At 50.1% G+C, this 69,780-nt stretch overlaps 2 protein-coding genes and 3 non-coding genes across 7 annotated transcripts; 4 read left to right on the top strand and 1 right to left on the bottom strand.

The window, feature by feature from the left end:
• The first annotated feature begins 36,477 nt into the window (after positions 1 to 36,477).
• On the top strand, positions 36,478 to 46,130 carry RPS3 (ribosomal protein S3). The gene is made up of 7 exons (XM_045021801.1): positions 36,478 to 36,633; positions 37,837 to 37,967; positions 38,337 to 38,430; positions 39,742 to 39,836; positions 41,014 to 41,201; positions 43,907 to 44,103; positions 46,059 to 46,130. The coding sequence occupies exons 1-6, from the start codon at positions 36,604 to 36,606 to the stop codon at positions 44,098 to 44,100; spliced, it is 732 nt and encodes a 243-aa protein (XP_044877736.1). The 5' UTR covers positions 36,478 to 36,603; the 3' UTR covers positions 44,101 to 44,103; positions 46,059 to 46,130.
• LOC123362328 lies at positions 40,497 to 40,647 on the top strand. The gene has a single exon (XR_006576427.1). It is a non-coding gene; the product is annotated as a small nucleolar RNA SNORD15 (small nucleolar RNA).
• LOC123362329 lies at positions 43,422 to 43,569 on the top strand. The gene has a single exon (XR_006576428.1). It is a non-coding gene; the product is annotated as a small nucleolar RNA SNORD15 (small nucleolar RNA).
• Positions 44,725 to 44,865, top strand: LOC123362330. The gene has a single exon (XR_006576429.1). It is a non-coding gene; the product is annotated as a small nucleolar RNA SNORD15 (small nucleolar RNA).
• Positions 46,131 to 52,793: 6,663 nt separating the features above from the next.
• SERPINH1 (serpin family H member 1) lies at positions 52,794 to 62,847 on the bottom strand. Of its 3 annotated transcripts, XM_045021776.1 has the most exons (6): positions 62,700 to 62,831; positions 60,293 to 60,336; positions 58,272 to 58,885; positions 57,279 to 57,377; positions 56,596 to 56,828; positions 52,794 to 55,489 (listed from the first exon to the last, which is right to left on the bottom strand). In XM_045021776.1, exons 3-6 carry the CDS (start codon positions 58,852 to 58,854, stop codon positions 55,187 to 55,189), a joined length of 1,218 nt encoding a protein of 405 aa, XP_044877711.1. In that variant the 5' UTR covers positions 58,855 to 58,885; positions 60,293 to 60,336; positions 62,700 to 62,831; the 3' UTR covers positions 52,794 to 55,186. The 3 variants fall into 3 exon arrangements, with proteins under 3 accessions (XP_044877711.1, XP_044877725.1, XP_044877717.1); XM_045021790.1 differs by lacking the exon at positions 60,293 to 60,336 and having other exon boundaries at positions 62,700 to 62,847; XM_045021782.1 differs by lacking the exon at positions 62,700 to 62,831 and having other exon boundaries at positions 60,293 to 60,808.
• Positions 62,848 to 69,780: the final 6,933 nt, after the last annotated feature.

The following is a 69,780-nucleotide window of genomic DNA, read 5'->3' as shown; positions in this document are numbered from 1 at the left end:
GGGGAAGGGGAGGACACATGCTGCTAGGAATGCACAAGGATGCAGGTGCCCACATGCACAACACTGGCATCAGCAACACACGAACCGACACGCTTACGCCCTCGTTGAGCAGGGCAGGTGCCCACATGTCCTCATTTGCAGACCCACAAATCCCTCCATCACGTGTTCAGGCTTGTGACAAGTTCAGGCTTCTCTGGGCTGTCCGTGGGCATCCTGGAGCGATGTTTAGGTGCAGGGACCATCAGGAATGCTCAGGAGGAAATTGCTTCTCCTTGCCATGCTGCAGTAAGTCACATGGCGCTTTTGTAAGAAATGCACAAGACTGGACCTGGAGTGTAATTATCTTGGGCTGTATTTTTTTCTGCTGTAATTATTGCTTTTAATCACCTCGCTGCATACAGCAGAGAACAGCTTTGAGCTGCAGGGATCTGCACAGCGGGAGGATGGGGCACTGGGATTTTTGGCTGTATTTTGCACCTTGCTAGTGGCGTTAGGATTACCTCCCTCAGGAGCTAGTTTCCCAGAGGGAAATCAAGTGGTGGATGGGCAGCTAGCAGGGGAGGGGAGAGGCAGCAATGGGGGTGGACCCTGATCATCCGAGGGCTGCCAGTCAGTTTCAGAGGCTCTTTGTCCATGTGAGTACGCCAGGCAGGCTGATTGCCACAAGCAGGTCTCATGATGTGATCTGGTGGGTAGGACACTGGACTGGGAGTTTGGAGGCAGTTCCCGGCTGTGCCACTGACCTCGGAGACCCAGGGCCACTCACTTGCCCCTCTGTGTGTCTGTTTCCCTCCTGCCCTTGTCTGTCTAGTCTGCTTAGAATTGAAGCTCTATGTGTATGTACAGCACCCAGCACAATGGGGCTCTGATCTTGGTTTGGGCCTCTAGACCCCGAGTGATCAGACCATTGTTTGGTATGTTGCCTTCTGCCATGCCAGACGAGCCCCCGGGCTTTTGAGTGGCCACAAATTCAGGCTTCCAAGGAAGGCAGAAACCAGCAATGCACCTGGCCAGTTCTAACAAACTACGTAGGTGACAACAATTCCTTCCTGACCCCCGCAAAGATCCGCGTATGTCCTGAAGCTTGCACGTTGATTAGCCTTGTGTCATTCGCTTAGGCTGAGTGGTTACAAATGCTGTTACCAAGGCAGTTGCTCTCCGTGAGCTGCCTGAAAAGGTTTAATTTTGTGGCCTTTGCATGAAGACAGGTGAAGTGGTAAGGTTTGAACGTGAGCGGTTGCTGTTAACATTCAGTAGGTTCATTAAATAGTAAACAGCTGAACAATGGCAAGCTAAATAGTGCATGGAGCTTTCTGTTTTCCTTTCCTGTGTTTATAGAGGAGCCATTTAAATTATTTACTGGTGTATTTAAAATCCTTTCTTAAGTGAAACCCAGCTGGGAAGCAAAATCTTGTTTACAGGGACAACCATGCAAAAGAAACGTGTCTGTGTCTAATGAACCCATTTGTGAGCAGTTTCCTTCTGCATCCCCAGCAGCTCATCAGCTTTCATACAGCTGGGAAGGGAAGGTTTTAAAAACTGGGTGGTTAAAGTTAGGCTGCTGGGTCAGGTTTCAGCTCTTAACTAGGGGGCCTGGTTATTAAGAGGGAGTGGCAGGGCGGCCTGGTTGGGCACTGGGCTGGGAGTCGGGGATGCTGTGGTCTGTTTCCCGGCTTGTCCACTGAATGGCTTTGGGAAAGAAAGACACACTGTAGAGGAAGGATGGTCCAGTGGGTAGGGCACTAGCCTAGGGTGTGGGAGACCCTGGTTCAAGTCCCTGCTCCACCAGAGACTTCCTGTGTGACCTTGGGCAAGTCACCTAGCCTCCCTGGGCCTCAGTTCCCTGTATGTGCAATGGGGATAATAGCACTGCCCCACCTCACAGAGGTGTGAGGAAGGAAGGTACATTAAAGACTCCGAGGTGCTCGGATACTGTGGTGATGAGATTCTCAGACTTTAGAGAGATACTTAACCTCTCTGTGCTGTGACAGGAGTACTGGGCCATTTGAGCCCCCCTGCTGGAGGCCTTGTGGTCCTACCACACCCTGTCCCAGTAAAGGTGGGTCCTCCAGGCCTGCCTAGAAAGGCTGCAGGGAAGCAGCCAATCAGAGCCCAGCAGGCTCAGTTAAAAGGCACTCGCGGGCCCGATGAGCAGGGAAGTTGGAGAGAGACCCTGCTCAGACAGGGAACAGAGGGAGAACCCAAGAAGGTGGTGGGACTAAGAGAGAAGTGGCCCAGGGAAAGGAGCAGCAAGGGGCTGGGACCCCGAGTAGTGGGCAGCCACCAGGGAAGGGCGTAAGCTCCAAGGAGGGGCTAAGACTCAGCACTAAAAGCCCGAGAAAGGGGCTAGAATAGAGACAGGGCCAAAGACCCCCCCCCTGAGAGGGCCAACCATTCGCTGGCCTGTGTTACCCCAGCGGGGTTCCTCCATGCATATAAACTGTGTGATGTAGCCAAAGGGCTGAGTCACTGAAGACCCACAGGAGGAGGACAACAGCCGCCAGGAGGCGCTCGCGAGAGGTGCGTGCGCCCCATTGCTGTTACCCTTACCGCGCTTCGTCTCCCTCGCCTCGTTAGCCTGGGACAGTCAATACGCTGCCATCACATTGTATTTGTACTTCCACTTGCATTGGCTTTCATTTAAGGCTAAGATTTAGTCACAGGTATTTTTAGTTTTGTTTATTTTTGTGAATTTTTGTTTATTGCCCATGACCTGTCCAGGACTTTTACTATAAACACCCCTGACTAAATCTTAGCAGCCCCCAGGGTCTCGCTGCTCTGGGGGGCCCCGGGGCCTGTGACACCAGCCGCTGTTGGGGTGGTCCCTGGGTCAGCCACACCAGCAGCTGCGGAATTTCACGGAGGTGACGGAAAATCACAGAACCTGTGACTTCCACGAGCTCCGTGACAGACTCGCAGCCGCAGCCTTAATGTATTGGTGTTTCCAGAGGCATCATGCTAAAGACCCAGTGAGTCAGCACTGACACAGGAGTTCTATGTGTGCCAGCACCAAAGGGTTAAAAAGTAAGTTCAATTTGCAGCTCCCTCCCCAGCCCTTCCTTCTCTTCTCAGCTTATGTACCCTGAGAATCCCCCGCCCTTCTCCCTGCTCTGTGCACAGCAGTGAGGGGGGCAGTCCGTGGATTACCAGCTGTGAGATGAACAAGATGGGAAGAGGGTGGGAGCCCCTGGAAGGGACGGCGGGATTATCCCCATTTGTAAAGGAACAATGAGACCCAGAGTGGTTGAGACTTACCCGGGGAGCATCCTGGTTTAGGGGATAGGCAGGGAACGGAGAATCCATTGAATAGATGGGGCTTGGCTAGGGACTTCCAGAGGGAGTGAGGTGCCTGTATCCCACTGACATTCCATGGCAGCAGGGCACCCATAGGCTGCTTAGAAATGCCAACCTCAGAGGTGCTAAGCAGCAAATGGCTTCTATTGAAGCTGAGGGAGTTACCCTGAACTTGCACCTAGATATAACTGACAGCGGAATCTGACCCACAGATGAACAGTCAGTGACCAAGCGAGGAACTGAACTGAGGAGTTCTGGGCTCCCAGTCTAGGTCCAGCAGCAGTAGGGATCCACCACCACCTCCTTGCATTGCAAAACACTGTCCGAAGCCTCTGAAAGCGCTTGTGTCTGCTGGACTTTATCTCCCCAATGTTCTACAAGTCCATAGAGCAAAGGAACAGCAGATCCTCCACCTCATGTTTTACATGTTTTCAAAATGCGCAGAAACTCAAAATTAATGAATCCATTTCCTTCAAACAGGGCTTGTCGCTTAGATCTCAGTGAGCTCTGCAAATCCAGCCCATCTTGACAAATTGGTTCATCCATTATGTATATAAAACACCTAATCAGAGCATATGTACCAAGGGCTGGGCTCCTTACCTGCTCTTGATTAGCATGTGGATATTGCCTTTCCTATGTACATTTCCAGAGAGGGCCTAGAAATGCCTGTAGATATTTAATCAAAACTCTGTCTAATGTCATGCATTTATGCCCTGGGTTGTATTTTCCATCGATACTCACTGGGAAAACTCATTTGCTACTTAGTGTGTCTTCTGACATTGCTAGTTGTGATGGTTTTGTGATTTAGACATTTTTCTACTAAGAACCTAGGGCCCCTATTCAGAAAAGCGCTTAAACACAAGCTCAACTTTAAGAATTAACTTCAATTATCACCTGTTATTTGTAACCCTGATAGCATCTCGGAGCCCTAGTTATGAACCAGGATTCTGTGGCGCTAGATGCTGAACAAACACAGAGACAGTCTCTGCCCCAGAGAGCAAACAGTCTAAGTTAAGCATGTGCTGAATCAGGGCTTAGACGCAGCCTTGCCAGCCTGGTGCCCCATTCTAACCGCCTGGGCTGGATTAGAACCGCTGACCTAGCAGGAGTTGAGGTTCTGTGCTGCGTTTATCAGTCCTGTGGTTGTCCTCCCGCACCTCCACTCTATTTTTCAGTACATTAACACTACCCCTTAGAATCCATTAAACCGCTGGACCAGTGCTGAGTGTCTGCAGTGCAAATCAGATAAAGGAAAGGAAGCGCCGGTCGTAAAAGTCAAGCAGAATAAATGGCAATGAGTGAAACTGGAGTTCATCTGATACGTGACTTAAACACGCAGACTTGAGCAACTCCTCATCCCAGAAAGCTGAGGCAGCTGCTCCATTCGCCGGCCGGAAGCGTATGCTGTTCTACCTTTTCCCGAGCCAGGAAGTTCACTCTCCCACTTTCCTTTGTCCAGCCCGTCAGTCGGAATAAATCACCACAATGTTTATAATCCAATAAAAGTGGTTTAGGGGAAGGGCCCTCATAATAAATAAGCTCTAGTTGAAAAGGAGGCCACGGGGCCTAGTGGTGGGGGTGATTTTCCACATGTAAAGAGACAACCACGTACATTCAGCTGTGAAGAGTTTTTACTTCAGCTGAGGGGGGGGGGGAGTGCCTCTAAATCCTGGGTTTACCAAGGTAATTACCAGATTATTCTGGGACGTCCCAGAAGCTCTCCTGCCAATATAGTGCCGTCTGCACTGGGGAGTTAGGTTGGTGTAACCATGTCGCTCAAGGAGGTGGATTTTTCACCCTGAGGGACATAATTATACCGATAGACCAGACCTCAGTGCTAAGCCTTAGACCTGCCATGGGGCAGCGTCTAAGCGAAGGAGCCTGCCCTAACAGTGAGGTTCTGCTGAAATCACCAAGCGCTGGGTCAGTGGTGGGACCTCACAGTAGAGATGCAGGTGGCAGCAGAGATGCAACCGGGCAATGGCGGCGGCATGACTGATGGCACGGCAGCGGCGGGAACAGCGGTCACTATGAGCCAGTTGCAGCGGCAGAAAGCAGCAGCTGAGGCACCGCTCGATGCCTTCCCCCTCCCCAGCCCTGAGGTGGGAGGTGAACTCGCATGAACGCACCTCTGAACTCTGGGTCTTCACTGACCCAGGGCAGCAGCTGTGAGTGGGGGGCCGTGGAGGGAGAGGGGTGTGTTAAAATGCCACTTGTTTGTCAGATTTTGACACCGCAGGAGGAGAAACTGAGGTGAAGGACAGGGCCCAGTGTGCTCTGGGGGGAGGGGGAGTTTGCTTATGATCCCATGTGTCCGAAGATGGCTGTGGTTGGTGGTTGGTTCCCGTTCCCTTTTAGTAAAAGTTCTCGTTTGTTATGCACAGCTTGCGAGTGGGGAAACGTGGCCTCTTAGAGGCGCCCGGGGTTGTGTTACTTTCCCAGATTGCTGGGTGAGAGCTTCTGCCGGTTTTGTTCTGCGCTGTCAAGAGGAAGTCCTAAAGTTGAACTTGGCCCTTGCTGCTGCCGACTGCACGTGGCAGAAGGGTTCCACCCGCTGTGGGGAATGACCAGTCCGGTGCAGGCAGGAGCGTTTGGAGTGAGAAGTCGAGCAGAGAGACTGGCCAGGTCTACGCTACCGCTTCTTCGGTATCACTTACGTCACTCAGGGCTGTGAATAAGCCACCCCGCTGAGCAAGGTAAGTTAAAGCGACCTAAGCACCGGAGTGCACAGGGAGAGAGCTTCTGCCAACATCACTCCCTTCTCTCGCAGAGGTGGATCTTTCATGCCAGCAGGAGAGCGCTCTCCTGTCCGCATAGAGCGTCTTCCCCAGACGCGCTACAGTGGCAAAGCGGTGTTGGTGCAGCTGCGCCAATGTAGCGCTTCCAGTGTAGACCAGCGCACTGTCAAAGCTGTTCTTTTGCTTAGAGGAGTGAGTGTTAATGACCCTTGTTCGGTTTTTCATGATAGACTCACTGAGGTACGTCTACACTGCAGGGGTTGCAGTGGCACAGCTACAGATTGCTGCTCCGGGCCAATGGGGGCTGCTGGAAGCGGCGGCCAGTACGTCCCTCAGCCCACGCTGCTTCCAGCAGCCCCCATTGGCCCAGAGCAGCGACCCACGGCCAGTGGGAGCCGCAATTGGCCAGACCTGCGGACGGGGCAGGTAAACACACCGGCCCGGCCTGCCAGGGGCTTTCCCTACACAAGCACTGACCCCTGTTCAAGAAACCCTGGTGTAGACACTTACTACAGCCCCAGAAGGGGGTTTTCCATTGTTGTATTAAATCCACTGCCTTGAAAGTGAGTAGCCGGGTCGAGGGAAGAATCGGCCTAGCTGCTTCTACACTGGGGTTCAATCATCGCAGAGGGCACAAAATATTTCACTGCTCTGAGCACCGTAGCCAAGTGCACCTGTGTTTTAGGTGTAAACGAAGCCTGAGTTACTGGAAATTTTTTAAACAGTGCACTCTTGGCTCTTGTATGAGGATTTCACACCCCTAAAAATGTCACCACAAAAACTGTCCCCGTTTATGATTTTGAAAATACAATCAGCTTAATTAGGAGCTGCATCAAAACAAGGCAGAGCATCAGTCTAATCTGCGGGAGAAAGCAGGGTGTGCATCTCACATGCTGCACCAGCTCTGACCTCACAAAATGGCCGCAGCATCACAAAACAGCAGACTCCTAGGAACGCAAAGATGCAGTCCCACAGGGAGCAGAATTCGAAGTTACCAGCTCTGTACATCAGTTATCCAGCGCTACTAAATAGTCAAAGTGCCAATCACTGGTTCAAAAAGCAGTCTTGTCTCCTGCCCTGATCCACAATAAGTTAGAAGCGCAGCAGAGATCCAGTTTGGTGGAAATTCTGACTGATCACACACGCTCCAGTAACTCCAAGATTAAAGGCAGGGGGATACTGGTTTCGAACAGTCACCTGGTTTCAGGCCCAATAGTCTATGCAAAGGTGTAGTATTCCGTCCTTTTCGTAACTAAAAGAACTGGAGCCCCTGCTGGGGAGGTGGTGTGCCGGATGACGGCGTTGGCCAGGCTTTCCTGGATGTACTCTCAAACGGCTGCTGGTTCTGGCTTGAACATGGCATAGATCCATCCAGAAGGGCCCTTCGTCTCAGGCTGCAGGTCTGTGGTGCAGTCACAGTCTCACTGCAGAGGCACCGTGTCTCTGTTCTTCTTTTCAAATCCTGATACATTGCAGGGAGAAGGGACTCAGGCTTGGGAGTGATTCCTTCTGGCTAGCTGCCACATCTGGAATTCCACCACAGAGGCAGTCGCTTCCAATCAGCCGCAAGAGGCCGGGGCCAAAGGGTTAGAGCCGGTTGCATACCGGCAGGCGTTTTGGCAGTATTCAAAGGGGAAGCTGATCCTTTTTCCTCGCCAGGAGACACGAGGGTCGTACTGCTCCAGCCAGCTGATGCAGAGAATTAGGGCGAAGTGTGGAGAATGGAGACCGTTGAACTGTAGCTCTTCTCAATTGCCCTGGATTACGGCCTCTAGAGGTACTGTTTCCTGTGTCAGTGGCCTTGAGGTGACAGGGGCCACCTATTGTTTCTAGGGGAACTGATGTAGGTTTTAAACAGAGGGGGATTTGTAGTGCTCAAGTGGCTTTAGCATCTATGAGGTTTATCAGCATAATTGATCAGGGCCCAGTGAGGGGGAATTGGCTTGGCTCCCTGATCCATGGTACTGTAATTCTATTAGTACTTGGAAGCATGGGGAGGACCTGTGTGTCCTGGGTCGGGTTTCTCCAGAGGGCTGGGAGGTAGATCTGGAGCATAGTGCCCTGGTAGTGCCCCGGCTGTCCCTCCCTATGGCCTGGGGTCACTCTTTTCCCAATTCCGTGCGGGTCAAGGTCTGTGATGAGTAAGAAGTGAGGGCGTGCCCTGGTACCCTGCACTAAAAACATAGGTTATTGTGCCATTCCTTTTCTTCCAGGGTCCAGCACTGGTGGCCCAATCAACCTGCATCAGTTGATGGTTGGGCCCTGGGGGTTTCAGTGTGAGGTGTGTGCCCCACTTCTCCTCCTTTCCCTCAGGCACCGGCTGTCAGTGCGGAGAGAGAAGCAGTGAAAGCACCCACACAGGTCAGGGTCTCAACGCGGGCTAGCTTGTCCTTTATCTCCTCACTAAGTCCACACCAAAAATGAGGCAGTTGGGCTGCCTTGTTCCACTCAACGTCAGCCGTGAGTCGCCGGAACTGGGCCGTGTGTGAGGGAGCTGGGCCTTGCTCTTGCTGGGGCCCTGGTAGCGTGGCTTCTGCTGAGTGAGCGCAAAGAGAGTCGTAGGAAAGCGCTCGTAGGAAGATGTTCCAGTCTGCTAACACCGGGCTGTCCTGCTCCAGCAGAGGGCAGGCCCAATCCAGAGCTTCTGCAGCTAGCAAACTGAAGACTAGTCCCACCCTGGCCTGGTTGGTGGGAGCAGGGCCGGCTCTAGACCCCAGCACGCCAAGCACGCGCGTGGGGCGGCATTTTCCCAGGAGGGCGGCAGGCAGGTCCAGCGGACCTTCCGCAGCCATGCCTGCGGGAGGTCCACCGGAGCCTCCGGACCAGCGGACCTCCCGCAGGCATGGCTGCGGAGGGTCTGCTGGTCCCGCGGCTCGGGTAGACCTCCCGCAGGCATGACTGCGGACGGTTCCCTGGTTCTGCGGCTCGGGTGGACCTCCCGCAGGGATGCCTGCGGAAGCTCCACTGGAGCCGCGGGACCAGCGCACCCTCCGCTGGCAAGTCCCCCGGAGCCGCGGGACCGGCGCCCGGCAGCGCGCCCCCTGCGGCATGCCACCCTGCTTGGGGCGGCCAGATTACTAGAGCCACCCCTGGGTGGGAGACACTTGAGGGCGGAGCAGGAAAAGGAGATGGTGTTGGTTCAGGTTCTCCCTGATCTCCTGGCTGTTCCCATCCAAATGCTAAGGTAACAGTATGGCGGGGCCCTCTGCAGACGGCAGTGGCCCACCCCAAGCCTGGAGCATGGAATTCTCTCCCTGGGACCGTGCTAGTTGCTCGCAGAGCGTCTGATTTTCTGCTAGGAGCTGCATCACTTGGGATTGCGACAGATGGTTCTGTTTGGAGTTGTGAGACCTGCTCCTTCAGATCCCATACCCCCTGGGGTCCAGTGGGTGAGGGTGGTAGACCTGCCCCTTACATATCCCTGATAAGGGGCTCCTGCAGAAGGGGTGAGAAGTGGGTCTGGGAAAACTGCAAGGGACTTGGGCACAGGCAGTCTTGCCTAATGGTCACAGCACTGCTGGGGTTCTCAGATCAGCGACAGGGTGGTAGGAATTGCTAGAGCCAGGCTCAATAAGCAAGAGACAGGGTCAGAGTCAGGCCGGAGTTGGAGACCAAGAGACAAGGTGAGGTCTGGAGCCACAGCAAGCCTGAAGTCTCTGTGGTTGCTCAGACAACTTCCTGGGGCACCCTCCAGGGTTAAATAGGGCGCTTGGCCAATCAGAAGGCCACAGGGTCACTCTGGGTCCCTTGGGCGGTACTTCCTGTGGCTCTGCATGGCCTCCTGCTGGCACTATGGCTCAGGTTCTGCAGACCCAGGTTCTAGTTCACGGATCCTTACATCCATATCACTAATTATCAGGCTTTGTTAGCGAAATACAACTTCAGTAACTACTCCCGAGAGGTGGACTTTAAGGACAAGCTTCCCTAGAGGACAGAGCCCAATTTCAAACCTTGATTGAGGAAGGCAGACTAGTGACACAACCGTCTCTACAAGCTGTTGGGGGTACAGTGGACATGGCATCTGGAGGGCTAGCCACTAGTATAGTTAGGAGATGTGCGTCTTGGCTCTGCTCTCGGGAGGTGCAGAACACCACAGGGGATCTACCATTTGACCAGACAAATTTGGTCCGTGAGAAAAGGGATGAGTCCCTACACTTGTTGAAAGACTCGAGATCGACCTTCCGCTCCCTGGGAATTTACACCCTGGTCCCAAAGAGAAAACACCAGGGCAGGTGTACAGGGCAAGACCACCCACTTCATAACCGTTCTACCTCCAGTGCCCAGCAACAAGCACACAGACTTCAGATCTCAATTTTCAGCCCCCTCTGTTGCCACGACCTCCACCAAGTGCTACCCATCTGCTGAGAGCTATTTTTGATGCCTTGGTCGAGAACCGCTTGCATTTGATGATGCCAACCACTATTCTACTCACCAGGCCACCATTTGAACCTTTGGCCATCTGCTCTATGTCCCATCTTTCTACAAAGGTCGCATTTTTAGATGCTGTTACTTTGCCCAGAAGGCGAGCAAGATGGGAACACTCATGGCCAGCTCACCATATGCCATCTTTCACGAGGAAAAGGTCTCCCTTCGCCTTCGTCCAAAATTCTTCCCTAAGAAATTTCTGAATTCCACGTCAACCAACATGATCCATTTACTGGTTCCCTTTCCGCAACCCCATGCTTCCACTGATGAGACAGGACTTCATTCCTTGGCCGTAAGATGAGCCCTGGCGTCCTACCTGCAAAGGACCAAACCAATCGAAAAATTACCAAGATTTGTCACAATAGCAGAAAGGCCATGAGTATGAGCAGTATCTTCTCGGAGAATCTCTAAAGCAGTTGTTCCCAAACTTTTCAGCATCACGCCCCCTTTTAATTTTCAGGAACACCCCCTGCTCCTTGTCCCCTGACTGCCCCTTCCTGGGACCCCACCACCTATTCAACTCCCCCTGCTCCTTGTCCCCTGACTGCCCCAACCCCTATCCACACCCCCACCCCGACAGGTCCCCCAGGACTCCCACACCTATTCACTCCCCCGTTCCCTGTCTCCTCACCACCCCCCCCCGAACCTCTGCCTCATCCAACCGTCCCCTGACTGCCCCCCCCGGGACCTCTTGCCCCTTATCCAACCCTCCCACTCCCCACCCCCTTACCAGACCACTCAGAGAGGCAGGACTGGCTTATTGGAAAGCCTGGGAGGTGGGTGGGCGCAAGCTGCGCTGCCTGTGCAACGGCGTGGCTGTGGGGGAGGATGGAGAAGAAGGGAAAGGCCGGGGGGGAGCTAGCCTCCCCAGCCGGGAGCTCCAAGGCCAGCCGGCCTCACCCCCCGCCCCCGGAGTTTCTTCACACACACCCCCAGGGGGCATGCCCCCCAGTTTGGGAGCCAGTGCTCTAAAGGGATGTCTGACTGCATTATCACTTGCTACCAATTAGCGCGTATCCCTCTCCCGGAATGGGTGAGGACCCATTCTATGAGAACACACATCTCTTGTTCTCACAGCCGCTCTCCAGGAGGTCTCGGTGCTGGACATACACAGAGCAGCTACCTCGAGGTCCAGTCACACAACATTACATGCTTGTTCAGGACTTCACTGCATATATAGGGACTGCCATGCTTCAAGCATTTTGACTGACTACATCCTCACACCCTCCTCCGGTCTGAATACTGCTGGTCGGTCACCCATATATGGAACACATACAGACCAGCACTCGGAGAAGAAATGGAGGTTGCTTACTTGTAACTGGAAGTTCATTAAGATTTGTGGTCACTATCTGTGTTCCACTACTCTCCCTCCTTCCCCTCTGCTTTGGATCTTATCTGATTCGCAGTAAGAAGAGGAACTGGAGCGGCATCGGCCTGCACTACGTCTTGTGTGCCACATCCAGGGCATGGGGAGAGCAGCATCCATTGGCCTGCACATGTGAATCTCTGGATTTGGGCACATGGTGCACTAGCGTACCTCACATGTGGAATACAGACAGGAACCACGCATCTCGAGAACTCCCCATTTACAGGGAAATAACCTCCGTTTTGGGTTTGCTGTTCAGATTCCATCTGTAATAGAGAGGTCTGAGCTGCAAACATAGATCTAGATGGGTGTTCTCTGTTTGGGCCTTGCTCTTTTAATTGGAGAAATCTTCAAAGGGAATTCAGTCTCACATTGGTGTGTGACTGGTGTGTATAAATCGCCAGTGCAGGCAGTCAGAATTAGACGCTCAGGAGTGGGAAACTTTCTGACCAATAATGTGAGTAGTTATTCAAGCTAAAATAAAGGCAATCAACTTCATGCTTCAGGGCATAAACTGGTTGCTGTAGGGGTCAGGAAGGAATCCAGCCTCACTCTAATCTGTCTGTTGCACAACTGGCCATGGGCATTATGGGTTTTGTCATCATCTGAGGAAATGGGCACAGATCACAGCAGGAGGCATGTTACTGCAGTCATGGGCCAGGGCCCCATTGTGCTAGGCGCTGTACAAGCACAGAATGAAAAGACAGTCCCTGCCCTAAAGAGCTGCCAATCTAAGTATGAGACAAGAGGGATACAAACAGATGGCGGAGTACTAGGAACCAATGAGCCAGCATTCGTCAGCATGACAGGCAGCAGCCTTTGCCACAGCAGGAGCCTAACCATTGTCCAGGTTTATTTTGTAGGCATCAGGGTGAAGGGAGTTTTAAGGAAGGCTTTGCAGGTGGCTAAAGAGTGACCGTTGGGAATATTTACGGGGAGCTCCTCCCTAGCATGAGGGGCAGAGGGGAGAAAAGCACCAAGGTACGTGTTTGCGAAGGTAACAAGTGAGCAGTGGAAGCAGAGGTGGGCTGATGAGAGGCGAACATCCACAGCTGATAGGGAGGTTGGGGGCCCACTGTGAAGGGCCTTGGAAGTGAAGACAAGGTGCTTGCGTTCGATGTGACAGAGAAAGGGGAGCCCGTGGAGGGGGCAAAGCGACGGGCGAAGGAAATGCAGCAGCAGCAGCATTCTGAGGGGCTATGAGGGGACAGGATCACACTCCTCCAGGCCGGAGAGAAGGATGCTGCGGTAATCGAGGCGCCAAATTCAGTGTCAGAACCTGGCTGGGGACTGCCACGCTGCCCCTAGCAGCACCAGCCCTCCCCGGGAACCAGAGTCCGATTGGTTCTAACGAGGGTGAATATAAAAGGGGGCTAACGTGCCGCAGTGGCTGGCGTTCAAGGGGAAGTCACTTGTCGTCAGAGTGGTGACGAAGAAGCTGCCTCTGAACAGCTGGAGCGTGGAGCAAAGTCTACAAAAATAAGCAGCTCTAAATGGGCAGATTTGAGTGCGGTTTGGCTGGGGGGGGGGGCGGGAGTTCAGCTTCCAGGGTCTCAACCAGGGCCAGGGGCAGGTTCTGATCTGATGGGGCCACAATCTCATGAGCTCGTCTCACCAGACTGGGGCCCTAAATGGCAGAAATCTCCCCCCCCCCCCCGGCTTGTTCTTGTGGGATAGGAGCAGTCACCAGTGGTAGAGATCTGGCAAGATCAGTGGGCTTGTGAGAGACTTTGTGCCATTTTGGGGCTGTTTCCAAACTGGCCAAGAAAAATGAGCTCCCTTTCCAGGTTTTGGATCTAACCTGCAACCGAAGCCTGTGGAGGCAGGGCAGAGCTAGAGGTTCTGGAGTGGAAGGGATGGCGTTTCTCCCCTGGGGCCAGACATGAGCACGGCAAGGAAGCGACTGAATCAGGACATCGCACGCAGGCAGGAGAGAGTGACTCACCAAGCAATGCAGGAAAACGGCCTTATCAGAGAATTATCGGCAGCTGTGCCCAGGCAGCCACCCTGCAAGGCCATCCGGGGTGCTCTCACTGGCTGTGTTAGCAGGGCCTAATAACACCGCCTGGGAGAGCAAACACCAATCCCATACGAGGAAAGGGGCAGAAGGGAACCCAAGGAAGAAGAGGATGACCAGTGAAACATAAAAGAACCCACCATTGTGCCAGGCGTGACAGGCAGCCATCCCCCAGCGGGGGAGGGGGTGCTAGAAAGTCAAAGCACATCATGCCCTCAGACACAAAGCCCCCGAGAGCACAGCTAGCTAGAGGGGAAAAAGGCCGATCGAATGCTCTGTGGTTAAAGAACCTCCCACAACGTACTGTGCGCTAAGGGAAACTAGAGTGGTGGTGAGGAAACATTTAAGCTACAAGTTCAGAAATGGAGGGTCATTTTCTCTCTTGATTAGATTCTCCTCTAATCTGTCTTGCAGCCCATCCCTGTGGTATCTGGGTGCTCTTACTCCTGTCTCAGGACCCAGAAGATCTGAAAGAAGGTGACTCAGTGGAAACAGCAAAACATCTGTAATGAACACATGGGGCGGTGCAGCAGCGTTCACTGGGAAGTAGCGATTTACACGTCTGAAGTGCCGCACAAGCATCCATTCAGCTCTTCGCTGCTCCTTTTGGGTTTTAACCATCTTCTCCATTTCAGCTCCTGCGGGATCATCTAAAGGCTCCGGAAATAACTCTGTGGAGGCTCTGAAACCTAAGGGCCATGAGGACCTTCACAAGGTGAGTGTGTTTCCTGCAGAGCAGCCATTTAAATGCAGCAACCCTGGGCCACTAAGCAAAAATGATCATTAGAGTGTATTGATTGTTAGAGAGTCTTTTGCAAAGTGCTTTACAAAATACACTAGAGGCAGCCTGCTTTCCTGATCTGAGGGCAGGGCTGGGAGCCTGGAGCTTCTGGGTCCTAAATCCCGATACTGACACCTGTTTCTCCTGTGGGCTTGGGTGTCACAACCAGGGCTTGGGCGCTCAGGCCTAGTGGTCAGAGCAGTTGCGATCAGAGGCCAGGAACAGCGCTGAAGGTCAAAGTCAGAGCTAAGGGTCAGAGCCAGTGTAAGGAGTCCGAGAACAAGTCAAGAAGCAGGTCGCATCTTGTCACACAGACAACTCCTGGGCTTAAATGGGGCACTTGGACCCATCAGGGGCCACGAGGGAAGCTGTCAGTCCAGCCTTCCAAGATGGTATTTCCTGGTGTTTATCTTCAGGGTCTGTGTGAAAATGCATATGATCCTCTCGCAACTGCTGGGTAGCACGGCCGTCTGCATCCCTCAGACCCAGGTTCTAGTCCCCTCCAAACCTACATCAGGGAAATCACTTAAATTCTCCATTTCTTTGTGTAAAATGGGGATAAAATCACAGGAATGCTGATATTTACAGAGCGCTTTGGGGAAAGCACTTTATAAGTGCTAAGTAATAGTACGACGGATTCCAGCACCCACTGTCAAAATGCACCCATCTCTGGGGCGGAGCACAGTAGCCACTATAAACTTGCTAGTAAGGCTAAGACAGTGGTTTAGGGGCAAGAAGAAAATACACTGTGTCCGATGAAAGCGACCCGGGAATGTGGGGAGGAGGGATGGAATTATCCATATGGGTGTTTAACCCGGACACTGGAGTTATACTCACGCTTGAGAAGACCATCCTGGGTTCTTCCATGGCTCCAAATAGCTCAGGACCTTGGCTTAATGTCCCATTGAAAAGACTGAACTTCCGGGACCAAATCAGAGCTTTCAAGGTTACATTTTACAGGCCAGACTGGCAGAAGTTGTCACAACCTTCAATGAAGTCTGCCCGCTGTGAATTTGACCCTATACGCTCTAGGATAAAGGTGCTCAAAACACCTTTGTTCCTTGTTTCATCATCCTTCAGGTCTTTTCTTAACACAGGATGCTACTAAAAATTGCCATGTTAGGGCCGCAGAGTGTTCTTAAAGCGCCTTAGATATTCCCTGGTCTGCTTCTGAATTCAGCCCCCATCTATAGTGGCTACCTGCCAGGATTACTTCCCTTCCTCACCACAGCGCCCCCTAGTGTCTCCTTCACCCTCACAGTCCCAAATGGGTTAAAACCAGAGCAGGCCCAGGGCCCAGTTCTGTTTCCTGAAAATGTTGAGGTTTGGACATTTGTTTCTTGCTCCACCTGGGAATGAAAATGAGACCTTGCCAATGCTTTTGTGAGATGAGAGAGAGAATCGCTGATTGTAGCCTGCTGGGGAGGGCACCAGCCTAGGATATGGGAGACCCAGTGTTTTTCGTCTTGTTCCTACATCATTGCCCTATCTCCGTGGGTCAGAACAGGGACTTGAACCTGGGTTAGGGCTGGTGCCCTGATCATTGGGTTAGAGAGGCGCACACACGTGCACCCGTCTCTACAACATTTTTGTCGAAACCAAGACGTTTCTGCAAAACACTTCAGCTTTCACAAAACAGCTTTTTTTGGACTGGAAAAAGTTTTGCCACCATTTTTTTTTCCATCTCTCTTAAAACCTGACCAGCCACTGTGTTCCAATGACTCTCTCCTGGCAAGGTCGAGCGGATGCTTCTCTGCCTTGTCTGATTTGGGAAGCCCCTACCGCTGTGGACGCAAATGCACTGGCTGTTCTGATGGAATCCAACTCTTTTGTCCACAGATCCCTTTACAAGGGTGGCTGTTGTATCCCCATTCTCCAGATGGGAAAACCGAGGTATTGAGAGGCAAAGTGACTTGTCCAGGGTCACAGAGGGGAGCTTATGACAGAGGTGGGAAGGGAATGCGGCGCTCCTGACTCCCGGTCTGCTGCTCTGCCGGCTGGACAACACAGGCTGCCTAACTTGATCCTTAATAACTGGCTCCAGCTCTGTTAGCCAATCCCTGCATTGTCCTGCTGTAACCGGGCTCTCCTGCGCAATGCAGCAAGGCGTGTGAGATTACACTGCCCACTGGCGTGATGCTGGCAGTCCACCGGGTCCGGCCCATCTGCCTTTCCTGAATGTTGGATAGTACCAGTCATGACCCCCGGCCCGATAAAGCTGCTTCCTTGCAGGGGCTGAACAACTGACTTGCTCAAGAGAAGATGTTATCAATGAGGAGTTGAAGGGAGTTGCTGTGGATCCTTGCCCCAGGCTACACAAGGCTCCCTCTGCCCTGTGCAGTGCATCTTGGCTACCAGCCATTTGCAGAGGAAGAATCTCAGGCTGAGTAGCATGCTGAGAGCTGCTAGGTGTGTGTGTGTGTGTGTGTGTGTGTGTGTGTGTGTGTGTGTGTGTGTGCACCCATGCCAACACGAGCACAGCAGAGACACAACCCGTGGCAGCATCATGTCATGTAAAGAGAGAGCACAGTGCCTCCCTGGGCAAGGAACGCAAGGCATGGAGTTGGGCAGAGAGGGCGGCGGGGTGGCCAGGTGCAGATCTGGACTGTCTGCACTGTGCCAGAGCTGGGGAATGTCTGGCTGTTCCTGCATCCCTGCTCCCAGCTGTGTTGGGCAGTGCTGAAGTCCAGTGAACTCACCACCACCGAGCTGATAGCACGGTGTCGAAGTCCAAAGAATTACTCTCCACCATTTAACGCGTCTGGGGGCGGGGGGAGAAGGACCCTTCTCCCACTGACTGCTCTCCCGAGTCTCCCAGCCGGACGGGCTCCTTGCCGCGAGCTGGAAATGCTGCTGTGAGGTTCCTAGGAAAAGGGTTATTTTTGCCAAGCTGCAGTGTTTGCCATGGAATCGTTCCACGTCCCAGCCATGGAAAGGAGCGGCAGATATCGCTTCCCATTCGGGGTGGGCTGGCTGAGGGAGGAAAGCGGAGTCAAAAACAGAACAATCCATCAACGCAGGGCTGGGGAAGGATGCTGCCTTGACAGCGCGGGTGTCTGACATCCTATTTATCCAGGGAACCGGTACCGTATGGGCAGCAGCGCTGCAAGCTTCCCCCACATTGCCCTCAGGGACGGCAGCGCCCAGTCAGTCCTGCCTCTCTGCTGAGGCTGCAAATTGTGATTGTGGATGCCTGTCTGCTAGGCACTGACTTGAGACGCCCCTTTATTTCACCAAACGGCCCTGGGACCGTGGGTCAGAGATTCCAAGGCCAGAAAGGGACCGTTGTGATCATCTGGTCTGACCTCCTGTGTAACATAGGCCAGAGAACTGCCCCAAATACTTCCTAGAGCAGATCCTATAGAAAAACACCCAGTTGTGATTTAAAAATTGTCAGCATCCGCCATGGTAAATTGTTCCAGTGGTTAATTACTCTCCCTGGTAAAAATGTACACCTTCTTTCCAGTCTGAATTCGTCTCGCTTCAGCTTCCAGCCACTGGATCACGTTAGACCTTTCCTTGCAAGATTGAAGAGCCCATTATTAAATATTTGTCCCCCATGTAGGTACTTATAGACTATAATCAAGTCCCCCGTTAACCTTCATTTTGTTAAACTAAATAGATTTGAGCTCTCTGGGTCTATTACTATAAGGCAGGTTTTCTAACCCTTTAATCAATCTTGTGGCTCTTCTCTGAACCCTCTTCAATGTATCAGCATCTTTCTTGATATGTGGGCACCAGAACTGGACACAGGGTTCCAGCAGTGGGCGCACCAGTGCCAGCTACAGCGGCACAATAGCCTCTCTACTCCTACTTGAGTTTCCTTGGTTATGCATCCCAGGAGCGCATGGGCACTTTTGGCCAAAGCGTCACACTGGGAGCGCCTGGGGTAACTTCTGCTCACTCTCAAGCTGGCCAGATCTCAGCCAGTGACCTTATAGGGAAAAGGCCTTGCATCCCCAGTCAGTCCTGTGAGCCAGGTAATCAGAGAGAGGGCTGCAAGATCAGTGCATGCTCGCTGGGCAGCTCTGTTCTATTGTTAATGGGCTGCCAGAAATGATGCCACTTTATCGGGAACACGGGGAAGAGTTTTCCATTTTGCTCCTGGGACTCGTGTAAATGCCTGGTACTTCAGTTAGACTTTCCCCATTGTGCAAATATTGAGCCAAATTCATCCCTGTCAAGACTCATAGACCTTAAGGTCAGAAGGGACCATCATGATCATCTAGTCTGGTACCCTGCACTTTGCGCCTCACCTGCCCACTCCTGTAATAGACCCTTAACCTCTGGCTGAGTTACTGAAGTCCTCAAATCATGGTTTAAAGACTTAAAGTTACAGAGAATTCACTGTTTACCCTAGTTTAAACCTGCAAGTGACCTGTGCCCCATGCTGCAGAGGAAGATGAAAAAAACCCAGGGTCTCTGTGTGACAAAGTGGGGCTGTTCTTAATGTTTCCTCTAAATACTGTGTGGGTGCCTCAGTTTCTGGCCGACACTCTGTCTCCTGGCAACTAATGGCCCAGGCCCTTCCCCCTTGCAAGGGGATGCTAAAGGTGTGGGAGAACAAAGAGGTCAGGTGACCTCCTGGCCCAGAAAAGGAACTCAGCAGAGAAGGAGAGGCTGGAGGGGGTGTCAGTTTGGAGCTGGCTGGGGACGGGAAGTGAGGGCAGATGGGATTGTCTGGCTTGCTGGGCTAAGGGGTCCTGTTGTCTGTACCTACAAGCTCTGTTTTAAACCGTGCTCCTGACATCAAATAAACCTCGGTTTTACTGGCTGTCTAAAAGTCATGTCTAACTGCGAAGTGGGGGGTGCAGGACCCTCTGGCTTCCCCAGGACCCTGCCTGGGCGCACTCACTGTGGGAAGCTCACAGAGGGGCAGAGAATGCTAAATGCTCCAAGGTCAGACCCAGGAAGGTGAAACCGTGTGAGCTTCTTGCCCTGAAGACAGTCTGCTCCAAGGGAGAGGAGGCTCCCCAAAGTCCTAACTGGCTTTCTGGGGAGCGGTTCCAAAGCATCGCCCAGGCACTCCATAACACTCTGCCAATCTGACCTGGGGGGAAATTGTTCCTGACCCCAAATATGGTGATCAGTTAGACCCTGGGCATGTGGGTAAGACCCACCAGGCAGATACCTGGGAATGAATTCTCTGGAGTAACTTGGAGCTGTCCCCATCTAGTGTCCTGTTTCCAGCTGTTGGGGATTTTTGCTACTGGAGTTGCCGATGGGCCACATGCCATTGCAGGCAGTCCCATCACACCATCCCCTCCATTAACTGATCAAGCTCAGTCTTGAAGCCAGTTAAGTTTTTTACCCCCACTGTTCCCCTTGGAAGGTTGTTCCAAAACTTCACTCCTCTGATGGTTAGAAACCTTCGCCTAATTTTGAGCCTAAACTTGTTGATGGCCAGTTTATAGCCATTTTTTCTTGGGTCTACATTGGGACTTAATTTAAAGAACTCCTCTCCCTCTCTGGTATTTAACCCTCTGATGTATTTATAGAGAACAATCTATAAATCTCAATCTCCCCTCAGCCTTCTTTTGGATAGGCTAAACAAGCTAAGAAGCTCTGAGTCTCCTCTCACAAGGTAGGTTTTTATTCCTCAGCTCATCCTATTAGCCCTTCTCTGCACCTGTTCCAAACACTGGCTTCAGATGAGATCGGTCCACATTCCTTCGTCCCCGCGGTGTATACAATGTGTGTGTCTGATGTTAGTATATTGCATCCTTTGGAAATTATTCTCTTGCCTGTGGCTACAAAGATGAACCTGTTATTCAAGTACATGAGATAATCGAACTGACCTAAGTGCTGCTAGCTAGGAGACATTGTTCAAATGCCTCTCAGCAGGGGGACTAGATGGCTTGCGGGGATTAATAATAAGTCTTTCAAGTCCAGTCCACTGGTTCAAATCTACTCGATGCTGATAGTAATGTGAGCTTATTGCCCTCTGACAATGGAAGGGACTAGAATACGCTGGTGGCCTCAGTTCAGTTCCTGCGGGCTGTCTCAGACTCCACCACCGATGAGCTGCAAAGGACTCAACACCACTCTGACCATTGCTCACACGGACCGTGAGTCAGAAAAGCATCCCTGCTCAGGACAAAATGTAAGCACGTGCTTAAGTCCTGTTATTAAAGTTAAGCATGTGCTTCAGTATTGTCCTGAATAGGGATAGACTTCAACATGAGCTTAAGTGCTTTCCTGAACTGGAGCCAGTGACAGGGCACCGTTGGGGAATCTGGTTAGCTGCATTACGGTAGCAGCTAGAAGCCCCAGCCATGGACCAGCATCTCACTGCGCTAGGTGCTGTACAAATACAGAACAAACCTGGTCTTGCCACCATCCGAGCTTTACCTATTGTGTGTGTGACAGAGCCAGTGCGTTACAACATGGTTGGGTATCACCACGGTGTTAAAAAAAGAACAGGAGTACTTGTGGCACCTTAGAGACTAACAAATTTGAGCATAAGCTTTCATGGGCTACAGCCCACTTCATCGGAGGCATAGAATGGAACATACAGTGAGACGATATATATACATACAGAGAACATGAAAAGGTGGAAGTTGCCATACCAACTCTAAGAGGCTAATTAATTAAGATGAGCTATTATCAGCAGGAGAAAAAAAAACTTTTGTAGTGATAATCAAGATGGCCCATTTCAGAGAGTTGACAAAAAGGTGTGAGGATACTTAACATGGGGAAATAGATTCAATTTGTGTAAAAAGAACAGGAGGACTTGTGGCACCGTAGAGACTAACTAATTTATTTGAGCATGAGCTTTCGTGGGCTACAGCCCACTTCATCGGATGCATAGAATGGAACACACAGAAGATATTTATATACAGAGAACATGACTATGCATCCGAAGAAGTGGGCTGTAGCCCACGAAAGCTTATGCTGAAATAAATGTGTTAGTCTCTAAGGTGCCACAAGTGCTCCTGTTCTTTTTGCAGATACAGACTAACACGGCTGCTACTCTGAAACGGTGTTTAAAGACACTGAGCAACAGGCTCTGATTTTCCTTGACACACTGGCTTGTCCAACCAGCCCATGCTTCAGCTCAAATCATTTTGGGCCAGATTTTGGTATCTTTAACCTGAGTTAGCACCTTTGTCTGTGAGTAGCCCCGTCGAAATCAATGAGACTACTCATGGAACAAAGAGCTGCACAACATAAGGCTGTCAGAACCTGGCCTTTAATAAGGGCTTGGAAAATTAGATGTTTTGGTCCAGCTCCCTACCATAAAAGATACATATTTAAAGGCCACTAAAATCAATTTGATCAATTTTACTGAAATTCCATTGCAGCATTTTTCTTTAAACTCCTGAAAATGATAAGCAGGAGTAAAAACTGGGCCCCTGTTACAACTTTAACAATGGAGAAATTATTGACTTGGTGTAACATGCTGGATTTGGTGTAACAGATGCTGGTAGGGAAGCATCTGGCGGGATGTTAAGGCAACCATTTGCATCAATGCTATGGGACTAATTATTATTTGCAGCACCTAAAGGCCTCATTGGGGTGGGTGCTGCACATATACATAGCCCCTGCCCCAAGAGCTTATCATCTGAATACACAGGAGGTGCTGAGCAGAAGGACTGTCTGCCCCATTTTCAGGGCCGCCCAGAGGATTCAGGGGGCTTGGGGTCTTTGGCGGCGGGGGCTGCCAAATTGCTGCCGAAGACCTGGCACTTCGGCGGCGGGTCCCGGAGCAGAAGGACCCCCCGCTGCCGAATTGTCGCCGAAGACCCAGAGCAAAAGAAGCTCCGGGGGCCCAGGCCCCACAAGAGTTTTCCGGGCCCCCCGGAGCGAGTGAAGGACCCCGCTCCAGCGGCCCCGAAAAACTCTCATGGGGGCCCCTGCGGGGGCAGGGGCAAATTGCCCCACTTACCCCCCTGGTGGCCCTACCCTGCCCATTTTATGGATGTGGAACTTGGTTGAGTTAGTGGCTAGAGCTGGGAATTGAACCCAGATCTCCTGAGTCCCAACTCAGCGCTTTAACCACAAGGCCAGCCAGCCTTCCTCTTTGAGAGGGGCTCTGCTTCCTGGTAGCCTGAGCAAGATGGTGTTCTGCTGTCCCGGGGAGGGCTGTTCATCGGGAGAGAAGGGGAGAGTTCCTCAGACGGAAAGGGGGAGATTTGTGTTAACGATCCTTCCACTGGTCAGCGCTTCCTTCCCCACTTCCGAGCGAGCAGCAGCGGCCAGCCGCACTGGGGCCTGATCCGGCCCCCCAGTGAAGTCAGTGGCAGCTTTGCCTACAACAGGAGCAGGCTCGGGCCTAGAACTTCAACTTCCCTTGGGATGTCTGGTTTGCTTGCTGCCCGCTGCCATGTCCCCCTGAGGGCCTGTGACTTTCCTGGCAGGGGGCTCTCCGCCAGGCCAGCCTGGGTGCCAAAACACCGCTGGAGAAGTATATTAGTTCCTCCCCCATCCTCCTTTCACTGCTGGAATCCAAAGCTTGGCCTGGCCAGCAGGACTCCGCCTGTGGACAAAGAACCAGCTTCTCATTCAGCAGGCAGGGCGTGCCCTCTTGTGGCTGTGTGGTGCAAGGACAGCCACCGGGGCTGTAGCATTGGCTCTGTTTCATGCCTCACCAGCCCTACAAGGAGAATTATTGCCCTTAGACAACGCTGGCACCTATCACTAGAGAGACGGGGAGGGGAGCCCTTAACTGTCCCCCTGCAATGCTGAAGATCTGGTAGAGACATTCTCCTCTTGCCACTGGGGGGGAAGATGCAGCTAACTCGGCCGCTGGGCATGTGTGATCCAGATCTCTCGCTGGATGGGCTCAGCCCAATGCAGGTGCCCATATCACAGAACTCACCACTCCCACTGGCACTAGCTAGCCCCCGCCCCCTGGCTGCTTCAGCAAAGGCTGGGGGCTGTGTGGGTCCTTACTGAGCTGGGATGAGACACGATGATGGGTGCTAGGGAGACAGCATGCATGGCTGGTACCTGAGAGCTTCACCCTTGGGGGCTCGCATCCATTCAGGAGTCCTAGCTTCACTCTGGGGAGGCAGAGAAAGCGACTTCCACGTAACTGCTCATCAGAGTGTGCTGCAGCGTTCCCACTTTTCAGCCTGGGCTTCCTGGAGAAAGACAGGTTGGACCTTTCCAGGATCTGAACTTTCAGCCTTCTGGGGCACTGGCAAAGTGGGCAGAAGCACAAAATCCCCCTTCCCCATGTCCCATTCCAACCGCCACCCCATAGGCTGCCTTGGTCAGTTCCACAGCATGTGAGCAGCTCCCATCTGTGCCAACTGCACACACCTACCAATGGGAGCAGGGGGGTCTCTGAGCATCCACCAATGGGGGCAGGGAGCTCCTGAGAACTCACTGCATGACATGACCATCTCCAGTATGGAAATAACCTACTGCCTGAGACCTTCATGCTCTAGCAGTGATGGGTGGGTAAGCTAGCAGCATTAGCTGCCAGGTTCCATCCAGCTCTATGGTGACATTTTATACAAACTTTTTAATAAGCTAATCTGCATATAGGCATAAGCTTGGGTGGCTTTAGTGATGGATGTGCTCTCTGCTCATCTACAGAGCAAGTTTCTACCAACGCTGGCCTGGCAACATGCCCCATGAAGTTCCTGTAGGGTTGACAGGTTAGTTGGTCTGTGTGCCCCCAGAAGTTCCTGGTGCCTCCACTGTGGCTGCCAATCAGCAGGAAGCATGGAAGTGAGATGATGACATGAGAGCTGGTACCGAGACCCCACGAACTCAGATGTGGTAGAATGGAGCATTTGGGGAAAATAGTGTGTGGGGGTGAGGGGAGGTTGTGGGCCTCTTTACCTCCTGCACCCCATTAGCCTTCCTTATTCTGCCAGGCAAATTCTTTCCCTGTACTAGACTCTGTCCCCAGCAGCTCCTGTGTGTTCCTGCGCTGACAGAGACCATGACATGAGACCAGTGGCCTGGCCTTGCAAGGAACTGAGTGCCTCCAGTGTTGGGCAAGGGCACTCAGCCTGCCAGAGGAGCCCCAAGACCTCCCAACCAGACCTGGAAAGCATCCCACAGCCCAGCGGCTGGTTAAGCACCTTGCAGAAAGAGCCATTAGCATGGGTCACTGATAGTGCAGCTCATGACAGAACAAGCAGCAATGGTCTCAAGTTGCAGTGGGGGAGGTTTAGGTTGGTTATTAGGAAAAAACTTTTTCACTAGGAGGGTGGTGAAGCACTGGAATGGGTTACCTAGGGAGGTGGTGGAATCTCCCTCCTTAGAGGTTTTTAAGGTCAGGCTTGACAAAGCCCTGGCTGGGATGATTTAGTTGGGGATTGGTCCTGCTTTGAGCAGGGGGTTGGACTAGATACATCCTGAGGTCCCTTCCAACCCTGAGATTCTATGATTCATATCTGAGTGCACAGCTGAGCTTGTCAGGTGGAGACTCATGGTGCTTGGGCTAGCATAGCATTTTCAAATGTCTATTACTGGCATCAGTTGTCCTCAGGGCCGGCTCTACAGGTTTTGCTGCCCCAAGCAGTGCACCGAATTGCTGCCGCGGGCGGTGGGGGCAGTCCGTCCGCCCTTAGGGCGGCAGGCGCGTTTCCGCGGCGGTGGCAATTTGGCGGCAGTTTCTACGTTTAGCTGAAGCTGCCCCGGACAGCTAAACATAGAAGCTGCCGCTGAATTGCCGCCACTGCGGAAATGCGCCTGCCGCCCTAAAGGCGCACGGACTGCCCTCGCCATCTGCAGCGGCCATTCGGCGCGCTGCTTGGGGGCAAAACAACAGGGACTGCCGCCCCTTGGAGAATGCCGCCCCAAGCACCAGCTTGGAATGCTTGGAGCCGGCCCTGATTGTCCATGGCAGCTTTGGCACAAAGCATCAAAGCCAGGGGCGGCTCCAGGCCCCAGCACACCAAACGCGTGCTTGTGGCGGCAAGCCACGGGGGGCGCTCTGCCGGCGCCGCAAGGGCGGCAGGCAGGCTGCCTGCCGTGCTTGGGCGGCAAAATGTCTAGAGCCGCCCCTGATCAAAGCATTTGCCACCTCTACTCTTCAGAGCTGCCAAAGGTACCATGCGCACAGAGGGAAAGCTGAGATCCCAGCCGGCCTTGTGGGATAGGAAGGAAGCCTGAGGTACAATATGTACAAGGGACTTTCATTTACCAGCTGGAAAGGGCCCTCTCTGAGCATACAGGGTTAATCAGGCTAGAGCCAGGGGGCACATGGGCCCGATGAGGTAACCAGTTTACACCAGGGCTGAATCCTGCCCCAGGAGCTGGTTGTCAAAACAGCCTGGAGTGCTGACATAGCACATAGTTTATCCTTAATAAGGCATAAAAAAGCAGTTTGCATCAGGACTGGTTTTTTTTTTCTTTCTTCCAGAAACAGAAAAATGTTGGCCCAGCCTCCGGTTGATAAACTGATTAAAAAGGAAATCCCTGCCCTGTGTTTGTGGCCTGTGTGATATGTTCTATCGCGCTGCAGCCAGCCCAGGAACACCCGGTCCCTTATCACTGCCTTTGCCTTCATGGCTTGTTAAGTAAAGTATCTCAAGCCCTGAGCCTACAAATGCTTATGCACCTGCTTAGCTTTACAAGACTGAGCCTGTTAAAGTCAATGAGGCTGTTCCCAGGCTCAGTGTTGAGCACACTCATGCAGGGTTGGGGCCCTAGTGAATGGAAAAATTCACCCTGAGTTCTTTGGCCTTTGTTTTTTGCCTTGTTTAACAAAATGGTGTGAACATGGGATCTGAGGCTGCTGAAAGATGTTATAGTTGGGTAGACTGAGCAGTTGCTGGAGATACAGGTGTCCTGGTTTCTGTTCCTGATTCTGCCACTAGATCACTGTGTAACCCTGGGCATATCTTTCCCTTCTCTCTGCCTCAGTTTACCCAGGTGCAAAATAGGGATAATGCTTACCCACCACTGTGAAGCACCTGGCTAGCACTATCTACCTTGGGGAGTTTTATGGCCCTGTTACCCTAGTATCTGTGTGGCTCACAGTCTTGTTGCTGGCACAAAAGGCCTGAGGCTACAGCAACAGTGATTCATTGCCCGGAGTGCCTCGCTCCAATTAGACACACCAGGGTGGAGAAGCAAAAAAAAAGTTTATTTGAGATCTCAAAGCGCAGGATGCTTGGAGACACAGAAAGGTCTCAGATCAAGCACACCCCAGACAAGCAGCTCTCTGTCTTTATACATGATCTTAGCTAAGCATGTTTATTACCCCCAATGCCCAGCTCCCCCCTCCCTCCCCCTCTTCTCCCTCCTTTTTAGTTTCCATACAGCAAATACATTATAACGTAGCAATTACTTTAAACAGGTTAGATCATACTTGGCAAAAAAATATTATCTCGTTAGTAACTTTTCTTGACCGGTCATTCTGTTTCACTCCCTTTAGCCAGGTGCAAGCAGGCTGTATAATTGCCTCCTGGTACTGATAACTAGTTGCCACACATTCCATTCTTTCCATCTAGCCTGTGGGGTTAATTAAAGTTTAAACATGGAAGCGGTTCAGACAAGCAGAGGCCTAATACAGGGAGCCTTTATTGGCACTGTTATTTTCCACCCTTCTGTTAACACTGGGCCATGCCTGGTGCCACCAACAGTCTCTAATGGATTTATTCTCACAATGCCTATGAGGTAGGGAAGTGCTGGTATCCCAACTGTACAGATGCGGGACTGAAAGACTAAGGACCAGATTTTTAAAGGTATAGAGATGCCCAGTGGGATTTTCAAAAGCTCTGAGGCCTCTTAGCACCTTCTTTTTTAGCCACTGAAGTATGTTTTTATTGAAACCATTTCCATATATCTTATGTAAATCGGCTACTCACACACATTGCCCCAATACTTCAATTTGTGCATTACACTTGCTCTTCTGGGGGAGGGGAGGGTTCCCTCACACCACCCCTACTTGGTTTGTCAAACTGATAATAAATGAAAAGCTCAAATGTTGCATGTTAAAATCAACACCTGCCATGTCAGAATGCCCAGGATTGGTATTGCACATTATGAAACAATCATACAGCTGAGGAAGTATTCTCCGCTCTATCCCACTAACATTTGACACCAGTGAGTTCCTTCCACGCTTCAAAGTAAAGAGAGAAACGGAATCCAATTCCAGTGTAAATGGCCCATTTCTCTCTCTTTTCCTCTGCTGCAGAGCAAGGATATTTTTCTAAAGGACCCCAGAGTTTTTATTCTTAGTTTGTTTTCACATATTAAACTTCTGTAACCATTCTTGGCTGGAGCTCTTTGCCCTTATATTACACCGGATGCGTTCCCATCCCACTTTCCCAGGCTTTTGTGACTTTTCAGTTCCATAAGGACAGTTTCGGAAATATTAGACTTCTCTACCAATTAAAGATTAACTTTCCTAAAAGGAACCAGAGTTCGCCCTTAAGCGGATTTAACCCCAGCTGGTATTCTCCTCTCTTTCCTTGCATGGCCGACACTGGTGACACTGATACTGGACTGCTCGTCTAGTTCTCGTGGCCACATTTTTAAAAGAATGTTGAAAAACTGGAGAAAATGAAGAGAAGAGCCACAAAAATTATTTGAGGCCTGGAAAAAATGCCTCAATCTATTTAGTTTATCAAAAAGTAGATAAAAAGGATTAATAGGTTAAAACCAGAAGGGACCATTGTGATCTTCCAATCTGACCTCATGTTTTAACACAGACCAGAGATGAAAGTAAGCCGGTATGGTCCGGTACGGCGTACCGGCAAGAGCCAGTATACCATGCCGGACTGGACCGGTTTCTCCGGCGGTGATTTAAAGGACCCACGGCTCCAGCTGCTATGGGAAGCCCCGGGCCCTTTAAATCCCCGCCGGAGCTCTGTCTGCTGGAGCCGGGGGGATTTAAAGGGCCCGGGGCTCCCCGCAGTGGCTGGAGCCCTGGGCCCTTTAAATGACCGCCAGAGCCTTGCCGCAGCTATCCCAGCGGCGGCAGGGCTCCTGCGGTGATTTAAAGGGCCCAGAGCTCCGCAGCAGCCTGGGCCCTTTAATTCGCCCTGAGCCCCAGGGCTCCCAGCCGCCTCTGCAGCTGGTAGCTCCAGGGTGATTTAAAGGCCTTGGGGCTCCCAGCCACAGCCAGAGCCCCAGGGCCTTTACATCTTGAAAGGCTCCGCCTCTTCTGGTTGAGGCCACGCCCCCACTCAGGACTCCAGCTACCAGTAAGTCCTTTAAGTTACTTTCACCCTTGACACAGACCATAGAACTTCACTGAAATAATTCCTGTTTGACTAAATCAGCCCAGCCAGGGCTTTGTCAAGCCTGACTTCCAGCCATTGGCTCTTGTTACATCTCTGTCTGCTAGACTGAAGAGTCCTATATTATCAAATGTTTGTTCCCCATATAGTTACTTATAGACTGTGATCGAGTCACCCCTCAACCTTCTCTTTGATAGGCTAAATGCCTTGAGTTTTTCATATAAATCCCCCCTTTCGATGGTACACTCTTTGCACATCTGGCCCTTGCACATCTCTCACAATCCATCTTTGTTATTTGAAACAAATTGCTATTTAAGCCACAATGGCCAATTAAAATTCTACATAAATGCACTTCACTTCTTCTTATCAGGTTGTGGAGTCTATAAGCATTTTGGACTCTTGGGTGTTTTCCACGGACCTTTCCCCCTTTGTTTCTGTTGCCCATATTTCTTGCCATTCCTCTCTTAACTAATTTGTAATTAGATTTTTAGACTCCAGTTTACTTAAATGGCTCAAGTTGCTTGTGTTTGACAGCATTTTTGTCTGCCCGCTCATTACCCATCACCCCTACATGCACTGGCATCCACGTATTACTGTGATTACACCCAGCTGCGTCAATTCTCTTGTTACCAGTGATATTTCATTAAGTGTATCGTCTCTGCGACCTGAAGTGCCATTTCTGATTGCTAGTAATCCTGAGAAGGAATGAGGCAGGATGGCCAAGGCAGCTGGGTGCACATCTGTGACTCAATTTAATACCAACTTTATACCTGACAATTCAGCCGGCAGAATGGCTACAAAACGGATAGCCGTAGAGCTTTCTTGATTGCAAGCGAAAGAACGCACCCCATGCTGTTCCCCCTCTTCCTGTTCTTGCATCTTTGGCGCTATCAGCATACATTTGGGAGTAGCATCCCCACTTATCACCAATGTATTGATTTGCTGTATCTTGCCTATTTAACGCTCTCCCCCTGGGTTTCTCCTTGACCCTGGCTAACTTCCTTTCCTTCTAGGCAATGACTGCAGCCCTCATCCCTACAGCCCCTTCCTCCTCTTCCTTCTTCTCCTTCCTGTGTTTTATGGCAAGGCAGATCCACTTGCTAAGTCTCTGACCGCCAGGCACTCCTCAGTGTTCTCACTGAGTACACACTGCTCAGGGGTGTAGCTGGTGGGGAGCAGGGGAAGCATTGCCCCCACAAACAGGGCTGGCCTTCTGGGTAGGTGCCATGGTCCGGGCGACAAGGCTCAGTGCATTTAACTTAATGCACCAGGATGGGCCCCTGCCAGCAGTCCCCCTGACTTCCTCCTCTTCCTTGCCCCTCAGCAGCCCAGGGTGCCAGCTGTTTGGTAGTCCTGGTGGAGCCCACACTGCCGCATGTCTCTTTGCATTGTGGCGGGGAAGCAGGAGCCCAGCATGCAGCATCCCCTTGCAGGGGGTGCAGCAGCCCCTGCAGGAAGGCTTCTGCGGCAGAACCGGGAGGCACCAGAAAAACAGGGGCATCAAGTTGAGCAACAGCAGCCAGTGCCTGAGCGGCTGCAGCTTCCATGCTCAGGTCGCCACAGGGGGCAGCAGCTGGGGTTCCTGCGCTGAGCCATCCCATCCCCCCAGTACTGGCAGCCCAGCTAATGCGCAGCCCGGAAAAACATGCCACAGCAGATGACAGGAGGGAGCCAGCGAGTAGGGGAACACTGGACTCTCAGCCACAACATGCCACTGGGTCAGCCCCTCTCTCACACTTCACGTTTCTCACACCCTCACAGGCAGGGACCCACGTGTAGATACACACGCACAGCACCACTCACTCATCCTGTCTTGGCATGGCAACTTGGAAGCTACACCAACGTAACCAAAGGGGAACGGAGACTGAGCCCTCAGGGTCCCTGTGCAAGACCCAGACAAACACTGGGGCACTGCAAGCCTCGGGCAGGTGTGGAATTTCCCACCCCCACCCCCCACGACCTATTGGTCTGGGTGGGGCTGCCCCCCCCAACTATAGACGTCAAACTATGCCAATGACACTGCCCATTTACATATTCCACACTTCCGTTGCTAAAGAATTCCCAATTCATTTTTTTAGATTCCAAGTAGGGGAACAATCATATTCTTCAATATTACCCTTTCCTTGACGTAGAATGAGTGTCAGGAAGTGGTCACTTCCCACTCCCTCCGTTTTATGGATTTCCCGGCTACATTTACTTGCTACGTTGCTTGTGGCAATTCCCAGGTCTAGACAGGAGAAACTTCCACCAGCTGCATTACATTTGGTAGGTGCTCCGTCATTCAGAATTACTAAATTATTTGCATCAATGAATTGCTCTAGATATTTTCCATTATCATTTTTCCTACTTCCCCACAATCTGTTATGGCTGCTTAACTCTCCACACATAATATATGGGCTGGTGGCATCTGCAAGTCTCTCTCTCAGTTCCTTGGACACTAGTTCTCTGCATGGGTTGTACATGTTATATATTCTTAGTGACGTGAAATTATTTTGCATTGTACCCTCAATAGCATTATACTCAATATTAAGCCTTTTCACCCGTACTTCAGAATAATTTAGGCCATTAGCAGGAGGGAGGTGAAGGACTCAAGGGCATCCAGGGCAGAGGGAGGAGCAGAATGTGGGAGAGGTTCCAGGCCCGCTCTGCTTCCAAAAGCTTTCCCTCCAGTAATCTGGTTCCCACAGATTTCCCTAGCCTCTCCAGTCACCCCTGGTTCTACCACCCAAGCCCCCCACCCCGGGTGCAAGGGAAAGACATCTGTGCCTGCTGCTCAGGACGACTTTCTCACTGGTGAAGAATGTCACTTGAGGAGCTGTACAGAATGTGTCAGCTAAGCATTTGACACCCTGTGTGTAATGAGTTTGGCAGGTCTCAATCCAGTTCCTAGCAGACAAGCATCCGTAGCACAAAACCCAGTATAGCTCTTAGCACGAAATGTCCTCCTATTGGCAGGCTCTCGCAGAGTGGCTAGGGACTGAACTGGGGCCATGACAGGGAACGAATGAGCCTCTCTCTTCTAGAGGTGGCATCTCTGGAATAGGGATGAGGTACGTTGGCAGAACGACTTGAAGAAAGCTTGCATTGCCTTTGCCTATGGCTTATCTCCCATCTCTAGCTGGTATTTTTCACCAGCACTAAAATCACTTAAAATAAATAAGTGAAGGAGGAGGAACGTTGCTGGAGGATTCTCTGCACCTTGAGGTCTTTAAACCACAATTTGAGGACTTCAATAACTCAGACATAGGTTAGGGGTTTGTTACAGGAGTGGGTGGGTGAGATTCTGTGGCCTGCATCGTGCAGGAGGTCAGACTAGATGACCATAATGGTCCCTTCTGATCTTAAAGTCTATGAATCTATGACAGGTTTATTCTCTCCCCCCTCCCTCCACCCCACCCCCACAACTGTCTTTAGTGACCTCTAGTGGCAGAATTGGTACATTACTGTTAAGTTAAAGTCTCAGAATACCACCTATTGCAGTGGTTCCCAAACTTTAACAACTTGTGAACCCCTTTCACTAAAATGTCAAGTCTCGTGAACTCCCTCTTAAAAATGAATATTTCCAGGGATTTTCTCCTTTACCTGAGTATAAATTACAAAATCAGTGATCTTGGAAATATAAAATTTGTTTTTGTGACATGTTTATTACACACTATGTATTAATTATTATTTATCATTACAGTATTTTTATTGCATTATGAAAATGGCAACACTCTTCCAAGATCTCACTTTCGTAGCTTGTATCACTTTGAATAAGCCTGTTATAACACAAGGCTCCTATGTTTCATCAAGGAATATCAGATGTGAAACAGCATGAAGGTATTTAAGCAGCCAACTCAAAGAGTTCCTCTTACACAAGCATTCAGGTCTTGAGCACTCCAGGCAAACAACGCACGTTACAACAAAGCTTAAACTTGTTCTTCATAATAATTTTAAAAACAATACTAGCTGCCTATTTAATTTTAAAAACAGCAAAAAATATCCACTTCCCTTTCCATTTCTTATGAGGAGTCTTGAATGTTAAGTGTCCTCAGTGTCCCATCCTGTTCGGGGTCCCTAGGGACAGCCATTTGGGAATTTTTCCCCAAGAACCCCCTGTAACATTTTGTGAACCCCCAGGGGTTCATGAACCCCAGTTTGGGAAACACTGACCTACTGGAAAGGCAGCAAACATTTCTGGCCATTTCAGTGCACAAATGTAGTCTGGCGTGGCTACCCATACACCAGCCATGGATCTCACAGGTCAGTGTATGTGAAGTTGTGGTTTTCCTGTCTCCCGGCATGGAGGGATGGGGTAACAAGGAGGTGGCCCGTCATGCCGTGTGGAATGTTGAGGAGAGTAGGGAGCTGCAACCATGGATTTCTCCAAGAACTGCAAAGGGGGTTGGGGGTGGGGAGGTTTCTGGGATTTTTGGACCTGTTGGTGAACTCAGGTCTGCAGCATTTGTTTGCTACTTGCGAAGCCCCATTATGTCCTAGTGCATCTCCCTCTCCTTTTCCTGCACCTTTCTCCTGTCCAATCTTTCCTTCTTCCTGCCGTTGGCCATGTTGATGCTCCAGGCATGGGTGACAAGTGCACCCCCCATTTAGGGAGGCTAGCCCCCTGCCCTGTCCCTTCCGCCTGAGGCCCTGCCCCCCCACCCCAATTCTCGCTAGCTGGCTGACTGGCACAGCCCCAAAACCCGGCTGGTGCCTGGAGCAGCCCTGAACCCCAGCTGGCCCACCAGTGCCCAGAGCAGCCCTGAGCCTGGGCCGGCTCATCTGTGCCTGAAGCAGCCCCAAGCCCGGGCCAGACCACCAGCACCCAGAGCAGCCCCGACCCTGGCTGTCCCGCCAGCGCCCAGAGTAGTCCCAAGCTCTGGCCAGCCCACTGGAGCCCAGAGTAGCCCGGAACCTGAGCCAGCCTGCCGGTGCCCTGAGCCCAGGCCACCCAGAGAAGGGCTGAACCCCGCTGCGGCTTAGTTCTGTGGCTGCGGCGGGGAGCATTAGTGGAGGTTTGGGGAGGCTTAGCCTCCATTACCCACAGCCCATGCCTCCAGGCCCTTTCTTTGTGATCCGATGCAGAACTGGCTTGCAGGATCTCACTGGACACATCCTCCCTCCCTAGTTGTCTTCTTTCTCCTCCTCCTCATGGTAAAGCGTTCTGTGGGTGTGGAAGGGGCATCCCTTAAGGCTGCAACGACAGCAGCTGCTGATAAAAGGAGACAGATGTATCTGTATTTTCCACTCCATGCATCTGATGAAGTGGGTTTTAGCCCATGAAAGTTTATGCTCAAATAAATGTGAGTGTCTCTAAGGTGCCACAAGGACTCCTCGTTGTTTTTACCACATTTACGGTCACAGTGGAAAGGGAAAGATAAGTTTCAAAATGTCCTTCCCTTATTCCCATAAAACCTTTTAATAATACATGTTTATTGACATTTCAGCTTCGGATCAGAGTGCCTCTGCACAGCACCACTCTCCAGTCCTGGCTATGGTGAGTATGGGACAAGGGATGGGAAGGAATTTTGGTTGCATGAAACAAAACAACTATAGGGAATGGCACTGAACATTGGCACTATTTAATGCTGGTGTTGGTGGACGGTTTTAGCTGATATCTCACTCCTGAGGATCACAAAGGCACAGAAAGCACAGCTGCTACTGGTGTCTCGAAGCCACTTGGGCCCACCTGCTCCTAGTCTGTTTTACTTCAATGATGCCAGCCGAACTCATGGCAGAGAGATGCGGGAAAGTGCCCTACTACAGAGAAAGAAATAAGGCAGTCATCCCGAGAAACCTTGGGGAGAGGATTGCAAAGTATCTCCATGAAAGTTTCGTCGAGATCTCTCATAGGACAATCTCTGTACGCAAACACACACAGCCCACCCCTGCCTAAGTTGATAGCTGAGTCTTGTTAACTTATGGATGCACTGGGCACCCTCTTAAATTTAAACATTGTAAGAAAAAATGCATGCACACACTTACCCAAGTCCCCTTCATCACGCTCATCCATGTTTGCCTGGTGGCATCTCAAACAGATCCTAACTTGCTGCAAAGCGGGACCCCATTCTGCACCCTGTCTTTGGGTTGCCAACTTTCTAGTGGCACAAAACCGAACACCCTAGCCCCAGACCTTCCCTGAGGCCCGGCCCTCTGTGGCCTGCTCTCCCCCACCCTCACTTACTTTCACTGGGCTGAGGCAGGGGGTTGGGGTGTGGGAGGGGGGTGAGGGCTCTAACTGGGGGATGAGGGGTTCGGGGTGCAGGAGGGGGCTCCGGGTTGTGGGGGGCTCAGGGCTGGGGCAGGGGGTTGGAGAGTAGGGGGGGTGAGGGCTCTGGGCTGGGAATGAGGGGTTTGAGGTGCAGGAGGGGGCTCCGGGTTGCGGGGGGCTCAGGGCTGGGGCAGGGGGTTGGGGTTCAGGGTTGGGGCGTGGGCTTACCTCAGGCAGTTCCCGGTCAGTGGCGCAGCAGGGCTAAGGCAGGCTGCCTGCCTATCCTGGCACTGCGCTGTGTGCACCCCGGAAGCAGCCAGCAGGTCCAGGTCCTAGGTGGGGGGCCAGGAGGCTCTACATGCCACTCTCGTCCTCAGCCACAACCCCACCCCCAGCTCCTCCGGTGCTCGAGGCAGGGGCCATGCGCAGAGCCCGATGACCCCTCTGCCTTGGAGTTGGACCTGCTGGCTGCTTCTGGGGCACAGCGCAGTGCCAGCCCGGACAGGTAGGGACAAGCCTGCCTTAGCGCCACAGCACCGCCGACGGACTTTTAATGGTCCAGTTGGTGGTGCTGACCAGAGCCGCCAGGATCCCTTTTTGACCGGGTGTTCTAGTCAAAAAACGGACACCTGGTCACCCTACCGTGTCTCCACCCTCCTCCTCCGCTGAGGTATCCATGGTGATCTGTGGAGTGCAGGGGGAGTTTCTGCCAAGTATGGCATGCAGGTCATTGTAAAAGAAGACTGCCTGGGTCTCAGACCCCAATCGATTGTTGTGCTCCCTGCCCTGGTGGTACGCCCGCTGCGGTTCCTTCACGTTCACGTGGCACTGCTGCTGGTCCCCATCGTACCCCTTTGTCTGCATCCCTCGTGCAATATGCGTATAGCTGTCCATGTTGCTGTGGCTGGTCTGTAGCTGTGCCAGTGCAGCCTCTTCTCCCTACAGGCCCAAGCCATCCACTATCTCTTGTCTACACCGGGTCGCAGCGTGTCTAGTGTGTGGGGTGAAGCTGGCATGGTCGGCTGAGTGGTCACACATGAGAAGAGAGCTGCTAAGTGTGCTTGCTATGGGGGGCACTGAGGAAAAGACATTTCAATAATGTGTGTGTGTGGGGGGGGGGGGGTTAAAGCGTAGAGGGGCTTCTGTTGTCCGTGATCCCTGGCCAGTGGAGTTCACAAACTGCTGGAGGACAGTTAGGTCGACACTCACACTGCGTCGTGCTCAATAGTACACCGTGGCTTCGTGCCAGTCAGGGAGGTGGGATTACCGTGTTGCCGTCTCGGAGCACTTATGTCGGCCGGGGGAGGAATGTGCATGTAGACGCGTCCGCCTGCATCAATAGGTTGATGCACGGTAGTTTGTCAACTTCACTTTATAATGCAGACCCACCCATAATCTGGAATAAGAGTGTCCACACAGCGCTTTGCGCTGAAAGAACCAATCCTGTCTGTAGTGAGTGTGGTACCAGCGGGAGTCCTCAGAGCACGGCGGGGTGGGGTCCCTGAGGAAGACTACATTTCCCACCCGCCCCTGCGAGCCCACGTGACCGGCCGCGGCCCAATGGCAAGTGGCGAAAGGACCTTATATCCTCCCCCGGGCGGGGGGGGCCCTTCCTTTCGCCGGGGCGGCGCGGCTCAAGATGGCGGTGCAGATCTCCAAGAAGCGCAAGGTGAGCGCTGCGGGCGGCCCCGGGCGGCCGCGGGGCCCGGTGATGGCGGCCGGGCTGGGAGCCGGGAGCGCCGGGCAGGGCCCGGGCAGCGGGGCGGGGCTGCCGCGGCGGCGGCGAGGGCGGATGGAGGCGGATGAAAGGCCGGGCCCGGCCGGGCGCAACATGGCGGCTCCCTGCGGCCGGCCTGGCGGTAGTGATGGGGGAGGCGGCTCCCCGCGGGGCCTGGCCCGTCTCTGCAGCCCGGGGCGCGGAGCCTCTGCCGGGCTGGAGGAGGCGCTGGGGGGCCGCGGGGGGAAGCCCGGGGCTGCAGCTGGCAGGAGGGTTGGTTCCGCCTTGAGCCGCCCGCGTGGCTGACAGCAGCTCCCCGTTGCACAGAGCCCCGGGCTCCGCTTGGCACCTGGGCAGGGGGCCCCCGCCTTGGGGAAGCGGGTTTCGGACCCTTTGGGGAGCGGGCCTGTTGGGCCGCTGGGCCTCAGGGCGGAAAGAGCAGAGGGTGTTTCGTGCGTGGGCCCTGGAGCTGGCAGCGTAAGTGAGTTTGGTCCGAGGCGTTTATCGGAAGTGGAGAGATGTAGGGTTAAGGGGCTGGTCACCCCAGGGCTAGGAACCTGGTGTGAACCCCGCTAACGTCCATAACTAACAAAGATGCAAAGTAGGGATCCAGTCGTGCCAGACTCCTAACCAGGTGTAATGTTTGCTGTCGGGTGTCGTCAGGATCAGGGCCTGGGTTTAAGTAGTAAAACTACTTATTGATATACTACGTCCCTTAGTCTGTAAGGTGTCACAGGGCTCTTTGCTTCTTTTACAGATCCAGACTAACACGGATACTTACTGATTGTGGGTAGTCTGACACAATTAACTTAACATTCATACTGGCTAGAAAGTGCTGCCATTTGGAAAAGAGTAACGAAGTATGGTTTCATCAACTACTTTTGAGTATGGTTTTAGCTGGATGTGGTTGAAGCCTTGGTCTGATCGTTGCTTAAGGGATTAAACTGACCTTAGAGGGGTAGTCACTACAGCAGGGCTGAGGTAAATTTGGCCTTTGCACAGGGAGGCTTGTTGTGTTATTGTCTCTGCTGCTTTCTATGAAGAGAAATGTAGACTTGGGCTGTTCAGCCAGCACCTTCAACCAGCAATGAAACTTTAAATTTTAGAAAATTTATTTCTGAACTGTTGAACATAGCTTGACTTGTTCTGTTTTAGTTTGTCGCTGATGGCATCTTCAAAGCTGAGCTAAATGAGTTTCTGACTCGCGAGTTGGCCGAAGATGGATACTCTGGAGTAGAGGTCCGAGTTACTCCAACGAGGACTGAAATTATCATCCTTGCTACCAGGTAATTGAAGCTTGCTCCTTATTCTTTCACAGCAGTTACCAGTAGCCCAAATCTGTGATATTTGTGTATAATCCTTCTATACATGACTGTATTTCTTTGGAAAGATGGTAACCAGAAATTGTGAATGAAATTAAGAACTGGTGAATAAATGTCCATACATTAGGGAAAACTTCCCTTGTGATGAGGTTAAATTGTGGAATAGTTGCTGAGAATGATTGTAATCCCTATCTAGTCAGTCATTTAAAACTAGACTTGGCACAGTAATGTGCTGTAGTAAGACTGGTACATTGGCATGGAGAAAAAATTAAATCTTCAAATAGGTGTTACTTACCAGCTGCAGATTCCAATAACCATGTTTATCTTATTCAGAACGCAAAATGTTCTTGGTGAGAAGGGGCGCCGAATCCGTGAGCTGACTGCTGTTGTACAGAAGAGGTTTGGCTTTCCTGAAGGAAGCGTTGAGGTAAATGGCTTTTCTCTTTTTCTTGTCAGCTTTTCTGATGATACCTTAAAATGAACCTTACTGTTGCTTTTCATTACATCAGTTTTAGAAAAGGCATTAATTTAATGTGACAACAATTTAAAAGTCGCACATCTGTCTGCATATGTGTTATCAACAGTCATCACAAGTAAGATTTAATAGTATTGGATATGAGGCATTAGATTTTCACTTTTTATCTCCACCAATGGAGATGCATTGGTACTAGACCAAAAATGGGGAACATATTATATGACCTGTAGCAGGTTTGAGTTAGAATGGATTCTTGCTAGCTAGTGATACTGGTTCTTGTCTTTTACTTCATGCAAAACTGATGGTTTCTTTTGATTATTGTAACTAGTTTGTGGAACTCATTGTCACAGGGTGCCTTTGAGGCCTAGATTGCAATGGATAACTGCATCCAGAGTACAGCAATAAGAATTAAAAACAAAGTTTGCAAGGACTATAAAACGGGGGCCATTTGTAAGGGAATAAACTGTTATCTGGTGGAGTTTAGGAAGAAACTTTTCATTTGGGGAGGCTATTCCATAGTTGCCTACCACAGTGTTTCCTGCATGTTTCCTCTAATGAATCTGCTGCTAGCTACTGTTGGAGATGCTGCTGCTGGTAGGATCTGTGTTAATGCAATTCTTAGCTTAGTTTTTTGAGATGGGGGGGGAAAAATTGCTTTATGGAACTTTGATTAAACTTCACTGGGAAAAATTGCCAGGTAACTGTATACCACATTGACTTTTGTCCTGTGCTATGCTTAGGACCTTACACTTTCAACCTCACTTTCTGACTGTGATCTCTTTATTAAGCTTTCAGTTGTCCCAGAGTGCTGGGCATGTCTGGTAGGATGCTCCTCCAAGCACAGCACAGCATACCATGCCCACCCTGCAGGATGCATCACCACCGCTGTCCATACCTGGACACGTTTGGAAGATTGCACCTCCAGGGCTGCCTAATGTTCTGAGCCGGCTTGGTAGGATTGCACCTCCAGGACTGCACTAAGCATGCCTTAATGGTGCCTTGGTTTTCAATGGAGCATCACTAGGATGTCTCAGCTCAACATGAGGAGCAGAGGACAAACACCAAAGCAGGTAAATGCCACACTGTTATCTAAGGGTAAAGATCCTGTAGGTATGCAGGTATCAAGGAACTAAGTGAGCTACTGGGTGCAAAGGAGAGGGGCGCACGGAGGGCAGCTGAGGCTCCTGTCACCTGTATGCATGGAAGTCTGCTAACCTTCACTGTTGTAGCTCTGTTTCTGAGCACTCTTTCCTTGTTTTGTAGCTCTATGCCGAGAAGGTGGCCACAAGAGGTCTGTGTGCTATTGCCCAAGCAGAGTCCCTGCGTTATAAACTTCTGGGAGGTTTAGCGGTGCGTCGGTAAGTGCAGAACTGTAATAAAATGGTCTCTAGATATAATAGAGCAAACAAGTGACTGGGAGCACTCTGGGTTCTGATCCCAGCTCTGACACTGGCTCTGTGGCTTTGAGGAAAATTCCTTCACCGCTGTGTGTGTAGACTGGGTCTAACGCATGCATTATGCAAGTTAAGTTACGATTGACAGAATAAAGATGTAAAGTGCTATTATCTAATTTTTCCTGAATATTAATTATTTAGGTGGTAAATGCACATTGGTAGATTTCTTATTTAAAAAGTAGATTTTTAAAAAGCCACAGTTACACTCCAGCAAACTTGAAACAGATTTTAATGAGTGTTTATTTGAACCGTCATTTCTGTGTGTTTAAACACAAGTCTCTTGATAGCACATGGCATAACTAAGTATTAAATAAAACATCAGGATTTGTTCAGAGCTGTCACAATTGGCAATAATATTAGCTATTAGTTTTAATATACAAGTTGCCCTGTTACTGAGTGGATTAGTAAAAGCGTGAAGGCTAAGTCAAACCTGAAAAGCTTGCACCCATTTATTCAGAATGGTCGTGGTGAGGAATTAGCAAAGATGGCGCTTCGGTCTCGAACAAAGCTGTCTAGGAAATGCATTGTGGTTTAAATGACCTGTGGTCACACATGTTAAGATCCCTTCAGTGATGATCCGATGACGAGTCAGAAAAGGGATATGTATCCTGCTAAGTGCACCCTTTGCAGTGTCATGTTCTGTGATGCTGTGCTTGGGTTCCTTGGCAGGATGGTCCTGTTCACTGGATGATTTAGAGGCATTTGTCTGAGAAGGGATGGAGAGCCAGTATTTTCCACCTCAATAGGCTGTCCAATGCTTTTTTTAAATGTAATTACATGTAATAGCAATCAGAGCCCGTTGTGCTGAGCAGTGCAGCATAAGCTGAAACAGGCACAGAATTCACAATGTTGAAACTCTAGAGGTGAAATTTTTAGAAAAATTGTGTAAAAGTAAACAAGGCTATGGGGCAGACGATGCTGCAGCAGTCCCCTTCGATGAAACTTATCTTTAACGAGAGCTGGATTTCTGGATCAGAATTTGATGGTTATGGAGGGTTTAGGTGGCACATTCCACAGCCATATCGCCTACTTGTGCAGTACACCGTGCTCTCTGCTGAGTAACTCTTTTCCCTCCCCAAAGAGCCTGCTATGGTGTCCTCCGCTTCATCATGGAGAGTGGTGCTAAGGGTTGTGAGGTGGTGGTGTCTGGTAAACTCAGAGGCCAGCGAGCCAAGTCTATGAAGTTTGTGGATGGCCTGATGATCCACAGTGGAGACCCCGTAAACTACTATGTCGATACAGCTGTGCGCCACGTCCTCCTCAGGCAGGGTGAGTGTTTGGAATATATATCTCCTTGCAATTGGCTGGCTCCCTGTATTAGCACTTAGTACCAGACAGTCCAAAGTGCTACCACTCTGCTGCTGCTTGGCAGCTTCCCTGCTGCCTGACTGCTACAGGAGTGGTTACTCCCAGAATTCCAGTGCATTTTCTGTTGTGCAAAGTATTCAGCCCTAACTGCTGCTAGTTACTGGTACCTGTAATGCTGTTTTGCCTTTTTAAATTACAAGCCCTTACAGGCTGGGGCTGTCTTCTGTTGCACACGTTTTGTTTAATGTGGAGCATCGTCTGCTCTTGTCCTGTATAAATAAATTGGAAATCTAGGTTAAGCCGTCTTCAGCTGCCAATAAATTCCTAATTAGCAACTTATGACTGGGGCTTAGTAGTACGGTACCATGGGTCAGCACATCAGCTGGTTGTGTTTTTCTGCCGCAGTGTTGCCTATCAGTCAGTCACTTTGGATATGTATACATCTATATTCAGAGTTTCTAATTGTTAGCCCAGAGAATGCATACGTTTTCCAGTGTTGTATAAATCATTCCTGTAATCCCTGTGGGAGTAGGTGAGACAATATTATCCCAATCATGCAAATGGGGAAAGTGGGACTTGCCCGAGTTTACACAGTAAGTGGCAGTCCGGTTTTCCAGCATGCTAGACTCTGCTCTCTCTTGGTATAAGGCTTAATCATCAGAAATGGACTTGAAAAGTGAGCTGCAAAAGGAAAATGAGCTTTATGCTTCAAGAGATAAAGGGGGCCTGAAAACATTTTAAATAAAAAATAAATATGCTTAATTCATGAGCCTGTAGTTGAGTTAAGGCTGCTTTTCTATATAAAGAAATAAATGCGGGAAAACACCTAACTTTTGAGGTCATGCTTTATAAACATGGCACAATAAGTAATGAACTATAGTAAGGGCTTGATCCTGTGGGGGACCCAGGAGCTGTGCTAGTGTTTACAAGAGACTGGCAAAGTGACTTAAAAAACTCGGTCATTTTTAAGAAACTTAAGTGAGTAGGAACTTAAGCTCCAGTCACTTTCACTTAGACATACTTGAAAATTTTCCCCTGACTGGCCTGAAATAATGAGTGCAATTCACTGACTACAGTTAATTCCTCTGTGTAATAAATCATTTAGTTGTAAATGTGAAATGTATTCTGATACGTGTTGTATGCTGTTCTGTATTAAATTCCAGTTACCATCCTAATGTAGCTTGACGCAAATTGTGCTACAAGTTCATTATCTAGTAAAGAAGCAATATATCATTCACTACTTTCTAACATACTAAAAATGTACAGTTAATAAGAATCTGAAACTAGAAACTAAATCATTCTTAAATAAATGTATATAGTTATATAGCCTGCTAGGTAGCAAAAAGATGTACCAAATCTAGTGTAAAGGCTCTAGTTGTAAATAAACATGTATTAAGGGTTATATCAACCAATGAGAGTGCACCTTTCTGTAGCAGGGAACCAAAATACAAATGGAAAAGTTGTTTAAATCAAGGCTTTCCACTTGGTGATATAAATCATTATTTAAATTGCCCTGATTTAAATCAATCCTCCTGCAGGGTACACTGACTTGAGCTAGTGAGCCAAAAGTAGCAGTGTGCGTATTGCAGCTTAGACTGTGACTCGGGCTCTCAAGTCTAGGGATCAGGTGGGTTTGAGCCCATGCTCCAGCCTGAGCTGCATCGTCCACACTGCAGTTTTTGCATGTAGTTTGAGCCCTGCTGGTGTGAATCTGTCTCCCTGGGCTGGGAGGCTCACTGCCACCAGCAGTGTGGGCATACCCTAGCTGACTGAAGAGCTGGTGGAATTAGTGAGACTGAAATCTAAGTAGTTGAGAGAGGGATTTTAAGTCACTGTTCAAAACTTGTTAGTTACCTACTTAACACCTGTTCCTGAGAAACATTTGGGATAAAATTATGACTTTGGGTTTATAAAATACCACCGAAAGCCAAGGACTTCCACCCCAGATCTTCTAATCCTCCCAGGGTTCCTAGCAGAAACAGAATGCAAGACTAAATAGTCTTGATATTTTTTTCCTATGGTAAAAAGCATGAGGGAGAATGTAAGTCTTTCAGATCTGTGTAATTAAACTTTCAAGAAGGATGCAAACTATTTTTTACTCCTCAGGTCACTAAATGATTGTCGCATATGAGCAGACAGTCCTTGAGCATGACATAAGAGCAGTTAGCTTATCTGATATCCCTTCAGTGATGATACGATGACGAGTCAGAAAGGACATTTCTTGTGTAAGTGTAGCCTGTTCAGTGCCATGTTTTTTGGTACTGTGCTTAGGGTACCTTAGCAGAGTGTCCTGTTCATTGGATGATTTAGAGGCATTTGTCTGAGAAGGGATACAGAGAATATTTATAAATTAGCACAGGAAACGGGTTTTAAGCTCTCACTTTGTGAGAGAGCAGTGCATGAAACGATGAAAGGAAAATTACTGGACTAGTTTACTTCTGTGCCTTTGTACGCTTAAATGTTGTTGTTGTTAATTCACACTGATAACTGAGTCCTATTACAGATTACCCAAAGTGTAAGCTTTATGTGGGTGTTGAAAGCTTCCTCTGAATAAACATGGCAGTGTTTTAGAACTTGTATCAGTTCAGCATCTGAGTGTATACGGAGCATCTTGCCTCCTTTAAATGCAGTGATCAGTTATGTTATAATATTATAATTTTTTTCAGGTGTTCTGGGTATTAAAGTAAAGATTATGTTGCCTTGGGACCCAAGTGGGAAGATTGGACCCAAGAAACCCCTTCCAGACCATGTCAGCATTGTGGAGCCCAAGGAAGAGATCTTACCTACCACACCCATCTCAGAGCAGAAAGGTGGCAAACCAGAACAGCCAGCCATGCCTCAGCCAGTTCCCACTGCATAATGGGTAAGCGACCTTGGTCCGTAACTCTGAAATGATAGAAACTAGTGTGGTGCCCAGCAGAAATGATTGTTTTTATTCTCATAAATAAGAATATGCTCATGCTTTGAGGTATAAATTGACCTGCTGGAGTCAGGAAGAAACAAAGTTAGGTGTATTATCTGAGTTTCTCCAAAGAATTCTGTATTGCCCTGTGGCCAGAATGGGACAAATGCAGGACATGAAAACTTTGGTCTGTTCTAGAATAATGCTCCTATGTTGCTATGAAAATAACCATAGGCAAATTGTGGCTTAATCTCTCAAATGTAAAATAAAATTTTTAAAAGTTGAGTATAGAAATACATGTGCTGTTATAAAGAAGCACTGACTGACCTGTTCAGTCAGTAGCTCCCATCTTACGAAGAGACCATCCTGTCACTGTGTATTTGTTCCCCTCCGTTTCTAGAGTGAACCCAGTCTTTGACTGCAGGGTCAGTTGCTGCAGTGCAGGGTCTGGGGTGATGGATTGGAAAGTAAGGGCAATAGGTAAGGAACGTAGTTGTGTGAAGTGTCTGAGGCGATTGTGGTGGGTGGAGCACTGTGTAACTCCTTACCATTGCTGCATTATTAAACCAGTTAACATCAGCCCTTCAGTGAAGATATGATGACGAGTCTGAAAAGAGATATCTGTCCAAGTGCCCTGTGCCATGTTATGTTCTATATCATGGATTTCAGGACTTTGAATCAGAGTCCTTGACTGATGACTTCAGAGGCATTTGTCTGAGAAGGGTTATTGAGGCCTCTTTTGCTAACTTAGTGCTCAAACACTAAAGGTGAAAACTGAGTTATGCTTCTTGGAATCCTTACCCAAAGTTTCCCACCATGTTAGTTGGGGTGCTCTACCTAACCTTTGTCATCTTTTCTGCCAGCTGGTATATTTGGGATAACCTGCCTTGTAATATGAACCAACTCCCTCTGTCAGAAATTTGTGAAAGCACCTGTCATTCACACACCTATATTATGCCACAGTCTGTACAATTTGCACCATCTTTTCTCCTTATACCAACTCATGTTCTAAGATTGCGAACACTTCACTGTAGATTTAACCAATAAAGTGCAGGTCTATTCAGTGACTGTAATGCTACAATCTCACTGAATAGACCTGTTCCTGTGTGTATTCAGCCATAGCTGCATATACTTCTGATAATATTTTTTCTCCTGTTAAGTTGTATTTGCCTTGGGGTACTGTGGCGGGGTGATTCTCTTCTAGCTTGCACGTCAGCAGAGTTGCTAATTAAATTGCAATTGCAGATGTTCTTAGTGGTAGAGATGTGCAAGGAGGAAAGACCCCACCATGGCTTCACATTCTAGCTAGAGTGGCTATTGCTGCCAGTTAGAAAAAAACATTGTTGGTCACTTCTCCAGTTCAATTTATTATAGAGCAACATTCATAGCACCTAAAGCTTACAAACAAATACAACAAATCACTGGATTTTTGATCACTGCTTCAGGATTTTTTTTGTAAAATCGAAGTATAGTTAGATTTCCTTGGATTACTTTGTTCCCTTAATTTCTAATCTGACAGATCATTAGCAGCAATGACAGGTGTGTGGATAATACTAGGGAAGTAAAGGGGACCATTTGTACTAATTGAAACCACAGTGGCTTTCACAATCATGTTAGGAATCTGCCTCACTGAGCTAGTTTTAGACCTGTAGCACCGTGGAGCTGATAAATTATGTTAAACTGCAGTGCCTAGCATGGTTGGGCCCTGATCTCTGAGGCCCCGAGAAGCTACCGTAGCACAAATAACAATACATGGATTTTAACTCGTATTCTGAATGCTGTAGCCTGGCTGGTAATGGATTGCAGTCCAGTGGAGCTTCAGACCGGTAGGATAATCTTGAGTCAGGATGACTAACAGCTTTACAGTGATCCCAGAAATTTGTGCTCTTGCTAAGTGTGTTGTTTTTTTGTTGTAGGATTTTTCAACACTTGGAAGGAGAAGGTGGACTGTGGCCCATGAAAGGATCTTAATAAAATCATAAAAGACAGTGTAATGTGGAGACTCTTCTTTTGGCTAGTTTTAGTTCTTGAAAAGTTTTGCCTACAAGTTCTCTGGATATTTGCCGATCCCAAGTTCCATTATTTTTCTACCACCTTTTGGAGTGAGCCATCAGATCTCAAGCTAAACAGAATCAGGCTGGGTCAGTGTGCTTCTCTGACCCTGGGCAGAACCATAGCCACAATCTGGTGCTTAGACCTCATGAATGTCCCTTAAATTGGAGTCATGACTCCTCGGTGACATAATTTTATGCCAAGTGACTTAAAAAAAAAGTGGGGAGAGAGTGTTTAATCCTAGTTGTTGAAATGCACTTGGAGAAGTCTTCACTTGAGCATTGCTGTGTGCTGTTAGCCAGCTGCTTTCTGGAGTTAGGTAAAGTTCACAAAATGCTTTTGAGTGTGAAACAGGCTACAGAGGCTTGCAGTTTTTTACACCTCTTGGAGATTTTAATGAATTGAGAGTTCAGTGTGAACCCTGAGGTGCAAAATTCTCGTAACCTCTTAGGAGTTGAAGGTGGGTCTATGTGGCACTGGAAAGAGCTTTTTTCATTTGGATTTGCGGTAAAATATGAATTGACATGTGTTGATGTGATTATTTTTTCCCCTCCCCCATCATCTCTGTACAAAAGACACCTTTTTAATGGACTGGCTCCAAGTCTGTAGGATAAACTCAAGTAGTAGATCTTACTGACTTCTAAAATACAATACTTGTTCCCTGAATTTCATTGGTGTTTACTCAGCATACATTATTGTATGCCAGGTCTAAGTCTTTGCATGAGATTGCTCTGGGAAGTCAGCAAGGTAGGAGGTGTGAATTCCTCTCATTTAAACCTGATTCTCCTTTTATATGTTAAAGACCACTGTTTCTGAACTGTCGGGGTTGGAGAACAAAAGTCAATTGGGTCATGAAGGATTAAATCTTATTGCAAGCAGAAGAAAAGAACCTTGCTCCGCCACTTCCCACAACACCCTTACCCATAAAGGTCAATGTTTCTTTTGTCAACTCTTCAAGCACACGCGAATTACATAGGTTTATCATTGATACGTTTACTATTTTATGGTAAATGGAAGGATTGTGAAAATGTCTTTGAATAAGAGGTCATGGCTGAGAGACTCTGCACTAGCCAGCATTTCTCAGATGTGGCCACCAAAAGCTTTTCTTGCGGCCACAGATTCCTGGGTGATTATTTTGGGGGTGGGGGAGCAGCGGCCCCTTCTCTGGGACCACCAGCAGGGGTTGGGTCCTCCCCCCCTCAAACCACAAATGCCAGAGGATCAGGCAGCCAGAGTGAGATTCCCCACCTTCCCGGGAGTGGTGGGCTTGGGCTTCTGGCTTCAGCCCTAGGTGATGGGGTGGCAGGCTCTGGCTGTGAGGCTTTGGGCTCTGGCCCCAGCCTTGCGGTGGTAGGTGCCAGCCCTGGCCTCACCACCATTCCGTTGCCCCTGGCCCTCACTGCCTCCCTACCCATCCAGGGATTACTTTGTTCCTCTGCTTGCTTGGTCTGAGTAAATTTGCTGTGAAAAGTGATATTTGTATGTTAATACCACTTTTCACAGACTTCCCAAATCTGCTTCTGTTAATATCACTTTTCACAGCAGCAGACTTCCTAGCCAGCAAGTCTTATTTTATTTTATTAAAAAAAAAAAAAAAAGCAACCAAAACAAAAGAAACAGCAAAAGACAAGAACATGCAAAGCACCTTATTTGTGTTTCTATTCTTTGTAGGTCCAGGAAAGAATAGAGAACTGTGTATTTATATTGAGTTTGCAAAAAAACCCTATGTAAATAAATATAAATTTACACTGATTTGGACATGTTTTTTCTAAAGTTAAGTATCTAAACGAAAAATTATCAAGAGTGGCCCCCCAGCAAGAATTAGTGGCCACAGTCAGACCACACACAATTTGCTGTGAGAACCCCTGCACTAGGGAAACAATTACAGGGTAGCACTGCTACTGCCCCCTGTAAGCATTGGAGAATCAGCGCTTGGGTTGTCAGTTGGGTGTGTCTCAAACTCAGTGGTACACTGGAGCTACTAAAGAAAAGTAATACTTAAAATAGCTTCTGCTACATTATGCAAGGCTGTTCAACTATCAAATATAATATCCAGGCCTATATAAGAGCCTCTAGCAAAGTAGCCTAGCTTACACCCTTCTATACATACAGAAGCTATAATAATCAGTCAGTTCAGTAACAGACTTTTAACCATGAATTCCTCGTATTGTCTTTGCTAACTTCATGTGTTAGACTGATGATGTGTGTGTATCCATTCCTAACACTGGGTTTAGTGCATCAGGCTACTTACAGTTTTTAGGTTTACAGTTTCCTACAGTGGAAATAAATAGTGGAACTCTGTATTAAATTCTTTATAGGCACTCTGAATCTGATCTCATTTAGGTGCCTCTTAATCTACATATTGCTGTGATAAAATGAGAAATACTAAAATGTGCAAATTTTCCCAAATTTGGGCAGATGTGTTGGGACATTAGCACACTCCTTGAGCCTTGTTCTTTTACAAAAAAAAATACTGTAGCCAGAAGTGTTCTGCAATCAAAAGAGGAAACGTGAGTGGTTAATGGGATTTCACTAGTACCCTATAACTGGTCTATATGCTTTAAAAAAAACAAACAAAAAAACCAAACCCCATGTGCTACAGCCATGCAGGGGAAGTGGCAGGCAGATGCCATGGCTGATGGAAGTAAGGAATGCTTGATTAGCCTGCCCTAGCACCCTTCCCATTAGTGCCTTGTACTGCAAAAACAGACTCTGAACAAAACATGGTGAACTCTACTTCTGCTAAAAGGGAAAAACCGTTTGTGGCCAGAAGATGGCAGTAGAGCAGCTGCTCTACTTTTTAGGGCCAGAAGGGACGTTTAGCATAACCTGTATAATGAAAGCCTGGGCATCTCACTCAGTTACTCTTGTAAATTTATTAGTCTCAATCCTGCTTGCTAGAGTTATGCTAATAAAAATATTAAGTTTCAGAACCACAGAATACTTACATTTGCCAATAACTATACTATGAACTTCTTGAAGAAAATTCATTTTAATAAGTTTAGAGCAATTCTTCTGTCATCTTAACAAGTCTACTTTCACCCCTGGCCAGAGCCCTCATCCCCTGCACCCAACCCTCTGTCCCAGCCCTGAGCCCCCTCCTGCATCCTGAACCCCTCAGCCCCACCCATTTTGCCGCCCCAAGCATGGTGGCATGCCGCTGGGGGCGCTCTGCGAGTCGCTGGTCCCGCGGCTCCCGTGGACCTCCCGCAGGTGTGCCTGTGGAGGGTCTGCTGGTCCCGCAGCTCCACCGAAGGCGTGGGACCAGCAGACCCTCCGCAGGCATGCCGCCAAAGGCTGCCTGCCTGCCGCCCTCCCAGCGACCAGCAGAGCACCCCCCGCGGCATGCCTCCCCAAGCACGCGCTTGGCGTGCTGGGGCCTGGAGCCGCCCCTGGCCTCACCCCCACCACGTGAATTTTGTTATGTGCACCAATATGAAGGTGGAGTGTGTTCCATCACTTCCATAGTGGTGCAGACAACAACATTCATTCCACGCATGGGTGGGAAAAATTAGAGGGAACGCTGGCCAGCAGGGGTTTTTCCTGCAGTCACAACACTCTCCTGGGCAGAGATGGGGGAGGGGGCAAAGCTGCAGCCCTTCTCTGCAGTGCCCAGGTGCTCTGGCACTGGGCTTCACCCTAGCCAGTCTCTTTCCCTCCTCCCCCTTCAGCCAAGACTGGCACTGGGCTTCACCCTTGCCCCCTCCCTGGCTTCAGCCATGGGATGCTGGGGGTAGGCTTCAGTACCCCCACTTCAGAGCCCCAAGGCTGGTCTTCAGCTTCCTGAGGTGATGGGGATCTGGGCTTCAGCCCGCCATCCCCTCCAGCTGTGGGGCTCCTACTCTGGGCTTCACCCAGGGCAGCAGGGCTTCAGGAAGGCCCGCCTGACTGGGTGCTGTGGTCAAGAGGAAAGGAGCAGTGTAAGTGTGGGGAGTGAGGCTGCAACTTGGGGCAATGGGGGTGGGGAGTCACAGTGGAGCCCAGGGAGGTGATGGGGAGCCATGGAGATCTGGGGAAGGCAGTGGGAGCCAGAGGTGATAGGTGGGAGGCTGGGGGAGGTGCCAGGGACCCCAAAACACAACTATACATTTTTATTGAGTGCAAAAGGGAAAAAACCCCACATCAATAAGTTACAATGATTTGGACGTGTATATGTGCATATTTAAGTTAATAATTTTAAGAAAATTTGTCAGAGCCGCCACCAGCAAGAGTTGGTGGACAATAATGGTCCTTTGTGGCCTTAATATCTATTAAGCTGCCTGTGATGTGCAGAAAGTTCCTGATGACATATGAGTCTGAAAGAGCCCAGTTTAACTTTACGATCCCAGGCGGAGTTTTGGGGGCTGGAGTAGAAAGAGCTCTTTGGAAATTGTGACTGGTTGAGCCAAGAAACACCAAACCCTTTGCTATTGTCTTACAGTTACTTTTAAGATTAGCCTGCTCCGCTCCATCTCTGCACTCCTTTCCTCTTCTAGTACGTCAGGTATCCGCCTCCTGTCATCTCCATGCTATTTTTTCCCTGCTGTTCCTTTGCCTTAGAACTGAAGAAGAGCTCTGTATCTGCCACCAGCCTGTCCCTCCGACCAACAGAAGTTGATCCAATTAAAGATATTCCCTCACTGACCTTGATTCTCTCAGACCTGCCTGTCATTTAAATTCTTCCTCAGAACACAAAGCCTAGCAGGTTCAGCCACAGAGGAAAGAGCTGTAGCTAAAATCTGCACTGGGCAGATTATACCACCAGGTGGTGTCTGATATGCAGGGTGCGAACATGCTCCAGTGCAGGGGTCCCCAACCCCCGGGCCGCGGACCGGTACCGGTCCGCGGCCTGTTAGGAACCGGGCCGCGAACCGACCCCTAGCAGCGGCGTGTCTCCGGCGTGACATCAAGCGGCGTGTCTCCAGCGGGGCCCCTGAGCCCCGCCCCCTCAGAGCTGCGTGGTGAGGGGGCGGGGCTGCGAGCTCCGGGCTGAGCTCAGCTGCCTCTGCTCGGCGTGAGCTCCCAGCCCCGCCCCCTCCCCACGCGGCTCTGAGCGGGACGGAGCTCAGGCCCCGCCGGAGGCACGCTGCAGCTGTCAGGCGAGCCGCTGAGGCTCCAGGTGAGGAGGGAGCCGGGGGTAAGAGGCTGGGGCAGGGGGGGTTGGCTAAGGGGCAGGGAGTCCTGGGGACAGTCAGGGCACAGAGAGGGGGCGGAGGTTGGGGGAGCGGTCAGGGGGCAGGGAATGGGGGGGGTTGGATTGTGGGTGTTCCAGGGGGATCTGTCAGGACTCAGTGGGGGGGGGAGATAGGGGTTGGGGCAGTCAGGGGACAGGGAGCAGGGGTGGGGTCCCAGGGTGGTGGGGGGTCTCTGGGGGATGGTGAGGGGACAAGGAGCAGGATGGGTCGGGGATTCTGAAGGAGGCGGGCAGTCGCGGGGGCAGGAAGTGGGTGGGGGTCAGATAGGGGGCAGGTCCGCGGAAATTTTTTTTTCGACGAAACCGGTCCCTGGTGCCAAAAAGGTTGGGGACCGCTGCTCCAGTGGATACAGTAGAGGTGTGGACCAATGAGACATTTGCCTTGTTTGCATAGGTCTTTTACTGGAATGAAAGGCACCATGGGGCCCTGTTCACCTATGGCTGCCCATTGTTTCAGCTGGAATTGAGGGTGCTTCGAGCATGTGGTAGGTGTTACAGCTAATGGGGTCAAGCAGAAGATGGAGGTATCCGGGGGGGAGTCTGTTCCTGGCTTTACCATATTTTCTTCGCAACTGTGGGCAAGTTGCTTGTAGCTGATTTTTTTAAGCCTGCCTTTTCTCCAGCCACACACCGAGGGTCAAGGCACCGAGCAGTTGGGGCTCCCGTTAGCTTCAATAGAAGCTGGGAGCATTCAGAAAATTTGGAAAGCAGATGACTAACCACTCTGTGCTGTTTCCCCTGTGTCAGATGGGTGGAGAGGCTAAATGAATGTTCATAAAGTGCTGCTCTGACCAGGGCCGCCCAGAGGGGGGGGCAAGAGGGGCAATTTGCCCCAGGCCCTGAGCCCCACAGGGGCCCCCACCAGAGTTTTTCAGGGCCCCTGGAGCGGGGTCCTTCACACGCTCTGGGGGGCCCAGAAAACTCTTGTGGGGCCGGGCGCAGGAGCTTCTTCTGCTCCCGGTCTTCGCTGGGGGGGGGGTCCTTCCGCTCCGGGGCGGAAGGACCCCCCGCTGGCGAATTACCGCCGAACTGCAGCTCAGTCTTCAGCGGTAATTCGGCAGCGGGGGGCCCTTCCGTTCCGGGACCCGCCGCCGCAGTGACCCGAAGACGCCGCGGGTCTTTGGGGCACTTCGGCAGCGGGTCCCGGAACGGAAGGGCCCCCCGCCGCCGAAGACCCCGGGCCCCCGGAATCCTCTGGGCGGCCCTGGCTCTGACTGCTGGGTGAATGGTATATATTTGAATTACAAGACAAATAATAAACCCAGGTTAGATTTAAGTGGACAGGGCAGAGACCTGCCAGCCAAGCTTCAGCACGTGGAGGAGGTTTTGCAGATAAACCCCTTGAACCAATTGCTTATGGCCACTGCAGGATTCAAACAATCCAGGCCTTTATGATCACACATCGCACCTCCCACAAATGCCAAGATTAATTGAAAAAGTTTTATTGCAAAATTATACAACTCAGTTTTGTGGTACAAGAATTCAAAACAGGAAAAAAAAGCAGACACTTCCATTCACATGATGCAAATTGACTCTCCCAGTGTGTTCTCCACACTCCCACCCACCCTATCCTGTATAAATGTGCAACAGACATGGGTTTCAGTGCACAGATTTGCAGTGTGCATGCTCAGGCAGTATTTTGTGCACTCTGATACATGCCTGTGCCCCCACCACCACCACTCCGTTGGCGATGCTTGTCAGAGCTTTAACTGGAGGTGTTAAGGACAGCATTGCCCGCTGGGCTGACCTGTATGGGATTTTGGCACATACACTTCACTGTACTTTTGTAACTTCATCTACTAAGAGACAAGATCAGGTCACATTTTGGCCCCTAGATTTAGGTATATACACAAAATTCAGATCAACTTAAACTATTGTGGAAGTCAATTTACCAATTCAACCTCTGTCAGCCTCTAAAATCCAGATGCTGCAGGATTGGGCTTGTACTCAAGAAGGTGAAAGTGAAACAGACAAAGTAACTGTAACCAGTCCAGTTTCACTGTCTACCCTGATTGCAATCAGCATCAGTGACATGGAAAGTAGATTAAACTGAAAAACGATTATCTAACCTTTTGTTCTAGTTTTGCCGTGACATTGTGTGTGTAAGAAACATTAAACACATACTTAGGAATCTGTAAGGTCAGGACCATTTATTTTTTTTAAATACAAGCTTCAACCTGATAAATGTCCCTTGGGGAAAAATTCACTTTCATCCATCAACTCTAGGCTGGAATTGGATCATGAGATTTGCCACTTCTCACGCATAAATACATAGCTATAAATACAAGTGTTACCCTATGTGCCTTATGCAGGTTCAGCCACTGGGGATTGAACCCTCTTGGGAAGATGATTGTGTAGAAAGGGTCATTAGGAAGCCAGGCTATGGAAGATCTAAAGGCTTAGAGAGGTGTCAGCGGGAATCTTCCCCTTGGGAGATGGTTTGGGCTCTAACTTTCTAGTTGCAGAGAGAACCTTCACAATGTAAACTGTTTCTTGCCCAGTCTGTCCTGACAGACTGAAACAAAAGCACCAAGGGATGTGAACTTCCTCCTCTCCCTTCTAAGGGGTTAATGAAACCTTTCGATGGCAGGCCCAGTGCTGGGGAGAGTTGTCTGCTCGGTAGCTCCCTAGCCTGAAATCCTCTTGAGCCCCAGAGCAGGTAGAGCACAGCTAGCTGCAGAGCAAATCACCCCTCCCCCAGCTGCACCTCACCTCTCTGCTGAAGGGACCACCTGAAAAAGGGTCTTTTAATCTCTATGGCCCATTCTGGCCTTGGCCCCTTTGCTGAGACACCTCAGTGCTGTGAGATTTAAGGTGTTGGGTTTTTTTTTTAAACTAGAGTATTCCCAAAGAAGCAGATTTTTGCAAGATTTCAGCTGTCCATGGGTAAGGCAGGGATATTAGTCTGTGTTCAAGTGGAAGTAGCTGGGGAGATATTGCACATTTCAGAACATGGCTAAGTGGTTTAGAAGGTACAGGGAAAATTCTACTTGTATCTATGTTTGTATGTGGGCCACAGCATCTGTATGGCTGGTGGTTACAGTCTGTTTCCCCCTCTAAAGTAACCAAAATGGTTACACTAACTCCTGGGGGTTCACTTCTCCTCTCCCTTACACCTGCATCTGTCAGGGGTGCCCCCATTGCTGTCAGTCGCTGTAAGCGGGAGCACGCTCAGTCCCTGCCCCTCCCTTTACCAAGCAAGATGCAGGCAGAAGAACTTCAAGGAGGGAACAGATAAAGGGACCAACCCCCTGGCTTCCAGCTCAGCCAAGAAACCCCCCAGTGCAAGGAACCAGGGACAGTGGATGTGTGGGAGGCAAGCTGTCCCCTAAGCACAAAGCTGAAGGAAGCTGTCAGGGAAAAGGGATGGGGAAGCAGCACTCCGTGTATCTAGAACAAAGGGCACAACAGAGACGGTGATGCAAGTGTGTGGGCTGGTACCTTTACTGTGGCCTCGGCTGACAGTTTGCATCCTGGCAGATGGTGCCATCGTGCTTGGCAGAAGGATTTATTCTATGCAGGAAGGAGGAGGAAGACACAGACAGTAACCTAAAATCTCAGCAGATATGCCACTGATTGGGAACAAAATCCCAGTGAACTGGTCCCTCCCATTGTTCCTGGCCCTTTCACCCCTCTCCCTCCCACCTTCCCTGTTCCTCCCACGAATTTTCTTTCGGTGGAATATTCTGGCGAGGTAAAGGGTATGCTGGCTTTAACATCAAAATGCACTCTGGTCCGGCGAGCACCCATCAGGTCGTAGAGAACACAAAAGAACATTTCCCCATTTAAAAAATCCCCACCAAAACCTGAAACTTCAAACTACAATTCATCGCGCATTTTGTCCCCTTTGGGCCTCACTAGCCTGCCAATGAAAAGAATGGAGTTGGTTTTATTGTCCTTGATCACAAAGACGAATGGGTGATCGGCGTAGAAGAGTTTCGGGTTCCTCATTTCTTCTCGGCCGTAGATGTCGGCATCAAAGGGGTTCCCCTCGGTGTCCCACTCGAGGGCCGCGGCATGGAAGACGTTGGAAAGGTAGAGATCTTTCTTGCCTGAAATCTTGGACAGGTCAGCCTTGTTCTTGTCCATTGCTTCAGTCAAGCCAAGGTCCGCTAAGTGTTTCTGTGATGAAAGACAGGCGGGTTAGACTCCTCGGGAAGACACTAATGTTGTTCAATCATATGCTCAGCCAGCTAGATTCTGCTCCCAGTAGTGTAAATACAGAGTAACGCTCCTACACTCAGGGAACAGGTCTAGCTACCTGGGGTTAACAGTGGGATGTGGCTCCTTGGATCCTGAAAAGAACAGGTTTCAGAGTAGCAGCCGTGTTAGTCTGTATCCGGAAAAAGAACAGGAGCACTTGTGGCACCTTAGAGACTAACAAATTTATTTCAGCATGAGCTTTCGTGAGCTACAGCTCACTTCTTCGGATACACAGAATGGAACACACAGACAGGAGATATTTATACATACAGAGAACATGAAACGGTGGAAGTACACATACCAACAGGAAGAGTCTAATCTCCTGTCTGTGTGTTCCATTCTACTCTGAAACCTGTTCTTTTCAGGATCCAAGGAGCCACATCCCACTGTTAGAATAGGTCTAGCTACCTGGGGTTATTTTGAAAAGAACAGGGGAGTTGATGGAGAAGTTTTCCTCCCCGTTTTGCAAAAGTGTAAATGAGCTGAGTAAAATGACAATACATTGGCTTTAATCCATAAACCCAGAGCCCAACTTAGAGCCAGGCAGCCATTTAAGCAGAAGTGTTAGTCTAGGTTTCCACTGAATGACACAGTTTGTAAGTAACAAGCTCACCATGTATAGCAAACCAACTTGTGTATAACACACCTCTAATTGCCCCATCTCCCTACTTTCAGGGCTGGAGAAGAGAATTCCCCAAGTGCAGGACAGTGGGGATCTGGTTAGAACTACATACGCAGATCTGATCAAATCTGCCTATTCTAGGCTCCTCAAATGTAGTTCTTATAGGTCGTGCCAGGGGGATCTTAACACGTCCACTCAGGGAAGCTGCCAAGGCAGAAATCACAGTGTCTTCTCTTCCCTCGCCATCCTGGTCTCTTACAACCTTCCCAACAACGTTGGCAGAAATTTCTCCACTCATACGCAATCATATGTGCCAGCCCGTCACTTCAAAGCAAAAGGTAGGGGAAAGACCCAGGAACCATCCTTAGCAGCCAGTCTGGTTTATGGTGTCAAGAGACTTTACCTGAAGATCGTGGCTGACTTCCAAGCTGACTTTCGGCAGGGAAATGGCCACGGCTCTCTTCTTCAACTTGCCGATCCAAGTTTTCAGTTGCTCTCTGGTCAGCAGCTTCTCAACCCTCTCCAGTGGCTCCACATGGTTGGGCATGATGAAGATCATGCTGGAGAGTTTGTGAGCGAGAGGCATCTCCACAATCTGAAGTTTCTCAGCCTCATCATCAAAGTAGTTGTACAGACCTTTAAGAAAAGAGTCGCAAGCAGAGGCAATAAGGGTGAGCCCTGGGAAGCAGATAAAGCTACCTGATTCTGTTGCTAATTTGCCCCATGTTTTCAGTGGAGTGCAATCTGGAGACTGTCTAGTTTACCGGCTCTAAAGTAGACAAGTGTGGATGGTGACTGAGAGCTGCTACTATTCAGAGCTCTGTTTGATGCCCCAATTCTAGATCTCCTATGGAATCTCTTCCTAATGGAAGAGTGTCCAGATCTAAAGCCACCAACATAAATAGCATTAAAGCTTATACTAAGATTGGCGTAAAGCTGCGTAGTTTTGTCTCATCTGAAAGGCTGGTGGGGAAAGAAAAACAGGTGAAAAGTTGAACAACGGGGCTAATATCATCTCTGTTGTAAATCAACAGGGTGGATTTAGTCCAGTGGATCTTGGGGCAGGGAGCATATGCTAAAACTTACCTGTGCGGTGCATCATGGGAACTCCCACTGTGTAGGAACGGGTCACCATAAAGCCACGGTTGTCCACCATCTTGTGATGGAACCTCTCATCCCAGTGAGCTATAAATGGAGGAGGAGGAAAACCCATCAGTTAACAAGAAATGGGAATGGGCTGTGTCATCACGCTCAAATTTAACTCCAGTAGCCCAGTAAGGAACACCCTAGACTGGTGAGCATCTAAGAACCCACAATTTGTCCTACCAAAGAGAACACCGATATATGTAGTTCAGTGTCTTGTCTCTGGCTTTATAACAGATACTTCGCAGTTTTAAAAAAATCCCATTTTTGTTATTGTGCTAATTTGGGGTGAGACTGGGACTAGCAAATTCCTTCCCCACCCCCTCCCAAAAAAAACCAACCTTCTATCCTGCAGCCTGAAGTTTATTTACCATGGCACTGATTTATTTAATATACACCTCTACCCCGATACAAACGCGACCTGATATAACACAAATTCGGATATAACGCGGTAAAGCAGCGCTCCGGGGGGGAGGGGGGGGGCTGCGCGCTCTGGCAGATCAAAGCAAGTTTGATATAATGTGGTTTCACCTATTTTATCTCCCGAGGGCAGCATTATATCGGGGTAGAAATGTATGTCCTCTTGAAGTTTCAGATGGAGAAACTAATTCACTTCCACTCCTAAAATAAGATTTCTGGTGCAAGCTCCAATGGCTCCTGTTTTTCACTCCAGGGCATTTCAGCTGTGGGGCAAAGATCCCTCCATATAAAGCCCTGTAGGACTCTAGCAAACTCTTTGAGCCTGTGTCTCCTCTCACTTGCCCCAGTGTGCAACTCCACTGATTTACACCAGTGTAAATGGGAGCTGAATTAGGCCCTTTGTGTCATTTACATTTAGATAGGAACAGGAGGTGAAGCCCAGTATTGGCTAGCGGGTCCCATCTGCACTTGATCACTCATCTCACTAATTTAGAGCACCCTCTGCATTTAACTTACGCTTGAAGAACATGGCGTTCACAATCAGGGCCCCGTCGGTCTTCTCCACGTTTTTGGTGACCTCGGGGAGCTTGCCATCGGTGGTCTGGGATGCCCACTCGTTGATGGATTTCAGGGCGCTCCTCTTGTCCCTGAAGTTGATCTTGGAGTGTTCGTAGTTGTAGTGCTTCTTGCTGCTCTTCACAAAATCATCAGCAAAGCTGATGGAGCTGGGGCCATACAAGCGGTTCCCGAGCTTCCAGGTGACGTTGCGGGCGGTGGAGTTGCTGACCTCGTTCAGGAGCTCCGAAAGCCCGCCGTGAACGTAGTCGTCGTTCAGCTTGTCGGCGCTGAGCACGGCCTTGGCTTGGGAGGCTGTGGTGGCCTTGCCACCGAGTGACACCAGGCCGAGCGAGGAGGCCACCACCACGGGAGACACGAGGATGTTCTCCATGTTCTTGTCTTTAGCCATCGTGTGGTAGAGGTTGAAGGCGAGAGTTGTGCTGCGGTCAGCTAAGGCAGTTGCCTTATCGCTCAGCTTCTTATCTTCCGAGGGCACTGCGGCCGCTAGGGCACAGAGGGCCAGGAGGTTGGTCACCCACATGGCTTCCACTGAACGTGATGCTGCTGTGAATCTGCAAGGCAGCGAAAGGTTCAGAATTGGTCAGACCACCTTCCCTCCTAAAGCCACGTCAGCATTTAGACTAGTCTAAGCTCTGATGCTTCCAATTAACCCCATTCCTAGAATCCAGTGCAGGGAAGCGAAATAGCGTTCGTGATGCAATCTGATCTGCATCTGTGGTTCGCTTCCAACTTTAACAGGGTTCCAATTTCCAACCAGGCTTCAGCCCAGCCTCCCTTTTTTTTTTTTTGCAGGTGTGAACTAACACCCTCAAAAACTGCCCATGTGATTAACTGCAGAAGTAAATCATGCTATGTGGAGAGAGAAATGGTAGCTAATGCTTGAGAGTCCAAACTGCATTCTGAAACAAGGGGCCTGTACATTTTGAATAGAAGCCTGGTCTCTAACTGAACATTAATTCACTGGTTTCCTTTTGGGACTTTAAAGTGACATGATCAGGCAAGCTGGTTGGTTCAAAGACCCAGGTGATAGGCTGGAGATCTTTTCAATTTGAGGACAGTGGTTCAAATCCAGCTCAAGTTAGGAGCGACTGAAAAGCCGTGCTGTTTGGCGGCCCAGTGACCACTGAAGATCACTGCTGTTTGGTGGCCCAGTGGCCACCACAATCAAGGCAGAACCTTGCAGGCTGGAATCAGTCACCTCTACGGGCTTGAGCTCTTTAACCCCAGCAAGCTGCCACATTTGAAGAAGCAAGTAGTCCCTGGTGTACACCCAAAGGCTGGCTATGTGCTGCTGCCCCCCTGCCGGACTTGTACTTTGGGCTCGAGGGTGCTCCAAAAGGTCTCGAGAGCTCAACATCTTCCCAAGCAAAGCTACCTGCTTATGTATATTAGGGGTTAAATTCCTCCTCTATGCCTGAGACTTTTTTTTGGTTGTATGAAGTTATCTTTGTGGTAGCCAAAGACCGAATGCTGAATTGTTCAGGCATCCTGCCAAGTGCTGTGATTGGGCTCCATTCTTGAGTCATTCTTCCCCCTGGCTAAGGCTGCTCTGAAGTTCAGTTCCTGGCATGCAGCGGCAAGCATCAGCTGGAGTGGCAGCATTAGAGTTAAAGAAAACAGAACAGGAAACGGAGGCGGGCCCAAGGAATTACACACACAAAAGAAAGCATTTGTGCACGTAGCCACAAGCAGACATGTTGCAGTTCACAGGATGGAAATTATATAGCCTTAGGGATAGGGTTAATTTACAGCCTAAGATCCCTTCAATAATAAGCCTTGTTGAAAGACTGAAAATGAAAAGCTACCGACTTTAATTTGCCCTGGCTATCCAAAAGAAAGACTATTTAAGACACATACACCAGTTTACAATCTCCCCATCTGGATGTGGGGCTGGGATTATGCAGTTAGTTTCAAACTTTGTGTTTTTTTTATTTTTTGTTTTCTTCTTCTAAAGATACCTTGAAACTTTTTCATAGTGAGGTCAACGTTTGCCTTTTTCATTCTGAAAGAAAACAGATACAGAAAGTAGTTCCCTTGAGAATGGTGCCTGGTTTAAAGCACGTGCTAGATCTTTAGGACAGTTCCATTACTTCAGAGAGCAATGAAATCTAGCCACCATCCAGGAAGCCGCTGTGCCCAAACTTTGCCCACAGAAGGGTTGAATCGACAAATGTCTAGGTCTCCCCAAGGACGATGGAAGTGCACAGTAACAACAGGTCTCAGCCTGTAAGTTCCACTCTGTTCTGAGCAACATCTCCTACCCTTGAATTATGTGAAGGGGTTGTGTTAGTGAGACAACAGCATTGGCCTGTGTGTTATAATTTAGTGCCGCGGCTGATTCTCTAGGAGCTCATGCTTCATAGCTTCCACCCACACCCTGCACTCCCCCGGGTCCCAGTCTGCAATGAGATGCATGCAGGCAGATCCTTGTGCCAGCGTGGCAGGTCTATCTGGGGTGGGAGTCATCTTGCAGGATCAGGGCCTTAGATCCCCCCCCCCCACACACACACATACTAGATCAGAACAAACTGCACGACAAAGTGACTCACGCAAATGTAATAAGCAAACGCCCTTTGGGTGTTAGTAGAGAACTTGCACTAAGACAGCCTGAGGCTTTGCATTTTGACACAGAGTTGGTTTTAGTTCACAGTAAGAGAGAACAAAGAGCTGCACCCTTATCCCTAAGGCTGTAGGTTTCCTCCCTGCTCTGCGGCAGTTCACCCTTTGGGCAGGGGGACCCAGGGCTCACAGAGATAGAGGGAGCTGTGGATACTGGTTTAATGCTGGCTCTGAGCTGGAGGGAGAAGCAGAGAGCTGGCCCCTGGGACACTGCTCCTATTGTATCCCTCCCCCTCATGTTACTTCACTTTCATTGCTTGGGATACTTAAACCCAGGCACCTCTGCTCCCCATGGTCTTGAGGATCTGTGGGAGCATCACTGGCAGCTCCCTTCCCATGGCTGCCTCTGGTGTGGGGCAGCCTGGAAGATGGACCCCTCTGGTGTGGGGCAGGAGGGGCTGCTTCCCTCAGAGCAGTGGAGCCCAGACCTGCCTCCCCTCAAACTGCAGAACGGCAGCAGCTGCAGCCACCCAGTTCAATACCCCACAGCCCCAGTCACCGAGGAGCTGCCCCCGCTCCTCTCCTCCCACATCCGCCACAGGGCCAGGGTGGGGCATGCAGCCCCCCCCCCCCCCCCGAAATGCTCCATTCTGATCCTCCCCACACCCCACCAATCCCCAGGGATGGGGGAGTTCCCCCCCCCCCATCCCAAACTTTCTAGGCTGCTGAACAGACTCCTGGCGAGAGCCTGACATTTCATCCTGACACCAACCCCCGCACCCCCCCATCCCATTCCCAGTAAGAGATTCCCCTGCTCCTGCTCCTCCTCCACACGGGATTTCCCAGCAACTGGGGGATATTCCGTGGGACCCACCCCCCTACTCTCCACCACTCATCTCCCCTAGGCCAGGGAGAGTCCAGGCATCTCCGCTGCCCCTCCCCCTGCCACAGGGACATTCTGGGGTGTGTCCCCCCCGCAAACACACCCAAGCCCAGGGAGATTCTTGGGTGCTCCGCCTCCCCCCACGGCGACATTCCACAGTGCTTCCCCCCCCCCACCCTGCCACGGGGCCAACTCCGGGGTGTCCATCCCCCCCCCCGTGGACCCCCACCCCATCCTGCCACGTGGACAACTCCGGGGTGTCCATCCCCCCCCCGTGGACCCCCCCACCTTGCCACGGGGACAACTCCGGGGTGTCCATCCCCCCCCCGTGGACCCCCACCCCATCCTGCCACGTGGACAACTCCGGGGTGTCCATCCCCCCCCCGTGGACCCCCCCACCTTGCCACGGGGACAACTCCGGGGTGTCCATCTCCCCCCCCCGTGGACCCTCCCCACCCTGCCACGGGGACAAGTCCGGGGTGTCCATCTGCCCCCCGTACAGCCCCCCTTGCCGTGGGGACACTCCGGGGCGCCCCCCTCCGTGCACACCCCCCCTGCAGTGGGGACACTCCGGGCCGCTCCCCCCCCGTGCACACCCCCCCCTGCCGTGGGGACACTCCGGGCCGCTCCCCCCCCCCCTCCGTGCACACTCCCCCCTGCCGCGGGGACAAGTCCGGGGTGTGGGGCGCTCCCCCCCCGTGCATACCCCCCCCTGCCGTGGGACGCTCCGGGGCGCCCCCCGCTCCGTGCACACAGCCCCCCACGCCGCGGGGACGCTCCGTGCACACCCGCACCGTACCAAGGAGCTCCATGGGGCGCCCCCCCGCGTCTTGCTGCCGCTCCCCCTACCCCCACCCCGGGCACAACCAGACCAGTGCAGCCCGGTGCTTGAACCTCCGCGGGCCCCCTGCGGAGCCCCTCACCTGGAGGGGTCGCTCCTGCGCCGCTGGGGCTCGCGTCGGAGCTGGGGGTGCGGAGCGGGGCGCGGGGCCGGCGCGATTTGCAGCGATCGGAGCGTCCGGCGTCTCCCGGTGCGTGTCCCTCTCTGCAGAGTCCAGCCCGCGGAGGGGGCTATATAACCCGCCCAGAGAAACTTCTAGAAAGTTGGAAAAGTTGCATGTTTAAATGGGAGGCTCCGAGCTCCAAAAAAAAAAAAAAAAAAAGGCACTTTGGAGCCTCCCACTGGCAGAGTGCCCCCTCCCCCCCATCCCACTCCGGCGAGCTGCTGCAGGGTCCTACTGCTTGGTGGCTTGCAGGCTGCAGCCTCCTCTGGTGCCGGAGCTGCGACCTGCCAAGGCCAGAGGTGCCTGGGCTCAGGCCTGGCCCAAATGAAGGCGCACTGGCGCTTCTCCCCAGGGTAGGGGTGGGGAGCTGAAGCAGGGAACATCTCAGGCCCTGATCCTCAAAGGTATTTAGGCAACTAACTCCTATTGCTTTCACTAGGAGTTGGGCACCTATCCCAGTCAGTGACTGACTCAAAGTGATACAACTTGTCTGTGAGGAGCAGGGGCTGCAACTCAGCAGAGAGCGACATGGCTCCTGCACCCCGTGGCTTACAAATCACAGCCCTGGGCCTTCAAACAAGTAAGCCTGTGCGTAACTTTATTCGCCTGAGCCGGCTCGTAGGGCTTAGTGGGGCTACTCGCTTGATAAAGTTACACATGTGCTCAAGTGCGTGAAGGATCAGGGTTTATATACAGACAAAACAATAGAGTTTATTAGTGGTGTAATCCCACAGAAGGACATGGAGTTACAACAGGGATGAAGTTGGATACCAGCTACCAGAAACCATGTTACAAGGAATAGTAAATATAGTATCATCATCAAAACAACTAAATAAAGGCAACAGTTGTCTGAGCAGGACTATTTAGGGCTCATGACGGATCTGATATTCAGGTGTGTCTAGGGTAACCAGAGAGCAAATGTGAAAAATCGGGACAGAGGGTGGAGGGTAATAGGAGCCTATATAAGAAAAAGACCCAAAAATCGTGACTCTCCCTATAAAATCGGGACATCTGGTCACTCTAAGTGTGTCGCTGATTTCAAGATGTCTGGTTTGACCAAGGTCCCTGCCATCCACCTGTGTGTCTGACTCTTGCATGTCTTACTTTTAAATGACTAGATTTTCACAAGGCTCCTCATTCGATGTCACAGAATGTGAATTGCACTCAAAGCCATGATGGGAGCTCAATGCCAGGCTACAAAGAGACACAGCTAGCTCAAGACATAGTGTGTCACTACTGTGGACAATGTTCTAGATATGTAAAGCTTTCCGTGCTATTATTTCTCTCCCCACTCACGCCCCAATATTTGGGCTGCTGGTGCAGTGAATGTTCCACACTGATTGCATTTAATCCAACTTCCAAATCCTTTCAGTGGTCCAGCCATAGGAAGGGCTAAGGCTTTGTCTATGGTAGACATAGCCATGCTAGCGCTGATGGAGCTAGTGCACTAAAAATAGAATTGCAGGCATGGCTGTGTAGGCTAGCCACCCCCACTAAGAGCCCATCTGAAAGCCTAGGTAAGTACTCAGGGCAGCTAGTCCATCCCACCATGTGCGCCGCTGTGGTCACACTGCTATTTTTAGCGCACTAGTGTTATCAGAGCTAGTGTGGGTATTTCTATCTGAACTGGAAATGATACCTCCATCTCCTGGGTAAACACACCCTAAAACCGGCAGAATTCTTTTGTGTGTCTGAGTTTTACTGAAGCACGGTGCTTTGAGAAAACTTTGGCAAACTTCTACACACTTTGAAGCATGCTTGAAGCAAGCTGGTATGGATATGGATTCACAGACTGGAAGTAATTTCATTTTCATTTCAAGCTGTCAAATCTGTTGTTTAATTCACCTTAGTGTGGCATCAAGGTAGAAAACGTTCTGGGGCTTATTTTCATTGACCTTAACATCACAAGGCCCGTTACAGTGCCAGAGCAGTGTAGAAGAAGTCTTTTTTTATTTCCTCCCTCCCTTCTAAGCACCATTCAATTTCATTGTTCATTCTCTCTAATACTTCTTTTTTGCCTCTACAATCACGCTGGCTACCTAGCAAGCCAGGTGTCTTAATGAATCCCTGTTGCTGTGGTAGCAAATAGCATAAAGTTATAGCGTAGGACCAGAGACTTTAGCGACCCAGCTTTGAATGCTCTGAAAAGTCGCCGTACGTATCAGGTGTGCAATGTAGCCAAGCCAGCAGAAAAAACGGCTTGAGAACAGCTCATTCTGTCTCGCAGTTGCTCCCAACAAAACCTATCAATAACCTTTGCTGGCAGGATAAAGGGAAAAATGACAAGTTACTGATTTCCCTCTTCCATCCCTTGTACATGGGCATCCACCCTCACCTCGTTCCAGTCTCTCAAAAACTCACTTCTGCCACCGAAACGTCATTGCTTTACAGAAAACATTCTTGTAAATGTCATTACATTTAAAAATGAAATCTGTGAGGCAGTTATCTCCTAACTCTGCTTCTTCAGGAGCAGCTGTCCGCCCAGGGCAAATACCCTTCATTTAGTAGTCTCTAAACTGCCAATCACTTTGTCCTGATATGTCTTTGACCCAACATCCGGACATGATCGTCCGAACCCTGACTGAAGAAGTCCTTGTCTTCTTTGTTATTAGCTGTCTCTATGGTTCCTAACACAACAGGGCCCTGATCCCTGACTGGGTTTCCCGGGTGCCAGCCATAATACAGATGATAATAGTAACCTCCGTGGAATTACTCCTGTGAGTGAAAACAAACCGCCTGGCCAAAGGTTTGTCAAGCTCAGGCCCCATAGGGGTGACCTTTCCATGTGCTGTGCCCACCTACAATGCTAATAAATAACAATAATAATGAATGCTATAGAAAAGCTGTCGCTGTCCATACCTAACAAAGAGAGGTGGACACAATGCAAATAGATAATATAAAGCCTCAAATTATTTGAGATTTCTGAGATCGCTTATATAACAAAATGTTTTGTCAACTAAAATGACCTGGCTACCCACAGCTGAAATAACAAAAGTAAATACACACGTTTCTGTTGTTATTCATGCTGTCAGTATGGTTACCAGCAAAACTTAATAACAGTTCTAGTAGATAACAGGTAGGTAATGACTGTTTGTTCCATTTTTCCTGGCTTTTGTTTCTGGCTGAGAGAAAAATAGGCTCTTTTATTAGTTCACAATAACCTTTATTATGGCTGAGCTGAGCCAGGTGTAATTTGCACAAAATCTGTCGCACGGAACTAGTGCCCAGGGTGCATTGTCTGACAGAAAACATGGAAGCATCTCAGCAGCCTAAAAAACAGACTTCTGACTTTGTGGGATTTTTCAATGGGAAAAAGGATTATTGCATAGGGGAAAAGGAGTGTGAATGCACCAGATTTCCAGATCTTGACCTTGCTGCCATTCGTAACCCAGAGTCTAATCTAAACGGAGGCCTGATCCTGCAACCTTTACTCGTGCTAGTAATCCTTGCTCATGCAGTGGTTCCCATTGACTTAAGAGGGGCTACCTGGATACAGTTGCAACCCTGGGCCCCTGCAGCCAATATTCGTATTAAGACCCTATTGTGAGAGGCTGAACACCCTGATCTTCCAATGGGAGTCAAGGGAATTTAGTATATGGATGACGCTGGTGCTCTGTACCTCATAGGAGACATTCAGCACCTTAAAGAATTGGCCCCCTTCTCGTTAGTTATGGTGACAAGGAAGGGATTATCACCAATCAAAGGTGCTACTGGAATAGCACTGAATAACTCCACTGATCAAAAGTGCCACTTGAAGAGGTTTATAGCTCAGGCAGGGCACCAGATTCACTTACTGAAACTATGCACAGAAGTGGCGTCCTCCATGAACTGTGCCGTAGATCCAGGGCCGGTGCAATCATTTAGGCGACCTAGGCGGTCGCCTAGGCCACTGGCATTTGTGGGGGCGCCATTTTCTGTGGCAGCGACCGTGGCGGCCGGATCTTCTTCAATCAGCTTAGGCGCCGCAAGCCTGGGAGGCGGGAGAAGTGAAGCAGCGACGGCGTGCTCGGGGTGCTCGTACTCGTGCGCGGAGCAGAGGTGAGCTGGGGCGGAGGGGGTGCCTCAGGGCAGAGGGTGGGGGGTGGGGAGCTGCTGCGGGGGGGGCGCGCCTCAGGGCGGGGGGGGGGACTGCCACGGGGGATGCCTCAGGGCGGGGGGGGGGAGCTGCCGCAGAGGGGGCATCTCAGGGTGGGGATGTGGGGGGGGAGGGCGCAAGGTGGAAGTTTCGCCTAGGGCGCAAAACATCCTTGCACCGGCCCTGCAGAGATCTCTCGCATTAAGTGCTATTGTGTCACGAGCAAGTGGACGGTGGAAGTCAAATCCTGTTCACCTGCCTCGTGTGACTAGTCCGACTGAGCAGGATTTGTTCCTGTTTTGGGGTAGTGTAGGCTGTCTGGGTAGCGTATAGCCAGGGGTATATCACATACATTCTTTGCTACTTTTTAATTTTCATCTTTTGCAGTAGCATCTTCCATGAGGGGGAAAAAATAAGACACTGAATAGAGAGGCAATCAATAAGCCCAACACAATGCACCAAGTTCCAGTATAAAGTAGGCAAAAGGCAGTCATACAGTTTGCCTATTGGTGAAACCATAGGCAGTCCCTTTAAATTTCCAAGATGCACGTCAGCAGCAGGATTCTTTGCCAAACCTAGCGTCTGGCGCTGCTCCGCCTTCCCCTTCCTCTCTGTAATTACGTTCCATAAAAGACATTGTTCTAGCTAAAGTAAAATCTAAACCTTTTAATCCAAATGCCTTTTTATGTTCAGCCTTCCGCCACTGAATGCCTCTGACAAGTTTACATGGCTATATGTACCTTTAACATTTAGAATGATCTTTACTTATTAGCAGTAATTTGTGGCTGAATAAAAATAATTCTTTATCATTAGGGTTACCAGATAGCAGTTGTGAAAAAATGGGGCAGGGGGTGGGGGATAATAGGCACCTATATAAGAAAATGTCCCCAAAAAAGGGGCTGTCCCTTTAAAAATGGGACATCTGGTCACCCTATTTATCGTTGATCAATGATCTCTGAAAATACAGACAACTCAGTGCAGCGATTTTTAGATTTCCTGGATGATTTTCAGTTTTGGAAGGCATATTTTCTCCTAGTCATATTATAACTAAATGCCATTATATACGAGGAATTTATCCTATCCAATAAAACAATTTTGTGAGCAAAAAAGAGTTGTAATAAATCAAGCATGCGTTAAAATTTTAAGTCCTATAAAATGAACAAACGACATTTAAGTAGCTGCATCAGATTGGACTCAGCCTTTCAAATCTTTGCTGCATATTGTTCCGTACAAATTGTCTGGAATCAGAGCGATACGTACATTTCTTTTGACAGAAAGTAATCTTAAAGTGGAATTCCAGCTCAGCACATTCTCTAGAAGGCTCTCAATTCCCTTCCCCCATAGTGCCACGTCGGATAGTCTGCATCAGGCAAAGGGATGGGAGGGGGAGAGCAGGGATATTGGGAGTTGCCTTCTTCCCTCTTCTTTGCTCCTCCTAATTACACAGTATCAGTAGCCAAAAGACACTTCTACTTCTGGAGCACTAAAAACCCACCCCTGTGACAAAACGCTGTATGCACAGTACAACTTGCTTTTCTTTGACCGAGATCTCTTTGAAATACGCCCATTTCCCCGTGAATGGAGCAGCAGTAAAACTTGCCAGGGACAGAGATTCTTTGCTTTAGGGAAGGATGTGATGAATCTAAGGAAATATAACATACATTCAAAACGCCGTTAACTAATGGTCTGATCCTACTTATATCCAAGTCAGTGGGAGTTTTGCAACGGGATGAGGGTTCAGTGATACTTATTAGACTGTGTGAGGCGGGGTCTTTTTGTTCTCTGTTTGTACAGTGCCTTGCACGATGGGGTTCTGGTCCATGAGGGGGGCTCCTAGATGCTACCACGCTAGAAATAATAAATCCTATTGAGCTCTTTCTTGTAAACATCACTAACTAGAGATGGGACCCAAACTCAAACCTCAGATCCAGCCTCCTCAACCCCGTATTTTGTAGCTGGATCCAAATCTGGACCCAGACTTCATGACTCAGGTCTGCAACGAGTCCAACCTTTGGGGAAGTTTGCACTGATGCTGAATCCACATCTGAACTTGGCAGTTCGCCCCTTCTCAGGTGAGCAGGCTTTGGCCCTGAAGCCATAGAAGAAATATTTATAGTTATAGGCAGCTCTTTCTGGGGTGAGGGCAGCATACTCCAGATCAGTGTGGGGACAGTTTTGCCCAAGGATGCCACTGGAAGCCCTCTACTCTTAATGAAAGTGCATGGGCTCTTTAAGTCCCTGCAGATCTCCAGTTTTTAAGGTCTTCTCGAAGTGATCCTAAGCTCTAAGCAAGTTTATCTGCTTTGGAAAGACGTCAGCCCAGATGGGATTTCAGCTTCATTCCCGGGGAGTCTAGGTATTTCAAACCTGAGGCTTGGCTCACTTAGCCAGCCCTTTTGGCCTGTAATTCCCCACCCCTCGTATGTAGGAAATAAAATGTTGCCCAGCTCAGGAGACACCTCTGGCCTGCAAGACTAGAGCCTGATCACGCCAGGTTCTGAGTGTCTCCTGCACTCTGTTGAGCACTCTCAACTCTCTTTGATGTGAATGGAGCTTGAGGGTGCTCAGTATGTTGCAGGACTGGGCCCATGTGTCACACGGCTGGGAGAGGAGTTACGGGTGATTAACAGCACAGCTCACAACTGGGGGAGTGAAGCAGAACTGCACATGAATTAAGCTGTCATTCCTGATGACAGACACTACAGAGCCCATGACACCTTTGCCTCTCCTCTCTCCCGTTCAGCATCATCTCTGTCACACACAGAAATCACCTGCGGGAAGCGGCGTGGGCCCGAGGGATGTGATGGCTGCCGCTTCCCACTGCCCCCATTGGCAAGGAGCGGCGAACTGCAGCTAGTGGGAGCCGTGATCAGCCGAATCTGTGGACACGGAGGGAAACAAACCGTCCCAGGGTGCTTACCCTGG

This window comes from Mauremys mutica, chromosome 1, assembly GCF_020497125.1.
Source record: "Mauremys mutica isolate MM-2020 ecotype Southern chromosome 1, ASM2049712v1, whole genome shotgun sequence".
In the NCBI taxonomy this organism is placed as follows: Eukaryota; Metazoa; Chordata; order Testudines; family Geoemydidae; genus Mauremys; species Mauremys mutica.
This window is presented reverse-complemented; position numbering and strand designations above follow the sequence as displayed.

Coding starts and splice junctions, on each gene's coding strand:
- SERPINH1 (XM_045021790.1), bottom strand. CDS start 58,854: ATGTGGGTGACCAACCTCCTGGCCCTCTGTGCCCTAGCGGCCGCAGTG. Junction 57,378..58,271: donor GAACGCCATGTTCTTCAAGC/GTAAGTTAAATG, acceptor CTCCATTTATAG/CTCACTGGGATGAGAGGTTC. Junction 55,490..56,595: donor AAGTCAGCCACGATCTTCAG/GTAAAGTCTCTT, acceptor CTTTCATCACAG/AAACACTTAGCGGACCTTGG.
- RPS3 (XM_045021801.1), top strand. CDS start 36,604: ATGGCGGTGCAGATCTCCAAGAAGCGCAAG. Junction 37,968..38,336: donor ATTATCATCCTTGCTACCAG/GTAATTGAAGCT, acceptor TATCTTATTCAG/AACGCAAAATGTTCTTGGTG. Junction 41,202..43,906: donor CCACGTCCTCCTCAGGCAGG/GTGAGTGTTTGG, acceptor AATTTTTTTCAG/GTGTTCTGGGTATTAAAGTA.